This window comes from Carassius gibelio, chromosome A7, assembly GCF_023724105.1.
Source record: "Carassius gibelio isolate Cgi1373 ecotype wild population from Czech Republic chromosome A7, carGib1.2-hapl.c, whole genome shotgun sequence".
Classification (NCBI taxonomy): Eukaryota; Metazoa; Chordata; class Actinopteri; order Cypriniformes; family Cyprinidae; genus Carassius; species Carassius gibelio.
In genome coordinates, this window is record NC_068377.1 from 11233751 (window position 1) to 11305839 (window position 72089).

Below are 72089 nucleotides of genomic sequence, written 5' to 3' on the forward strand. Positions count from 1 at the left end.
CCAGAGCTGGGCGGAACCAGCGGAGAAAATGAAAACTCAGGGCTGGGCGGAACCAGCGGAAAAAAAGAAAATTCAGGGCTGGATGGAACCAGCGGAAATGGAGCATAGGAACTGACTGGAGGAGGTAGTAGTAGGAGACTGAGAGGGTATACAGGGGGATCAGGGCTGGATGGAACCAGCGGAAAAACAATTACCTCCATAGACCAGTCCATTAGATCCATAAGTTGCTCAGTCGCGGAAGTGTGGACAGGGCTTTCCTCCACGCCCTCGATCTCCACTAAGACGCCCACAACGCACGGTGTTGCCGGCTCACACACCTGGTCAGTCGCGCTTGCGAGGTCCTGCTCCCTTTCCGTGAATGGCTCAGGCTCTGCGGCGGGCTCTGGCTCTGTGCGGCTTGATGGTGGCTGGCTGGTCTCTGGGTCGGGAGTGGGGTTGGAGATATCCTCTTCGGCAGTGCCGATGGTCCATGAAGATCCATTTTTCTCCAGCACCCACTCCACGAAAGCGGCGAAATCCTCTCGGGGACCGTTCGCTGGTAGGCGTGCCTTACACCGCTCGCTCGGCCGGTGTAGAAGAAGTTGGAGAGCGAGCGGTCGGGGAAGTGGGTAAGGCACACCAGATTGAGAAAGTCCCTGGTATGGTCCTCCAGCGAACGATCCAGTTGCTCCAGGCATAGGAGACGGACTGCTGGAATGGCCATTCCGGGAGAGGGAGGAAAATAAAAAACCAAAAAGAAAGAAAAAAACGCCGCTAAATAAACTATACTGTTAGGTCCGTGATTCTGTTACAAGTTGGGTAGGGCTAAACAAAAGACTAAAGAGCTTGAGGAGGATGGTGATCAAAATGAGGAGTTTACTAGAAAACGAAGGAGGTTACAGACTATATACAGCACAAACATTAACTTCAGTATACATAGACAGATGCACATTCAGTTACAAATACATTCACATTCAGATGCACATTCAATCACGGACCAAGAAGAACTAAACAGACAGGGTATTTAAGCACACAGAAGGTAATGATGAAACTGGAGACAGGTGGGGGATAATCAATTAACCAAAACTAGGAAGTTGACCAAATAAGGGAACAGAAAGTTCATAAATGTAACACATGTTGCCACGGCAACAATATTATATATATTAATATCCGCTCAACAGTATTATATTGGCTGTGTTTGGTCATTATTCTGATGAAGTTTGAAGCAAATTGAGTAAAAATAAAATGCTGAATTCAAAGCATTTTGAAAATGACTCACTTCCTGCTGCCAGTTGTGGGCGCTATAACTTTGAGTCCTAATAGTCACATGTAAACAATCAGTATCATACAACGAACAAACCGATGAAGTTTGATCAAACTCAGGTAATGTATGTGGATGTTAGGCATTTCCTGTTTTTCATTTTTTGCCCTAAATTTAACGCCTCGCCACGGGACAACCATTCGAGATATCAAAAATCCCCTGGCAATTTTTCATCCTCAATGTTCATTGAGATGATGTTCACCGAGTTTTGTGGCGAATGAGTAGAAAACCTCAGAGGAGTATTTCAAATTCCAGAGCATGCTTTTTTTTAAACAGCCCTGAATAGCTGACTTCCTGTTGGGCGGAGCCTATTACATAGCTCGCAAAAGTTGTTCTGCCCATTGAGATCTATAAGTGTACTGAGTTTCATGTAAATACAAGCAATTATATGTGAGCTATGGTTCAAGATTTCTGACTGTGTTCTAGGGGGCGCTGTAGAGCCCCTGTGCCACGCCCGGGTCCCAGTCCAACGTGTGTACCAATTTTCATGAGTTTTTGAGCATGTTACGGCCCCAAAAAAAAAACAGTTTAGTCGAAAGAAAAATAAAAAAAAAATAAGAATAAGAATAAGTCTTAGAAAATCAATAAGGCTCTGCGCCCCTTCGGGCTTGAGCCCTAATAATAAACAGAGCAGATAGAATAGGGTCCTCGCACCTCTGTGGCCCTCGGGCCCTAAATATAAATTTGGCCCTGTTGTGGCCAATTCTATTAGGATCTGGAAAAGGGTTGGAACGTCTGATGGGAGGACCTTTCAAATTTTGTAGCAACAAATACTTATGGCACAACTTTAATTTTTAACGTGGAAATTGGCCATTTGTCCAGCCCTCTTGGTCTAGATTGGGCATAAAAACTTGCAGTGACTTGATTTGATAACCAAGGACCAGTGTTGGGCAGTAGCGTCGCTACAAGCAGCGAAGCTACTAGTTTAACTACATTTCTCAGTAGCTTGGTCGTAGCTTTGCTACTTTCTGAATCAAATAGCTTTTCAGTAGCGAAGCTCTTTTTTTTACCAAGTAGCGCGGTAGCTTCCACATAAGCTACATTTTCGCAAGCATTTCTGAAGCTCAAACTCAGATCGGGAAATACAACTGCTAAGATCGCTGATCCTGAATCAGTAGTGACGCGACGGCGCTACTTCATCTTGTTCGTGTTTATGGTGGATAGCAACCAACCATCTTTATGATGCATTACCGCCACCTTCTGCTCCGGATGAGGTCGGAGAACAGTTAATCCTGAGGAGTGAGTCGCCGTGGCCGTACCTCGACAAGTACATGACACTGACCGGGATAACAGAGAGAAAATATGTTTTCAGATGCTGCTTTTAAAAAATTATCAGGGTCCCCCTTACGAAAGGAAAATATGTTTACCAATATATTTCTTAAAATATATTGTGATATATTGTAATATATTATTTTCCTTTTTATTTCTAATATTTTATATATTTGAATACATTTAATAATATATTGATGACACATATATTATATAATATATTGCAAAATATACAAATGATTGCCGCTTTCAATATATTGCAATATATTGGAAAACATAAATATATATAAGAATATATGCCTAATATATTACATGATATTTTCCAATATACTGCAATATATTTTTGTTTCATAAGGGCCAGCCTGGCCATTTTTTTTGTACTGTTTGGAGGTCTTGCATTTTGTTCTGCAAAGGCCTACAGTATATTAACCATGCCCATGCAACAGGTGCATACACTTACTTGTGCGCACATTGTTAATTACATGTATTTTGATTGTTTTTGTTGCCAAATTGATAAGGAACACAAAAAACTATTAAACTAAACAATTACACCTGCCTATCTTGACTGTAATAAAACGTGTTCAACATAAAAATATAATTTTAAAAGTAGCTTAGATGTAGCAAGCTACTGTTGATGTAGCTTAGCTTGCTACATTTCCCAGGGGGGTAGCTTCAGTGTAGTGAAGTTTCATTTACTGTAGAGTAACTGGTACCTTAGCTCACTACATTTTCCAAGTAGCTTGCCCAACACTGCCAAGGACTTCTGCTCTCAAGGCCTATGGAGCTCCCTGTGAATCCCCTATTTCCTCTCCTCCTATGTGGGATTGGATTGCATCACCTTCTAGTCAGCCATATGTTTCTTTAATATATAGTAAACAATCATCACACTGCAAAGTCTCTTTCTATTAAACATATATGAAATTGTGAATTAACACATTTTGATTTATAGCTCAACTAGGAGATGGTGTGGTCTAATCTAATCTTAACTTCTAAAATCTTATCTCATCGTCTAATCCATTTCATAGTTATCCATAGAGCATAAAAAACTCCTGTTTTTAACTCATTTTAAAAGGTTTAAAATCAACCAGAAATAGACCTATAACTGTCATATCTATAACACGGTATCATCAGGTACTTTTCTCTACATGTTGTGGGAATGTCCAATTGTTGTCAACCTGTGGAGTTATGAATTCTGTTTTATCCTTTTTAATCAAGTGCAGCATTAGTTCAGTCAGGCCACGGAGGTCAAATAGCTCCAATCACTACCATTCTCCAATTAGACATGGGGCATATATACGTGGCACTACTGCTCGGTAAGTATGCTCAAATGGCTCGCAAGGCTCAAACTGCTGCTCGGTAAGTATGCTTAAATGGCTCGCAAGGCTCAAACTGCTTGCAAGATCTATTGCTTCGCTCAGGAACTAATCTGTCACAGTGTCTGGTTTGTCTTCCCTTGGTAACCACTAGATGTCCTCCTTCCCCACAGTGTCTGTCACTTCATGAACCACATTCCCCACGATCTCTGTCTCCTCATTGCACTCAGCTGTCACGGGTTATTAATCATTGCACTCAGCCAATTCTCCATTAGCATTGTCATTTCCCTGTGTATTTATACCCTGTCTGTTTTAGTATGTGTCACAGAGTCCTTGTAGTATTCACGACCATTCTAGTTGTGTTCCTGCCGCATGTTTTCTTGTCTGTTTATGATTGTTTGGATTGCTACTTTGGTTTTGACCCTGCCTGGACTGATTACGATTTGGATTACCCCAATGAAGGACATATCTGCACTTGGATCTCTCTCTGTGTTTTACTGACAGAAGGACTCCGTCACACACACCGATCCAGCAGTATGTCTTCTGATGTTTCTTCCCCAGCCACCGAGTGGGAGAGAAGGAGTCGGTCTCTGTTCCCCGCTTTACATGTTCCTCTTGTCTCTGGTTTCCCCTTCTTTTTTTTTTCTTTTTTTTTTTTACCTGGCCAATTCTCCTTTAATTCATCTTTGGATATCTTCATGAAGCTAAGCAAAGTTTCTTTTATTTTTATTGCCTTGTGTTTAAATCAATGATATGCTGTTGCTCAAACTGCTTGATAATAAATGTACAGATCGTAAATTTTGCTTATATCAATGCTAAACGTTATCTGGACAAGGGCTAATGCTGTTGCCTAAATTCGAGTACTGACCATATGTCGTACTGCTTTTAAAGGGTCATGCTGCTCATTTTAGCTGGTATAAAAGAGAACTCTTCCCTACTTCTATTCTTCTGTAAGGGGATGCTGCCCCACACTATGCACTTCAGAAGGTCTTTGCTAAAGCTATCAGAGTATTGGGACTGCTTGTTTGTTGACCCTTTTTTAGTGTACACTATCATATTGTGCTAGACCTGCCGTTGCCTCCACTGGCTGCGCACACACCTGACCAAACGGTCAAGGATTTATACTTGTGAAGTTTGATTTTGTACTGATGCGTATGGGTGCTTGAAATCCTTGAAAATGCTTTACATTTAATTCAGTGTTTAAGATTTCATTAACAAATGCTTGTAATTAGATAAATTGCTTGAAAATGCAGTACATTGGTTCATAATAATTAGCTTTCTTACTGAATGGTTAATCGGTTTTCATAAAATAAGCAGCTCTGCTCGAGCGTGTGGATGTAGTGTGCTCTTTATTAACATGCGCCCTCCGATATAGGAGAGGAAAAAAAAAAAACTTCTTACCTGAGGTTGCTGTTTTAGTCAGCTATTGCTCGAAATTACAAATTATGGTAAACGTAGAACGAAATACTTGAGTAGCCCCCTTTTAAGTCTACTTGGTTGTTTTACATGGGAGGGTGTTCACTTTGAGCATATAAAAGTAAAAAAGTTTCCCTGCTTAGTTAAACTGAATCTTAAGACTGTCATGATTAAAGAGAAAAGTGAAAATGAGGAATGTGTTTTTGTGGTATACATTTAAGATCGGCTTGAAATGCATACAATCTTTATGCAGGGTTTCCCTTGCTTGAAAAAGACAGCTTACTGATATACTATTTAATCTTATTATTATTATTATGAGCAAAAATCTAAACACTATCTCCTCTTAGAGCTTTCAAGCTAGAACCACCAACTCGGGTCACACCTTCAGACTACTACCATAGCAAACCTTAAAAACTCTCTACTGAGAATACAGCTAAAGCAAGCCTAAGCTAATTGGTGGCTTTGGTTGGTCTCCCAAGCTGGTTTTAGCTGGTTCTTAGCTGGCTTTACCTGAATCAAATGGTTTTAGTTGGTTTGAGCCAGATTAGCATTAGAAACAAGTTAACAACATGCTAGTAACTTGCTAATCAGACTAGAAACATGCTTTTAATATGGTTTTAAAGTGGTTTTGGCCACTGTCAAGCTGGTCTTAGCTGGTTTCTAACTGAATCAACTGGTTTTCGATGGATTATACCATAAACATGCTAGCAACATGCTAGTCACTTGCTAAACATACTAACAACATGCTAGTCAATTACTAATCATGCTAATGACATGTTAGTCACTTGGTAATCATGTTAACAACATGCTAGGTCACTTGCGAGTCAAGCTAATATTACATTACATTTACATTTATTCATTTAGCATTTTTATCCAAAGCGGCTTACAATACAATATGTAACAGGTTGCACGCCTCAGGAGCAACTAGGGTTTATGTGTCTTGCTCAGGGACACATTGGTGTCTCACAGTGGATTCAAACCCGGGTCTCTCACACCAAAGGCAAGTGTCTTATCGACTGCACCAACACCACCCCCATAATAACAGGCTAGACACTTGCTAATCATGCTAATGACATGCAAGTCACGTATTCGCAATTCTAGCGGCATGCTAGAGACATTCCAACAACATGCTAGTATCTTTGCTAATCATGTTAACAACAGTCACTTCACTAATCGTGCTAATAACATGCTAGTTACTTGGTAATCAAGCCATTGACATGCTAGTCATGCTAGCAACATGCTAGAGACATGTTAGTCATGCTAGCACCATGCTAGTAACTTTGCTAGTCAATTGCAACATGCTACAGACATGCTAGCAAACATGCTAGTCATTATTAACTACAAGATAGATACATGCTAGTCATGTTAACAACATGTCTATGTGGTAATACAGTAGCCTACATCGGGCAGTACATCCAAAAGCCCACCTATCATTCACAGACCTCAAATATAGCTTTTCATCTAAAAGATGTATGTAGTAATAACTTAACATGGCCACTCAATCTAATGTTAACCTACAGAAATGTGCGCTACTGAAGTGTGTGTGGAAGTTGAACAACAGCACAATCACATCAGGACAGATGGAGGCACGGTGCTCACACTTGCTCTTAAAACACTTCATTTTTGGTCATACAGATGAAAGTAATAAATCTTTCGAATCTGCATACATTTATTTGTGTGCACTCAGAATAACAATGAAACATTGTGCTTCTGTAAAATAATTAAAGAAAACAAGGTTCGGTTTCTGTCATCTTGGTCATGTGAACTTGAGCGAGAAACTCCATGTATGAAAAATAAATCTATAGAGTGTCACTCTCAGAGTGCAATGTATACGCTCAAATGAAAAAAAATAAAATAATAGAAAACGTGTGTTAGCATGGATGATTTACATTGTGTAAAATGCACAATGTGCATTGTTTAAGATGGCTTTCAGTTTTTAAAAAAAACTACATTTAAAATTTTTATTTAACTAAAGTGGGCATGCTGTGATCTGTGCTGAATATTTTTCACTGTAACTGACAGATTCCTGCTGAAAAAAATAAATACAAACATGGGAGTGGGAGAGAACGTGAGTCATTCAGGGAATTAAGACGGCATTTCCCCCCAGTTTTTTTCTTGGGATTGGAACGGGGCGGGATCTTTTTTTGCGGGAGTGGGACGGGAGAGATTTGAAAATCCATTCCTGTATCACCGTCACCCTCTACTTCACACACCTGCTACAGCAGCCACGAGTCGCATTGGAGTGACGTCAACTCCCCCTTGAACTGACTGGCTAGAGGAGCAGCTGTCAATCTAGAACTTGCGGGCCAATGGTGACGCTGAAGCCTGCCCTGATTTACATGAAACTCAAACTGCAACTTTTAGAAACGCAAGAGCAGAACATGGAAACAAGAGCAAAGGGGAAAAAAGCACAAGCACACGAAAAAAATTACATATGAGCAGGAAACCTGATTTTGTTTGAGATTTAAAAAATTTTGAATTCATGTTTCAGTTTTGTGCAATAGAATTTTAAATGCGTTTACATTTTTGATTTACGCTTATTATTTTTCGATCCATGACTGTGCTTTTTGTTATAAAAATTATTGTGCGTTATTATTTTACAAGTGTTTTTAAATATTTGATATTTGCTTGTTATTTTTCACTCTGTGACTGCAATACATTTGGCGGGGTTATAATCCCATAAAATTTCTAATGTGCCTTCAAAAATACAAACGATTTACAAAGTAAGGTGTGTCTGTGTGTATCTGTGCATGTGATTTAACTAAGGTGAGAACTAACAGAGCCTCTCCACGCCTCTGCTGAACAACCAGAGCCTCTCCACATCTCTGCCCAATTACCAGAGTCTCTCCTCGCCTCTGCGGAACTTCCAGAGCCTCGTCACGTTTCAGCCGAACTCTCTGAGCGCTCGACTGATCCTGTCGTGGCCACGGAGGCTACCCTTAACTTGTTCATGTTCTCTGTTTCAGACTTGCCTAACCAGACTTGCTCTCCTGTTAATTCGATCCCATTGTGGTGGTCTTCTGCGCCGCCCTTGTGGGCTTCTGTCTCAACCACATGGATGTGGTGGTCTTCTGCGCCACCCTGGTGGGCTTCGGTCTCGACCGCACGGATATGGTGGTCTTCTGCACCGCCCTGGTGGGCTTCTGTCCCAACCGCACGGATGTGCTGGTCTTCTGCGCTGCCCTGGTGGGCTTCTGTCCCAACCGCACGGATGTGGTGGTCTTCTGCGCTGCCCTTGTGGGCTTCTGTCTCGACCACACGGATGTGGTGGTCTTCTGCGCCACCCTGGTGGGCTTCACGTTATTCCCTTCCTGGACTTGTGTTTGTTGTCGTTTTGTTTTTGTTTCTTTTCTGTCTTTTCCCATCTATGGACTGTCCCTGTTTTTCACTGGGTCACGATCATCACAGCTACACCATCAAAACATCAGGAAAGCAGGGGGGATTGCAGCCTATTGCACTCACGTCTGTTGTTATGAAGGTATTCAGGTGCTTAGTTTGTAGGAACCTAACGCATATTACACTGGATCATCATCAGTTTGCTTACAGGGTGAATAGGGGAGTGCGTGATGCAGTGTCTTTAGGGGCACATTTTATTCTTCAACATCTTGAGTATAAGAACACATATGCCCGTATCTTATTCCTTGATTTTAGTTCAGCCTTTAACATTATTATCCCTGTCTGGCTATATAATTCCCTACTAGCCATAAGGGTTAATACTGTACTGTGTCAATGGATCTTGACTTTTTTTAGTCTTGCAGGAAACAGTATGTAAAAATTAATAATTATGTGTCATTAACCAGGGTTCTTAACAAGTGGTGCACCACAAGGTTGTGTCCTGTCTTCTCTTTTATTTTCTCTTTATACCAATAACTGCATGTCCAATTTAACATCAGTAAAACGGTTACAATTAGCAGATGATACCACTGTAATAGGTCAGATCTCTAATGGGGATGAATCTGGTTATCAGGGTGAAGTTGAACAGCTGGTGAAGTGGTGTGAGGTAATAACTTAATCCTCAATACATCTAAAACTAAAGAGATGATAGTGGACTTTAGGAAGAAGGCAGTTCGGCACTTTCCCCTCTCCATCAATGATCAGGTTGTTAAGAGGGTCTCTTCCTTTTGTTTCTTGGGCACCGCCATTCATCAATTCCTCTCATTGAACCTGAATATCAGTCTCACTGTAAGCAAAGCTCACCAGAGACTTTATTTTCTCAGAGCCACCATAGAAGGTGTGCTGATCTTCTCTATTCTGTCCTGATACAGTAATGCGACCAGTCAGGGTAATCAACAGCTAGAGAAAGTATTGAGAAGAGCCTCCAAGATCATTGGCTGTAGTCTGCCTACCATAGCCTTGCACTATTACTCCAAAATTAAGAAGGCGCGAAACACATTTCAGAGATTGTACTTTCCCCCAAGCCATTCGTTACTTACCCATGGTCTGAAGTTAGAACATTGAATGCTTATATTAAATTAAGTTCATGATCTAGTTGAATGTTTTCCAACCCACCGGTCACTTTTACTTACCCCATCTCAACTTCTATGCTTTATTAATATATTTGCATTGTGTCTTTTGCACCAAGCAATTATGGACTGGTTCATAACCCACTGACAAACTTAGTGTGTAATAGGTGTTGGTCATGTCTGTGTATTGGTTGTTCTGGGGGGTATATGTGAGGTATATGTTTTGGAATGTGTATTGTCAGTGTTTGTATTAAGTTGTATGTATGAGCATACCAATACAAATTACAATCAACTGTAAAATTGAAATTGCTAAATAAATTTTGAACTTGAAAAAGTAAAGTGCATGTTGTTTTTTTACCGCTGGAGAGAACACCCTTACTGCTGTAACTACAGGGGTCTGCTGTTCTATCCCTCAGCAAGGGACGAACACCCCTCAAAAAGAAAAGGGCCTGCTGTTTTTTCCCACTGGAGAGAACACCCTTGCTGTTATAACTACAGAGGTCTGCTGTTCTATCCCTCAGCGAGGGACGAACACCCCTCAAAAAGGAAAAAGTGCCTGTTTTCTCCCACTGGAGAGAACACCCTTGATGCTATAACTACACTGAAAATTGTTATAGCTTTCCTGACTCACATATACAGTACTTAGTTAACTTTACTCAGTAATATAAAATACATACTTCTTACTAGGCTTTGTTGAGTTACAGTTAATTGCAGGTTGAAAATAACAATTTACTTAATTGTTTGAATGACACTTACTTGAAACAAGTAAGTAGCAACAAAGAATGCAATGACATTATTACACCAGTGAGAGGCAGCAGTGCAATAAAGCGTGCCTAATGTGCAGAAAAATCTAAGAAAAAGAAGCGGCACTTGCAAGAGCATGCATAATCTGTAGGTATCTCGGTATGGCGTTATCTTGGAGGCCGCAATCCTGAGCGAGTAATTGTATGTTTTGAGCACAGAGAACTATATTTTGCAAGCACATTACATTATATTTGGAACAAAAATGAACAATCGCAAAAAAAAAAAATTCGCTTGAGCAAAGAAAAAATTATTCCGTGCTCGATAAATGTATTTGCTTGTTCGCTATTATACATATTAACATGCAATAATAACCCCTCTTATGCAGTATATCTCTGCGCCAATTCTGCAGATGTGGAAAGACGTTGACAGGCCGCCTACGTTTTTATCCGGAGCTTCGTTATTTTTTTGAAAGAAAAAGAATAATAATAAGGTATAAGTAATAAGTAATCCAGCATGCAACATTTGAGTGATTTTTTTTTTTTTTTTTTTTTTTTACTGTTTGTTGCTAATTGTTGCTGAGCTTCTTAATGTGTAACAGTTACCAAATAATAGTGATTTTATTCAGATCTTGAAGAATATGGTTTGGCCTGTGTTTTTATTTTTTTTATTTTTTTTTTTTTTTACATATAAAACTATCAGGGACCACAACGGTTCCTGAATTTACTAAAAAAATAGTTTTAATTGTTCCAAATACAATTATGGTTTTCTATTTGACCATTTTCCCTGATGCATTCCCATCTGTTGGCTTTGGTTTATAAATGATTAAAGTTACAAATCTGTTGAAATGGCGACATTGACTGTTACATGTAACTTGCAGCTTATGCAGAGATGACGTTTGAGATTATTTTTGACATGTTTTGTGATTTCACAGTAATCTTATACTATTATTTTTTAAATTCAGTAAATTAAGAATATAAAACAAGCACTGTAAAATGTTTCTTTACTCAAACTCAACTGTTTTAAATCACTGCTGATATAATGAGCCATCTTCTAACATAAGAAACTTAGTAATGTTAAGTGATGTTAAACTAAGAAATGTTAATATCACATGAAAGTTTTCTTTTCCAATATTTTTATTTTTGTACTGGCACAACATTACTGAACGTTATCAGAGGAAACGCTGTTTTAAAATTGTCTGTACTGAAGTCACAAATACATATTTATAGAACTACGTATTTAAATGTATATTTTCTGTAATGCTTGTAGAACATGCACATATTAAGGAATGTGTCTTTAATTTTGCAAAGCAGAACATCCTGTTAATTAAATTTTTTTATTTTTTTTTTAGAAGAAGATTGGTCTGATTGGTCTTCAACACACAGATCTTGATACACTGGTGAGGACTTTTCCTTTGAAGAAATAGTTTGTGACCGTTTACTATGCTGTACTTTATATTTTGTTAATATTTTGTTGACTAAACCAACTTAAAATATATGTCCAATTCAAATAATCTCTTCCAGATGCAGTGGAACTGTAAGCACTGTACTTTTTCTGCAAACAAAAGAGGACTTTTGTTAAAACATTATCGTCTAAAACATAGGCTTCACTCGGCAACAGCCAATACCATATCTTCATATGGATTGCTTGTGCTCTTTCAAGTCTTTTAATGCACTCAAAATGCACTTATTTGTTTGGCACTCTCAATCAGAAACACAAACAAGTGAACCCAAAGTTGCGTTTCACTGCCAGTTATGCGAGTATGTGCAGCCCTGCACTGAATCTGAGTTTTTCACTCATTTACAAAGTCATTTAAAACTTAAGAGTTTGAGAGTAATGTATATTCAACGTTTAATGCTCACAAAAGCCGAGTACACAGTGGGAGTGCTACAACCCAATTTAAAGGTCCAATACTTTCAAACATTGAACAATCAGATCAACTGACTGAAGTGGACGAAGAGGTGCCTTTACAGGATTACAATTGTGTAGATGAGTCTGCAGATGCCATGCAGGACTTAGAAATTCAGTTAGAACATAACCTGGCTTCATTATTTTTGAAAATGCAAGCAATCCTGTACATATCTGAAAGCGCTGCACAAGAAGTAATCCAGCAGATTAATCAGATCCAAATGCTTTCACAGCCATTACTACAAAAAGCTGTCCAGAAAATGATTAGTCACCACTGTAGTGATGTGGATAATTCCATAGTAAGTGACATTGTTAGTGTAGTGTCATAAAGTAATGTCCTGCTGAAATTTACCAGTGCAGAAGGATCCCTGTCAACAGCTAGCAGAAGAGCATCTTACATGCTGCGAGAATTTCCAGTCATCATTCCAGTTGAGTTTGCTCTTGGTAAAGATCACTCATTTGTGTATGTCCCCATACTGAAAATGTTGAAGACATTGCTTAACAATAAGGACATTTTGGATAAGGTGCTGCACGCAGAGGGGATTTCACCTGAAGGATACCACTCATTCAGAGACGGCTCTCATTTCAAAGAAAATATTATTTTGACTGTAGAAGAATGTAGGATTGCCCTTGGTCTATACATTGATGACTTTGAAGTTGCTAATCCAATTGGAACTTCCAAGAAAAAACACAAACTATGTGCCATATATTGGGTACTTGCTAATCTTGATTCCAAGTATCGGTCGGCTCTTCACTCAATCCAACTTGCACTTTTGTGCAAAGTTAACACTGTAAAAGAGCATGGCTATCATGAAGTTCTTCGTCCTCTCATTCAGGATATTGTAACTATTGAGGAAAGTGGTGTGTATGTTGAACAATTAGGAGAAAGTGTTAAAGGCACTGTACTCTATGTGGCAGCAGACAACTTGGGGGCTCACTCTTTGGCAGGATTCCAGGAGAGTTTTGCAGCAGATTACTTTTGTCGGTTTTGTACTGTATGTTTAAACAAGATGACATTCAGGATAAGGAGGTCAGATCAGGTCTACTTCAGCCAAGGACAATGGAAAACATGTGCACGAGGTTTCCCGTGACCATACTATGGCAAAACATCATGGCGTAAAAAGAGGATGTCCACTATCTGAAAAATCATGTGGTGAATGGTTTCCCACCTGACATTCTTCATTATTTTTTTGGAGGGTTTAGTACCAGCAGAATTGTCACTATGCCTTAAGGATTTGATTGCCAAAAATATATTTCTTTGGAGTCTTTGAACAGGGCTGTTAGGCAGTTCCCTTACACATTTTCTGATAAAGCTGAAATGTTCATGAAAATGGGAAGTGTTCATGAAAATTGGTCTCTGCTGAGGCTGCTTCCATTGATGATAGGCCACAACATCCCTGAAGGAGACCAATCATGGGAGATACTGATGCTTCTTAAAGATACACTGGAGTTGGTAAAGTCAGCACACTTTACGGAAAAGATAATACATGTCTTGTACTGCAAAATCTCAGAACATCGTGAGTTAGTGCAAAAAACTTTTCCAAACTACAGACTTCGTCCCAAACATAATTTCATTGAACATTATCCTCAAATGATACAAATCTTTGGCCCTCTAGTAGATCTGTGGACAATGAAGTTTGAAGGGAAGCACAAATTTTACAAGAAAGTTGTGCATGACACATGCAATTTCAAGAATGTAGCACATACCTTAGCTGTAAGACACCAGAAAATGATGGCCCTCCATTTGGATTCCTCAACATTCTTCAAACCTCTTTTGGAAATTGATAAAATGAGATCAGTTATGGTCACATCCTTCCCTGAGAATGTTCAGAGTTCACTGCATCAGCAAAATGGCAAGCAATCTTCAGTGCTGGTTGCATCATCTGCATGTGTTCATGGTGTGAAATACTGTGCAAATATGATAGTCTCTGTTGGCAGTTGCTCAGGTCTTCCAGAGTTTAGACAAATAACACACATTGTGGTTATCAACACAGAAATTATGTTGGTCTGCAGGATTTTGAGCTCCTGGTACATTGAACATTTGCATTCTTATGAATTGTGCTTTGGTGAGGCAGGGTGTCTTACAGTGACCCATCTGTCTGAGCTTAATGATGTTTTCCTCTTATCTGCCTACCAAGTAAAAGGCAATGTGTATGTGACACTGAAATGTTACATTCTGTGCTGAATGACAATACAACAAATGGCCACTAAAGAAAAAAAAATGTTTCCTTCTTTTTTTTAGGACCATGGAAAGCTATAAAGTAAGACTCATCCTAACTGAACGGGACATAAGGAAGTTGTCACTGGATGCAAAATCCAAAAATGTTGAAGAGCTGAAGATAAAAATAAAAACAAAAAAATGTGATCTGCAGTATGACTTTAATGTGATGTATGAAGATTCAGACTTTGACAATGCCTTCTGCAACCTTGAAGACATAGGTGACCTACCAACTTCAAGAGCTACAGTGAAGGTAATCCCATTGTTGGTTACCACCTCAACTCCCAGCATGTCTGATGACTCCTGTGTTTCCAATGATACAGTGATTCTGCCCACAGACAGCTCATCTACAAGACACAATCCATGGCCAGAGATTTTTGAGATTCCAAATTTTTCTGTCGATGAAGAATTCAGACTCAGACAGTCTAATCTTCAATATCTATGAGACCAGATGTACCTGAGTGTAACAAGAGACATGAAGCATAGCATTTTAGAAAAGCTTGCTGAAATTATTTACAAGTTTGATGTGTATCCGAATAATGAGCATATTAATTCTGTGGCACTAGCGCTCATTAACAAAAATCCCTGCCTTAAAGAGCAAGATTCGCCGGATGGGTGCTCTAGCTGGAAGCACAGCTTAAAATTCAAAATGGGAAACTATCAGACTAAACTAAGAAAAGCAGGATGTGTAGAGGTTGGTGTAAACGGGGGCAAAACAGGTGGCCCGGGAATGGCAGCAAAAGGACTGAAAAGGTCAAAAAGGTCTGAGGTAAATTACTTGCCAGAACACAGAGGGGCAGAATGAAGACAGCCTAGAGGCTGTGAGACAGCTTCTGGTTGAAGAAATTAGGAAAGTGAACTCTAGTGGAACTTTCATTGCATCAAAGATGGACCTGACCTTCTCAATGCGAAGACATGAGATTGTGGATGCAGAAACTCCAGTGAAAACATTGATGGAGTGGTGGCCAGCACTTTTTACAGAGAGACAAGTACTTATTCATATTATTTTTTTGACCATGAGAAATTGCATTCTGTTAAGTTTTGTCTTTAGAATTGGCCTGTAGACCTGACTAAACATTAACAAATGTCCACACTGTCCCAACCCTCAGTCTTTTCTTTTTTTATTTTTTTGTTGCATGTGTAGGTGTTTTCAGAGTTTAACAGGATAGTCACAACAGATCTGCAGAGTAAATTTTATGGTGCTGTGGATCGCTGAACACCACGCTTTGTCACAATCTTCAAGTCCAAGAAAGGGACTATTCGAGAGAAATTGGATGAGCTTATGCAGCAAATGAATGCAGGGGGTGAGTTTACTTCAGACTTCATTTTGTTTATTATTCTGTGACAGAATTAACATAATTAATGACAGAATTTAAATCTTTGGGTGAAGTAAACAAATTGATGTTTACTGTAGCTTTAAAGTTTCATGATCTTGAACTTGATCTCTTTTTTTTCATCTCCTTCTAGAAAGAAGCAGTTGTGACAGCAATGCGCACTCTTGTGCTCCGGGGCTTACCTATCCTGCTTGGTGATGATGTCAGTAACTTCTACAACACCTGCAATAATGTAAGTTCTCATTGTAAAAAAGATTAAAAGGGTTACTTATCCCAAAAAATAAGAATTGTCATCACCTGCACTTCTGTTGTTTTACCAAAACCTCTACAAGTTACCAAAAAACTTTTCATAATTTTTTTTATAGTATTAAAATAATACAGCATTTCTTAAAAAAAATTAATAAAACTAAATTTTTTCCGAACTTTTGACAGCTAGTGTATTTGCTGCACTTTTATTGAGACAACACTTAAGATTAATCTTGATTACATCCTATGAGTGCAGTAAAAAGACAAAGGCTCCAAAATGTGTCAATTCAGTGTATGCTAGAAGGTTGATCAGAGAAAATAAATCAGGAAAACTTTACCTTTATTTTCATAGCATTTATATTTATGTTGAAATAAACATTAACATACAAGATAAAGTGCAGCTTTATAAGTACGATAATTTTTTAGTTCATGTTAACTAATGCAGTTAATGAATGTTAACTAATAAACTTGTAAGTGTTACCAAATGTGTATTGTATTTGTAAGGATATTAAACAATCAACGTCAATTAAAGCTGCAGTAGGTAACTTTTGTAAAAATATATTTTTTACATATTTGTTAAACCTGACAGTAGAATATGAGACAGATAATCTGTGAAAAAAATCAAGCTCCTCTGGCTCCTCCCAGTGGTCCTATTGCCATTTGCAGTTACGGACCGCTCCCTGTAAGAAAACAACCAATCAGAGCTGCGGTCCGTAACTTTGTTTGTGTTCAAAATGTAGAAAAATTTATATAATAAGCGAGTACACCATGAATCCATTTTCCAAACCGTGTTTTTAGCTTGTCCTGAATCACTAGGGTGCGCCTATAATAACTGTTTATATTTGGACTATTTTAGATTGCTTCGAGGGTACCAGACCTGCCAACATGTACGCATTTTTCGTACTCTGCACGCATTTTGACCCATAAGTACGCTTGTACGATTCGCTGCTCTCTAGGTACGCATTTTGTTGCGTCTCGCAGTTCGCCGATTTCAGTTTCTATGCAATCTATGACGCGGATTCTGCCGATGATCCACAGCGTGTAAGTGGAGTGAATAGCTTTCGGCCAATCAGAGCGGTGCATGTTAACCCACCGCCCACCTGCCCCTCCTATCCACAAGCTTAGTTGGCAGTTAGAAAAGTGGTGGAATGGCTTGAAATCTAGAAGGTTTTAGACAGGCCAGGTGCTGATTAACGTAAGATAAAGGTAACAGTTAGGCTATATTTAGCCTAATTGAATTTATGGACATTAAAAATTACCAAGCATAACAAGCAGTCCAGCTGTGACGAGCTCAGTTCAGTTCACGCGTTCATGTAGGCTAACATGTAAGGGTGGCCCTGGCAATAACACACCTAAAAGCTGTCACAAATAACCGGCAAAAGTAATGATTATGAATATTTTATATTTTATGAATATAATTATTAATAAAAAAGTGTTTTCTGTATCAATGTCGTGTCGACTGCAAAGATAAAGTTGACGATGCTGTCTCGCGATCTCTGCAGTAGTGAACGCACCAGAGAAATGCACATTTCATATGGATTAACGTTACATAAGCAGAGAGCAGTCGGTTTTCTTTCGTTTTGAAGTGTTCTGTTCAACCCTCTTGAGTCGGTTAACGCGTATACGCGTTATGAGTCATTTTCTCCTGATAACCCCGAAAAGAACTTAAATTACGCTTTCAGTTTTGATCGTACAGATAAGAGCAAAATCGAATCTGTAAAGGGTCTACTTTTATTTGTATACAGACATAATAACAACAAAACTTTGTGCACATAAAATAAAGATAACAAACAAGGTGTGCTGTCTGCAGCCTTTGTCTGCTGTGATATTCATTTACAAACACGTCATTAAAATGAACTGTAACTCAGTGAATACTCAATGAAGAGACATGAGAGATATATCTATAGATAGATTGACATGTCTACTTTTAAACTAAACAAACTTTCGGGCCGGCGAAAACAAATATTCTGTGATAAAGTAATCCATATGAAAACAACGCGATTTCTTGTCCGTTTTTCACATCTCCCTTCATTATCTTCTAATTCGACCACGCCCCCGCGTTGAACGCTCTATTCAGATTCTAATGTTAAATAAAGTTTTTATTTTTATTTTACTGTTTGCTTCACGGTGAGAGGAATAAGATATAAGTCACCCCAAAATGTGATGTGGTTGAGTATTTGAGATTTGGATTTCCTCAGAAAAAAAGAATGAAGCACTTTATTCAGCAGAGATCATAAACATGAGTAAGTCTCTCATTATTTATTAATATACTTGTACTAGTTTTCATATAATGTATAAACATTTAACTAGTTAGAATTTTTCCTATAATTCCTGACTAAATGTATAATCAAATGAATCATTATGAAGTTTCAATAACAATATGCAATACTATACCATGCTGAAACAATGCTCTTCTTTCAATTAATTCCCCTGAAAAAACCTGAAAAAAAAAAAATATTCTCAGCTCTTTTCAACATTAATAATAATCTATTAATATGAGCACAGAGATGTTTAGTTCTCTGGTGACAAGAAAAGTCATGATTGCCTCCAAAGGCAGCATTTGTTACAAAGAGACTTTCACTGATGCACTACTTAAAAAAGCCATATCTGCAACCTTTAACAAGTTAAACAATGCAAAAGTTTAAACACTTTGCATGGAAAATTATATAAAAAAATGTTGTTTGTTTTTAGCAAACTGATTTTGATATTGATAACTGCTGGTTTTGCACATTTATTTAATGTTTTGATTTATTTATTTAGAAAGAATATCCTCAGTTTACTTGTATTTCTGACAAGATTTTCAGGTGGAAGAAGTTTCCATGGGCTATACCTCCAGTACAAAATGTTCGGAGTGATTGCAGAAATTGTATAACATTTATGGTCTACTTGTATATGTTATGGAGTAACTAATAAATCTTAATTGGTGAAAGGATATTATGTGTATAATATGTATTATAGTGTTAGGTATCTCATAGGTTTCTCACAGATGTGTGTGCAACGGTGGAGCATACATTGGCGGTGGGGGCGCGCGCGTGTGTGTGTGTGTGTATGTGGGGGGGGGGGGGGGGGTGTTGTAGTACTCATAAAATTTCTTCAAGGTTGGCAGGTATGGGGTACCGCGGCGGAGTAACCCAGTACCTTTGAGATTCTTCATAGACATAAACAGAGAGAAGTAGTTCCGGCTACGATGTTCTTCCGCAAGACGCAAGCAGTTCTGTTTATTAACCGCTAAAGCATCAAATGTTACCTACCGCAGCTTTAAGTAAAAAAAATAAATATTGAAAAGTCCATTAAAATTTTTTTTTATCTTATGTCTGGTAACAATTGTGACCAGTAGTAGAACACAGTGGGTCTTGGTCTATGGTGTTAAAGCATTTACAAAATGAAAAACCTCCAGCAATTAGTTTAAAGACTGTGTTAAATAGAAGGACAAAATAGTATTCATATGCAGCACTACAGCACTGTAACGGATGAGCAGTTTATTGATTCATTGGTTCTGAACTAATGAATCACGGTTCGTTGAATCTAAAACAATGCAAACCCAAAGCTTTAGCTTTTGAATTCAGGCTTAATAAACCAAACTCTCTCTAAGCTAGATGACTGGCCTGGCGCCACCCTGGCTGAATTTAAATTGTTTACGACACTCTGGAGTGATAAATTCCAGTCACATGAGCAGCCTCAAAGGAGAAACGGAACACATTCCACAACACACGCACACACGCACATACACCCATACACATACACATACACAAACACAAACCCACACACAACGTTCATTGGTTGTTCGCGCAAACAGAGGCATGAACCAGTCAATCCATAAGAGCAGACCCAGGAAGTTCTCTCTCGTCTTCTCTTCCTCGCTTCTCTGCACTTCCGTCGGGTAGTTGATCTCAGCGCTCCAGCTGAGAGAACAGCCTGTTCTCATGGCTCCTTAAGGGAGCTTTCATCTCAGTTTTTCTTTTTTTTTCTGTACTAAGTTTATTCACATATTTGCCTTTCCTCACAAGGGAGATGAACTCTGAATCATTACGTTCATTGGACCTTTCAAACTTTGTGCGAGTCCGCAGCAGCCCCGGAAGACACGAGAGAACACGCCCTGCTCCAAAAGAACGACACATGCACGCTCGTCTTGTGAGTCACAAAGAGACCACATGCAAGTATTATTTTCTAGAGAGATTTAAATGCTGCTTAAAGTGTGTCTATTACCTTTTCAATTTGATCTGATTCCTTGTTGTCTTTCAAAAGGTTACTGTCTGTGATTTTGCCATACTGAGCGATTATTCTGTGATCGCGCCTGTTCTCTCACCTTTCTCTCTCATTCTCTCTCGCTCATTCTCTCTCTCTCATTCTCTCTCTCTCTCATTCTCTCTCTCACTCTCTCTCTCTCTCTCTCTCTCTCTCATATGTATCCATTATATATGTCTTGTATTTGTTTCACTATTTGTAATGTTGTACACATATTTGCTCTGTGTGATTTGTAGTTTGATGTATTATTAGTTCAATTATTAAAATCCAATATATATTTATGATTGCTTCTGTCTAAAATGCTCACACCACGAGACAATGAAATGTTTGATCTTAGCTACAGAGCTTGTTACTTTTCAGTAATCTAAATTGTATAAAGACAGTAGAATGGTTTTGTCATGGAGCCACCAGTAACACCTGCCACACCATCAGAGTCCGATCACCCGACTCCGCCCATCCGCTCATTATCACCAGATTACTGAAGTCACCACACCTGCATCTGCTCATCACTGCCACTTCTTAAGCCCTCAGCTCCTTTCACTCTCTGTCTGGTCTCGTCTGAGAAACACCGACTCTACTTCCTGAACCATTCTAAGAATCATCTGAAAACCTACCGTCTGATCATCCAGCTTACCTGCCACCGTCTGTCCTCAGTGTCCTGATCACGTAATACCTGCTTCTATCTCCAATATCTCATTAAACATCTACTTACCTGTATTCCCTGTTGTCTCTCTCTTCTGTCAGTGACAGAAGACCAGACCAACAGTATGCAAAATGCCGCTGGATTGGAAGAGAGCCCTCCACGAGTCTCTCTCCCCGAACAAGCGCAAGCGGGCGATCCACCGCGTTTTCACTCTCCTTCAATGCCTGCCTCTCACAGTCCCATGGCCCGACCTGCAACATACACCGGCGAGGCAGAGGGTTGCAGCGGATTTCTACTACAGTGTTCACTCTACTTTGAGATGCAGGTACATGCCTTCCCTACGGATCGTACTAAGATCGCCTATTTGATCTCCCTCCTCTCAGGTTCCGCCCTCCAATGGGCTCAGTCAATCTGGGAAGCGAATGGCCCCCTCACTCGCTCATGGGAGGCTTTCGCCACCCATTTCAAAGAAGTTTTTGGCCTTAACACCGCCGCTCTCTCCATTCATGATCAGTTGTACCGCCTTCGTCAAGGAAAGCTGACCGTGAGTGAGTATGCTTTACGTTTCCGCACTCTAGCCGCCAACTGTGGATGGAATGAAACTGCGCTTATCACCTGCTTTCGTCATGGATTGAATCCTGCCATCCGCCATCAAGTGGCCGTCTATGATGATGTCGTCGGCTTAGAGAACCTCATTCAGCGTACCATTCGCATCTCTCAATGTCTCACCGCCTGTGCTCTGGATCAATCCGCTGTGCAACCTCTGCCTCCCACACCATCTACAGACCTTCCAGCACCTGAACCCATGCAAATAGACTCCTACCATCTCACTGCAGTAGAACGTCAACGACGCATTCACAATGGTCTCTGCCTCTACTGTGGTTCCGAAGGACATCTCATCCTGCAGTGCCCAGTGCGACCACCACGCCCTTCTGGTGCTGGAAGGGTCCACCGTGGATATCATCCTGGGACGTCCGTGGATGTCCGAACACTCCCCGCAAGTCAACTGGACCACTGGGGAAATTACGCAATGGGGTGAATCCTGCTCTTTATCCTGTCTACAACCCGTCATCAAAATCTGCAGTCGGAAACCTGCTCCTGATGAATCCCCCTCTTCCTCTCATCTTCGCCTTAACTCCACGTCGATCGAAAGTCCAGAGTCCAACCATCCAACAGAGGTTCCCCTTGAGTACCGGGTGTTCCGGGACGTGTTCAGCAAGCAACAAGCGACACAGCTACCACCTCATCGGCCATGGGACTGTGCCATTGACCTGCTGCCTGGAGCCACACTACCCAAGGGTCGGATCTACCCACTGTCCATCCGGGAGCAGAGGGCCATGGAGGAGTATATCAAGGAAGCCTTACAACAACGGTTCATTCGACCTTCCACTTCCCCTGCTGCATCCAGCTTCGTCTTTGTGGGAAAGAAGGACGGAGGCTTGAGGCCGTGCATAGACTACCGAGCACTCAACGAAAAAACGGTCAAATTCCGCTATCCCCTTCCTCTGGTACCGACTGCTCTGGAACAACTTTGTGGAGCCAAAATCTTCACTAAACTGGACCTCAGAAGTGCATATAATCTCATACGCATCCGAAGAGGCGATGAGTGGAAGACCGCTTTCATTACTCCATCTGGCCACTATGAATATCTTGTTATGCCGTATGGGCTGTCCAACTCCCCATCTGTATTCCAAGTGTTCCGTGAGTTCCTGACTAAATTCGTGATCGTTTATATTGATGACATCTTAATCTTCTCCAAGAACCTATCTGAACACCACCACCATGTCTGTCAAGTCCTGCAAAAACTCCGAGATCATCAGTTATTCCTGAAGTTGGAGAAATGTGAGTTCCACCGTACCACTGTTCACTTCCTCGGCTATGTCATCAGCCCACAGGGAATCCAAATGGACCAGAGAAAGGTGGACACCATCAAAAACTGGCCGCAACCCACCACCGTCAAGGACCTCCAGAGATTCCTAGGATTTGCAAACTTCTACCGTCGTTTGATCCATCCCAATCCAGACCTCCCCTTAGTGGTCGAAGTGGACGCCTCATCAACTGGCGTGGGAGCTATTCTATCACAACAGCAGGGGAAGCCTCCAGTACTCCATCCATGTGCCTTCTATTCCAAGAAACTGTCCCCGGCGGAGCGTAATTACGACATCGGTAATCGTGAACTGCTGGCTATAAAGATGGCTTTCAAAGAATGGAGACACTGGCTGGAGGGAGCACACCATCAAGTCGAAGTCATTACGGACCACCGTAACCTCAAATATCTTCAAGAAGCCAAACGTCTAAATCCTCGCCAAGCCCGATGGGCCCTCTTCTTCACTCGTTTCAACTTCCGAGTTACCTATCGACCAGGAAGCAAGAACCTCAAAGCAGACGCCCTCTCCTGTCTTCATGCACCTGAACCCGAAGTATCACCTCCTGAAACTATACTCCCTCCAGCCATCATTGTCAGTCCCATCGAATGGGCTATAGAAGACCGTATCCGGGAAGCCACCCGCTCCGAGTCAGCTCCGCCGGGAGGTCCTGAGGGAAGGACATATGTTCCATCATCACTACGCCTGTCCCTCATGGACTCAGTTCACACGTCTCCGGGCTCTGGACATCCAGGCAGCCGCCGAACCCTCTCACTCCTTCGTAACCGGTTCTGGTGGCCCTCCATCGTGCAGGATGTCTCCCAGTACGTTCGTGGGTGCTCAGTCTGTGCCATCTCCAATACCCCACGACGACTCCCCGAAGGGAAGTTGAAACCACAATCCATACCACGTCGTCCATGGTCCCATCTGGGCGTCGATTTCATGACTGATCTCCCACCTTCAGATTCTCAAACCAGTATCCTAGTCGTGGTCGACCGCTTCTCCAAGGCATGCAAACTCATCCCCTTAAAAGGTCTTCCCACTGCCTTTGAGACTGCCAACCTACTATTCCACCATGTATTCCGTCACTTTGGTCTACCAGAAGACATTGTATCCGACAGAGGTCCCCAATTCATCTCCCGAGTCTGGCATGCTTTCTTCAGGTTACTTGGAGTCTCAGTCAGCCTATCTTCGGGGTACCATCCTCAATCCAACGGTCAGACTGAGCGCAAGATTCAAGAGATCGGAAGGTACCTACGAACCTACTGCCACCAGAACCAAGGAAGCTTGAGCCGCTACCTCCCATGGGCCGAGTATGCACAGAATTCGCTACGCCAAGACACCACCGGTCTAACACCATTTCAATGCATACTCGGGTACCAGCCTCCTCTCTTCCCCTGGTCAGGAGAGCCGTCAGAAGTCCCAGCGGTCAACACCTGGTTCGAAGCAAGTGAGAGGGTATGGGACTCAGCACACATCCATCTCCAACGGGCAGTGCGAAGACACCAGAGCCAGGCCAACACCAAGAGGAGAGATACACCCCAGTACCAACCTGGTCAAAAGGTCTGGCTCTCCACCAGAATGGTTTTGTCATGGAGCTACCAGTAACACCTGCCACACCATCAGAGTCCGATCACCCGACTCCGCCCATCCGCTCATTATCACCAGATTACTGAAGTCACCACACCTGCATCTGCTCATCACTGCCACTTCATAAGCCCTCAGCTCCTTTCACTCTCTGTCTGGTCTCGTCTGAGAAACACCGACTCTACTTCCTGAACCATTCTAAGAATCATCTGAAAACCTACCGTCTGATCATCCAGCTTACCTGCCACCGTCTGTCCTCAGTGTCCTGATCACGTAATACCTGATTCTATCTCCAATATCTCATTAAACATCTACTTACCTGTATTCCCTGTTGTTTCTCTCTTCTGTCCATGACAGGTTTCATGGCCAGAAGCAATTTTTCCTGGAATTATAAAAAGTGATAACTTTATTGAAAGTTGATAAATTAATCTTACGGCCGTTTGCTGGACAAAACACTGTTCGATTTGCATCAATTCACAGTAAGAGATAACACTATAATTGATTTGAAGAATGGCATATTGACATATTAATAATTAAATTACAGTGCCTTGTAATGAGTTATTGATATATACAATTGACCTATTTTTCATCTTCAATAATTTTAATGTAACTGTCATATGAGATATATTAATCATATTCCTGATTAATTATTAAAATTCCCTATATATCATTTGAGTTCATTTTAATTTTAATTTATGACCCAGTGTTGCTACATATTATTTGGTGGAGATGCTGGGGACATTTCAAACTTTCTTTTATGAGCAATCCAGATTCAATCTGTTTATATGGTTATTAATAATAATTTCTGCATGCGCTATGCAATTATGAAATTGTGAGATAAGTCGCAAGACGCGAACTCACTCCTAACTGACTGAGGCAAAAAAGCTGATCAGTCAGCACGTTAACAGTTTCTAGAAATACCTAACAGTATAGTCACTGTTATTTTAATGAAATTAAACTGCATTATAATGTTAAAAGTCTCCCGTTAAGAGAAGACCAAGATCTCTCTGCAGTGAGAACATTTTAATATTAATAATCGCTTATTAAAAGACGAAGAAATCTCTTTTTTTAGTGCAATATGTAAATCTGAACATGAGCGATGTTCCTCTGATTCAGTAGTAAAAGGCCTTGTTATTACATACCGTTATTGAATTTGTGGTGTACCACAGTGATATTCAAAGATAAACGATAAAACTCCTGGTCAGAAATTGGCTTAGCTACCCAATTTTAAACCTAAAACATTTAAATCATGAGTGCTATTTTGATAAATGTGTATGGGAGTACAACAGATGGACAAATTCCTGTTGTTCACATTTGTGTGTTTGGCAGCGAAAGGAATCCTGCCTCACACTCTTGTGCAGTATAGAACCAGTATCAGCGCTGACAAAACACTCAGATTCTAAATTACATTGAAGTCGGCTGTAATTCCGCTGACTAAACACCAGAGGGCATTTGCATTTAGAGCTTTGCGTTTTTTTCTCTTATTTCTATTTTTACTCCTTTTTGATTAATTTCATAATTGGTAATGATACATTACAGTTATCATTGGTTATTATAGGATAGTATTCTGATTTCCTTTTAATTCTTCTTACATGCTTATTTTAAGTTTTGGATTTTAAATTTTAAATTAAGTTTTCTGCTCACCAGGTTAAGCACAGAGAGGGAGTATGCCCCCTTGAGGTAAAAACCAGCTACTTCTTCTCCTGTGTTTCATGCTGTCTTTCTATTTTGATTTTTATTATTTTCCTTTTCTCTTTAGGGTTAGGCTATTTTGAAAATTACCATCATTATCATAATTCCCTTTTGGTTTTATCATTATAAGGTAAAGCTGTTACCTCTCATTTCTACATATATATTTACTCAGTTGGTGTTAAACAAAACAAACCTTAATTCACTTTAAGCTTCCTTTGTTCATCCTTTGTGTATTTGATTGTAGAACTCCCTTGGTAATTGGAAATCAATTCTCCCAGGTGAACTAAATTTGATAAAACCCATCCACTTATTATAAGCCACAGAATTTTAGATATTCCCCCGGATATATATTGTAAGTGTTTGGCCCATTGCTTCTTCAAGCCACACCATCTTTCTAGGTTTCCTACCCCAATAGCCCCACTCACCTGTTGGCCCTATCTTAAAACCTAGCAGTAGGCTTAGGCCTCCTTATTCTCACTAACACATAGCGTGTGACTATTGATTTATCTCATTTCAAGTGTTTTTTTTTCAGGACTAGACAAAAGAGAACTGGAGCGCTGCTGGAATCCCTTGTATCCTCTGGTGCTCTTGGAAGGGTTAAATGTAGAAAAAGATTTTGGAAAAAAATCCAAGTCCAGGCACTCAATAGGATGCAAAAGTTAAAAAGCCTTTAATAGTTGGGCTAAAGCATTAAAACACCAACGCGTATCGGCCCATTGGCCTTCATCAGGGTGTTGGTAACAAACAGACAGAATCACGCAATACTTATAGTTGCATTGGTTTCAGGTGTGCCACTCTGGCACTTGCAACACAATTTTTGGCCACTAGAGGCAATAGTTCAGATAATGGCTAATACCAAAGGTCAAACCATACAAATACAAGATAAGAGATCTCCAAGTGGAAAAAAAGAGTAACACCAATACAAACATCTTGTGTACTCAACACAATTATATCCCTAAAGTCAATAAATGTGTAGAGGCTAGTTACCCATCTTACTTCTGAATTCATTGTCAAGATAGTTCTAAAACAACAGGAGAAAAATATTATTATGGGCATTACAGTACATTAAAAGAACAGTCAACATTCACGGACAACAATACACTGTCCCTATGTTTTTTTTTTCACTTTGATCTTTTTCTTCATCCAGTCCAACAATCCATGGGGGCCACCTCTCGACGTGGTTGAAAGCAGTGAAGACCCCTTTCCTCCCCAAGGATGCCAGTAACCTGCAACACCTAAACCAAGAGCAACTAGACACCGTGCTAGATGAACTGAAGGCACACGATCCAACCCAAAGCAACCACTACAAAGAACTCGCCAGGATCCTTGGGAGCCTAGTTCATATTCTCGTCGCCCAGGCACGGCTCAGCGAACGGAGCAACATTGAACTTGAACAGCACACATTAACGCTTAACCTTCAAGCGGAGGAGGCCTGGAAGGACCAGGCCCGAACCCAGAGTCACCTTGATCATCTCCTCCTCGAGACCCAAAACCAGTAAGAGAAAGAGGACGAGACAGATCCAGAGCTACAACAAGAAGTAGAAAGACTTCACAATGCCCTGCAAGATCTTCGCCTCGACACAGACCAAAGAGAACAGCTGGTGAGAGAAGCCCGAAAAGAACTCAACAAAAACTCCAGCAAGGTAATGCTCTCCTAAAAAGAGCAGAGACTGAACTGAAAGAAAGAAACTCTAAAGCCCGGGCCTGAGACAAAAACTTGCAAGCGGCCCAAGCTAAAATCAACGAGCTTACTCTGCAGAGAGACGAGCTCCAAGATGAACTTTACACTGTTCACGCAGAACTGAAACATTCTTACAGATTACATAATGGCTGGAACAGAGAAACACACACCACAGAGTTTCTCCCAGCCCGCCACTCCAACCCTTTCAGCCAAGAACCCAGAGCTGAAAAAGGGGGTTTAAGCCCACGGCTCAAGACATCACCAGCCAGTTTACAAGAACACCTATCAGCAATGAAGGGGGGAGAACCCTTCCAGAGAACGCATGCCACTAAACCCTGCACGGCTCCCCGAGAACTTGACAAGCTATCCAGAAACATCCCTAAGTTCAATCCAGATCCTGCGGGAGGTCATGACATTCACGCTTATTTACAAGACATTGACTTTCACTTGCAAACTGTCACCAACATGACAGCTTTGGACAAATTGTACCTGTTAAGAATCACTTCCAGCCGTGATGTGCATAATTTTCTGTATCGTCAACCAGACTCAGACATTCGGCTCCTTAACACTATGGAACTCAAACAGGGCAGACTTGAAAACCCACAGACTTTCTATAGTCAGCTACGAAAAGCCTACTTTGGAACATGCAACGAACCAGGTATGGAACAGGATGTCAACTTAAAAACTCTGTCCCTTCGAAACCTGCATGCCAGATGGAGTTTTCATCTCAGAGTCCCAGCGTGTCCGCATAACATGATTACACAAGAGTTACACAATCTCTGTTTCTGAGTACTGCTCGGAGTTGACCCTAGAGGGTGCCCCACAACACCAAAGTCACAGACCTTGTTACAGAGTCAAGACCGTTCCAAGTCAGCAGAGTGCAACACAATCGTGGTGGTGCTCGTCCAAAGAACCAGAGCAAGTGCTCTGAAAATTCTGGGACCGGCGACCAAAAAAGTGTCACCGTCCAGGACACCAAGCCCAAAAGCCAGCAGTGGGACTACTTTCGACACGACCTTGGTGAGCTCAATCCTGAGCCCACATCAGAAAAACACAGGGAAGCCACGTCTGAGACAGCAGAGATCCTGAGGGTGCTGAAAGAGCTTCTTCACATGAAAACTCGCAAGGAAGACAAGAAAGACGTACCAGACACCTTATGTCTAAGCATAAGAACTGAAACCAACACCCTGTCTAACTGCTATCTAACTGAGCCAAGCACCCACAGAGCCACAGCCACAGAGCTAACTGTCACATCACAAGGTGACAGCATAAACCAAGCTCCACAGCTGACAGCTGCACACCCTGAACAAGACGGCTCAGGTCCTCACATCAGGTACCAAAATCCCAAGGTACCAGAAAATGCTGTTTTGACTACCTGCCTTTGCACCGAGCTACACAAGACCGGTTCTAACCACCCATCGATCGTCACACCTGCCCCGATGCCAACATTCCTGGGCAACCTTGTTGAAAAGGGGGTGGGCCGAAAAGGAGTGAGCATGGAAGACCTGATCGACACAGGATCAGACCTTATGGTGATCTCATCTCACCTTTTCAAAAGACTCCAATGTGAAGCTTAAGAGACAAGATCGAACTCTTACACCTCAACTTTGTGAACTGAATGCACAGTCATACAGCCCGATTGACATCCGATTAGACTAGGCAGCTTCCATTCACCTGACGATTGGTCCTATGAGTCTAATCAATCCCATGTACATTTCACCAATGGACACTTAGCCCCTCCTCATCTGCAAAGACCTGTTAGACCACTTTGACCCTTTACTTAACTTCAAACAGCTAAAAGTCTGGGCTAAAGTGCGAAAACCTCTTCCCCTCCAGCCACACAGGTCGCCAGAGCCAGACTGTCAGGTCACAGAGGTCACGGGAACTCCCACTGAGCCAGACTGCCAGGTCACAGAGATCACGGGAACTCCCACAGAGCCAGACTGCCAGGTCACAGAGCTCACGAGAACCCCAGCGGCCAGCCATGGGTACACAGCCTCAACAGCAAACCAAGGCTCAAGTTCGCTCCTAAGCACCTTAGTCAACGAACAGGGAACTTTGGAACCAGCTTAAACCAAAGGGGTCACTGTTCGGCTCAACATGCAATGTGGTCAAACCTTAAATCACATGCTGGATTTCTTCCAACCCTCACCTAAATGTATTCGGACTCACACTTGAAGACACACCCCTCACTGTAGTGTCATCTCGTATAGTCTACATCCTTTTCAACAACTGCAGGGCAACTGACATCAACATTCCCAAGGCCTACTGGCTGGGATGGCTAGTGAGCATCTACTCAGCCCCCATCTGGCCCATCCTCAAACCTAACGGCGAGTGGTGACCCACCATTGACCACAGGAAACTGAATCAATAGGTGCCGCTGTCACGATGGCACAAGACCCAGCTGGAACAAGAAATGGCCCGAACCAGAGGAGCCACAATCTTCTCTACACTTGATGTGGCCTCTGGATTCTGGACCATTCCGGTGCACTCAGAAAACCAACACAAGCTGGCATTCACATTTGGCAACCGACAGTTCACCTTCAACAGGTGTCTGTTCGACTACGCCAACTCACCAGCTGAATTCAACATCTGTTTGAACAAAGCCTGTACAGACTCTAACTATGCTAGACTCAGTTTCGTACAACATCTTCCGTGCTGTAAACAGAATGGTTTCAAAACTACAAACAACAAGCAAGTCAAATTGCCAACACCTGTTCCAGCAATGTGATAACATCACAAAGACACACAATGTGACTGTGTACTGGACAAAGGTAAAAGGACACTCGAAGCTACCAGGTCTTGACAAGGACTTAAATGAACAAACTGACACCATCGCCAAAACTGGTGCACTAAACAATAGGCTGTGGTCACTCCCAACCCACCCACCCACATTCAAAGTTAAAGTGATTACACACAGCATAAGAACTTTACTAGCTAAACTGCCTACCCCAGAACCACTTACGCTGGCTCCGCTGTCTACAAAGACCAACATAGCGGACATGTGGACTTCTGACACCTCCATAAAGACTTGGCTTAACCACCTCTCAAACCCCTCCATCCACCTTGCATGCTGTCTACACTCACAGACAACCAATGCCTCAGACCACTGCATGATACAAAGCACATGCTGTGCGCACAGAACAACATTGTGGGTTGTGCACCATCTGACATCACAATGTCAGGGCTTGTAATGCCACGGAGCAAAAGGGGGAAAATGCCAATATAATTCCATGATGCATCATGTGCTGCACAATGCAGCACCAGAGCCACTGACGAGACACTGAAGCAAGCGTCATTCCAGCAGCAAGATGTGGCAAAACATGGGCCAGGGCGAGCTAAACCCAGTCGCTGCCCACGAAGCAAAGAGACTGCCCTGTCCAAAGACAACCCTTGCTTGTTTCTTCCTCCCCTTTCTCTCTCTCTCTCTCCCTGTCATCTGTACCAGGATGCTGCTGTGGTTCGCCATGCTGTGCTGTCAGCCAACCAGAGGACAACTGCCACCGAGAGAACCACTGAGACTCCTGATCACCGACGACAGAGCACACTACCCCAGCACCGTAACCCAATACAGCTGGACAGGTGTCCAATGGAGAGAGGACTCCCTCCCTCACACTGAGGCCGATGTCAAACACATGTTCAGCCAACATGAGAAAGTGACTGTTACACAAATGGAATTAGGTGGACACCACCACCGCTCCAAACAGTTCCTGGGAGCTTTGCTCAGAGCCGCCGCTGATGCCAGAACTCTGTTTAACATTGGTATGTCCACTGTCATTGCAGCGAACCAGACCGTGAACTCCATGAAACCACTGTTTACGGTCTTCCAGATTGACTTTGCCCAGACTCAACTGGTTACAGCATTAACGACAGACATGCTGTGGGAGGATAGCTTTTCCAATGACAGCCTAACCACGGGTAGAACCCCGCCGTACTTGATACCCTTAAGCCCTGTGCTAACTGTGCTGGCTTACGCCATCACCACACCAGCTGACCTGCCACAAATACACCTGGCCTACTCTCTGGATAGTGCATTTCTACTGCACTTCAATCCCAAACAGAGGGAAGTGGATGTGCTCCTAATCCAACCCATCAGCTAGTCAAGCCAAGTCTACAGACATAAAGACATTGTCAATGTCAGGTTGTGGAAATGCGACACCCACACCAAGACATACATTCCAGATGTGGTGGCCCACCACGACAGCGAGACACAGCTGTACCTGGCCCCAAACCTGCACATGTGTACTTTGACCAAAGACATTCATTATCTCTGCCTTAGCAAACCCTTCATCAGAGACAATGCGGAAGGAACCTGCGGGTTGCAACCCCTGGTCAGCGACACATGCTGCCCTGCCGAAGCCGAGCCTCTTACACAAGTCATAGAAACGCAAGCAGAGATTGTAGGTGACAGATGGCTCGTCAATACTCCTGTGCGTACAGCTACACTGACCTTCATCGGTCACTTAGCGTAGCCTTCATCCTATACAGGAGACTCAACGAGATGCAAACCTCTACAGCCAAACTCACGACAGCCGTGGCTGGAGGTCTCCGATTGAATCCCCGGAAAGGGGTTGCCAAGTCAAAGACCACACCGAACCTCATCATGCTGAATGCTCAGCTCCAGGAACCACCTGCCATCTTGGTCCACCTGCTACACAACCATCATGATTCACCTGTCATCTGCCCATCGTGATGATTGCCGTCTGATGATGTCCACACAAGGACTTCATCCGACGGAAATGGGGAATGTAACGGATGAGCAGTTAATTGATTCATTGGTTCTGAACTAATGAATCATGGTTCTTTGAATCTAAAACAATGCAAACACAAAGCTTTAGCTTTTGAATTCAGGCATATTAAACCAAACTCTCTCTGAGCTAGATGACTGGCCTGGCGCCAGCCTGGATGGATTTAAAGAGCCACACAGATGGGAAATCAAAAATTACCTGTATTACAGTGTATGATGTAGCTGTCCATCAGTGTAAACAATGTGCAAAGTAATTAAACCAAAAAGTACACGATTTATAAAGTTACTGGCTTCTAAAGTAAGGAGTCGACTCTGAATCGCTGAAACGAGTCGTTATAGATTTCAAATCTTTTGCCCATCTCTATGTACGTCACTAGGACCACTTTGCATAATAATCTCCGCTACCGTCTTGGGAGAAACGGAACTCTGACCTGCCCCACCCCCACACAGACGCTCTGGTTGGTGTGATAGCATCATGTCGAGGAGACAGTGTGTTTTTAATTGTAAAGGCAAGTTTGTTTTATTTTCACTGCCAAAGAATGAAGATCAGAAGAACCAATGGCTAAAATTCATTTTTACCACAATACCAGAGCAGTACAACAAATCCTTGTTGTCTTCACAACATTTCACTGATGACTGCTTTTCTAATCTCGGTGAGTACAAGGCGGGATTTTCAAAGCGTTTGGCCATAAAAGAGGGTTCATTACCAACTTTATTTAGACCAACGAGCATCTCCGAATCACAACGCGAAGTATGATTATGAAGTTATGTGTTTGTTTTCTCCCGAGCGTCTTATCAGTATGTGTGCTGTCTGCAGCCTGTCTGCACTGATCTTCGTTTTGCTGGGACGTATTGATTAGCTTCTTTGTCAACCTATTCAACACAGAGAAACTTAAATTGTACCTTTTTTGAGGTGGATGAGACGGGATTCCAGCCGATTGATAAACAGTGCAGGTAAGCAGAGCAAGGCAGGCAGCAGGCAGGGAAGTAGGTTGGTAGTAGCAGACAAAGCATGGACTCCAGTAGTCCAACAAACGATTGGTAAGTGGTTGAAAAAATGGTGATTAAAAAAGGCACAACTTAATATCAAAAATAATGTCCAAATAGTGTTCAGTAGTGATTCAATTAATTCAGTATAGATTCTTTAGCGATTCAATAGCGATGTAAAGAACTGCATGCTTAATACGTTCCAACAGCTTCCTATGTTCCTTTTGTTTTAGAAAGGTGGGAGGTGGCCATCTTTATCTTCAAACGTTCTCACTGACAATCAAACTAAAAGTCCCTACCAAATAAAAGGACCATAATCTAACAAAACATACCCATGCCCCAATAGCACAACAAATTAGGTTAACCTAAACTAAAAAATGGCTCCTAAAACAGATGTTTTTTTTTGTTTTGTTTTTATTGTCTTATGTATATATGCTTTGGCAATATTGTATTATTTACAGTCATGTCAATAAAACAATTTTGAATTTGACAGAGAGGTAGATAGATAGATAGATAGATAGATAGATAGATAGATAGATAGATAGATAGATAGATAGATAGATCAAGTGTCAAGAGTGATGATATGTCAAGTGTCAAGAGTGATGATATTTGACATTTGATAAAAAATGTTCTGACAGTGGAATTAGATTAGTTGATAGAAAGAAAGGGAAACTAAGGCACTTGTTTAAAATTGTCAGCCCATTGGTTATTGAGCAAGTTAAGAGGCTGCCGGTGTAATGGACATGTGTGTCAGAGACATTGCTTTTGGCACTTGTCAACTTGTTGGTTCTATCAAGTTTGGTTTCTGAAATGTTGTTGATTTAAAGTTGTGAAGATTCAAGGTATGGCCCATTTACTTATATAGATTTTATATACATTTATTTTGATTTTTGTACTGTAATTTTATTTTGTTTTAATCATTTTAAAAACCTGACTATTTGCATTTTTTTTTTATCCCAGTGCAAACTTGTGTGTACCATCCTTGTGTCAGTTGTTAAGAAAAATAAATCCATTTACCTTTGACTTGTATCATTGCCTTTAATTTATTTGTCCAGTTGCAAATTTTATCTTTGAAAAATTGTGAACCTTGTATGCAGAAAACATCACCTTGGCACAACTTGCATAAATAAGTTAGGAATACTCACAAAGTGAATTTTACTTGAAATTATTTAGTTGTTTAAAATAGTAATTCTGAGTAGTCGATACTAAGACAAGCACATCTAAAGTAAATGATTAAGTATACCATACAAATTTGTTTTGAGTTACTGGAACTCTCTTGTAAGAGTCTCTACTAGACAGGCACTTGTTAGTTCTACATACTATTCCTATTTCACCTTACTTGGTTTTTTCAAGGCAATCGGTTTGCTTGCTTTAAGTAAGGTTTACTTATTGGATTTCACAGTGTACAGGGGTCTGCTGTTCTATCCCTCAGCGAGGGACAAACACCCTTTAAAAAAGAAAAAAGGCCTGCTGTTTTCTCCCGTTGGAGGGAACACCCTTTGCTGCTTTGACTCGCTACTTAAATTAAAGAGTGGCCTACTAATCTCTCCCTCCTTTTTAGGGGAGAATATCCCTCTGCTAGCCAGTAGGCTCCATTAAGAATATCTCAATTACATTGTCTTTTCTCTTTGCAGGAATGGAACAAGGATGGTTTTAATGTTTAAGCTCATGTATGTTCAAATAATTTTGGAGCAAGAACCCCCACAAGGAACCATACCACCAAAGATAAATTGTGTTCAATAAACTCAAGTAACTTGCCAAAGTGGTCTTGTCTAAAATAGAGCACAGCGTTAGTTCAGTCAGGCCACAGGGCATAGGCTGTGACCAGCTGATGTGGTGAGCTGATGTGTCCAATCACTAACATTCTCCAATTAGACACGAGACATATATACGTGGCACTGCTGCTTGGTAAGTATGCTCAAAAGGCTCCCAACCCTCCCTCCCTAACCATTATAAACAAGAGCATATTACCGTGCACCTTCTGGTTGTTGTATGTTTGTTTCAGATAACTAATGCTGTGTTCACACCAAACGCGAATAGAGTGTCTGGCGCAAATGATTTCAATGTTAAGTCAATCCAAAGGTGCGTTTATGCGTGTCTGGAGGTCTCACGGCGCAAATGAGGCATTTAGCGTGGCGCGGAAGACGCAAATTTGCCTCATTCGCGAGTCTAGTTTACGCGAATGACGCTAAATTACACGCGAAATGCATGGAACAAGAATGGTTTTAATGTTTAAGTTCCTGTATGTTCAAATATTTTTGGCACAAGAACCCCCATAAGGCACCATACCGCCAAAGATAAATTGTGTTCAATAAACTCAAGTAACTTTCCAAAGTGGTCCTGTTTGAACTAAAATAGATCACACATCTAATTTATGTCTTCTCAACGATGATCCTAACTCTGGTATAAGTTAATTAAAGGAGAAAATTTTGTTTTTTTGTTTTATTTTACAGCTGCAAAGAAGACAACTAGATAGTTATAGCATGATTAACAACGTTACTAGCATGTTTACAAGCTTGTTTCAAAGATTATTAGAATGTTACTAGCATGCTGTTAACATGATTCTAACATAATTAACAAGTGCCCAATATGTATTTAGCATGATTAGCATGTTAATAGCATGTTGTTAACATGTTTACTGCATGATTAGCAAATTAATAGTATGTTACTAACATGTTGTTAACGTGGCTAGCAATGTACTAGCATGGTGTTAGCATAAGTAGCAAGTTACTATCAAGTTTCTAGCATGATTGGGATGTTATTAGCATATTTCTAACATGATTAGCAAGTAACTAGCATTTTGCTACCATGATTAACATGTTATTAGCATTTTGTTAGCATGATTCTAACATGATTAGCAAGTTACTAGTATGAATAGCATGTTAACAGCATGTTGCTAACATGATTCTTTCATTATTAGCAAGTCACTAGCATGTTGCTAGCATTTTTAGCATGTTGTTAGTATTTTACTTGAATTATTATTTGTTCCTAGCATGTTACTGTCATGTTGTTAATATGATTATCAAGTTACCAGCATGTTGTTTTCAGTAAAAATCCAGCTAAAAACCAGCTAAAACCAGCTTAGGCTGGTTGCCCAATCTTAGCTGGTTTAGGTTGAAAATATCTGGGTTAAGCTTGGTTGGTCTTTTAGCAGGTCTCACAGCTTGACCAGCTAAGACCAGCCTGACCAGCTAAAAAGTTACCAAAACCGCTTTAAAACCAGCCTGGGAGATCAGCCAAAGGGGTCAACCAGCTTAAGCTGGTTTTAGCTGTTTTATCAGTAGGGATCTGTTAAGCTTCGCTATGCCAGTAGACATCTTAAAAACACCACAAGTCTCATTGTACAAAAGTTTCCACACTCTCAATGAAAGAGTATGGGATTTTAGGTGGTTTTGAGAGTCTGGTTTATGAAAACCTTAAGCCAGATCAGTTAGAAAAGCTATAGCAACCCGAGACAGACAAGTCTGAAGGTCTGACCTGAGTTTGGTGGTTGTAGCTTGAAAGCTCCAGGAGGACAATTTAGAAAATAGTAGATCAGTAAGTTGGCTTTTTCAAGTCAACTTAATAATAAAAAACTGGTTTAATTTATAACATAGACAAGTGACGGTGTGTTAGAATGAGCCATTTTAAGTATGCATAGTTGAATCGTAATATTTTATAAAGAATATGTCTTTGGATTTGGGACTTTAGTATTTGCTAGATCTTCTTTATGCACAAAGAGCTTGGAACACTCTAAAGAGAAACGTAAAATTTAAATCACATCATATGACCCCTTTGATATCTAGTTTGACTAACTAGTGGTTAACCAGGTCTTACTTTTAAAAGTTCAAATTCGACAAATATATAATTTTATATTAACCCCTTACTAGTAACCCCCCTTTTTTGGCATGGAGACAGAAATGACATACCCAAAATAAAAAGGTTTCTGCTCATGATTCTTTCTGACTAGATACATAATCAACCTTTGTTCACAAAGCTGACACTTTAAAGTTTACTGTTCAGGAATCAGAATCACTCAGACTGTTATGATAATAGAGATATATAAGCTCAAGCATAAAAACAAAAATAAAAATATTAAAAACATATGTTTTAAATGTATTTAAAAAATTGTTGATGTAGGATATGAGTTTGAAAACACAGTGTAGCTAAGGCCACAAGTCTTCCAAAACTTCATAAAAAATGTCATAATCGAATCTGTAAAACTGTGAATTTTATGAAATATTTTCTAAGGCCATGTCATGTGTGTTTTTAGAGAAGGCTAATCAGATTGATTTATGGCCCTTGTCATCTCTGTAAGATCTCACATGTAAACACTGATGTGTGTTTTATATGTGTGTTTGGCTGTGAAAACTGCCCGTTTCATGATTGTATTGTTCTCACCAAACGAGTCTTTCACACCTCCGCCAGGTATGACACATTATCCGCATTATTCTTTTATCATTATTCTTTTGTTTTTATTCCACCTTTATTAGCCTTGATTGTGGTTTTTCAGGCTTTACAAAGCAACAAAGCAGCGATCTCACTTCAGTCTCTCTTTGCATTTAGCCCTTATTTATCAAAAGTCTTACTATAAAAATACAACAAAACATTTTCTTACGACCTTACGTGAATTATTGAGACAAAAATGCATTATGAAGAAGAAAAGCACCTGTTATTAGTAGCATTGGTGCTAACGTTAGCATCAAGCTACATCTGACAATTTATGAAATTATTAATACACTTTTACTAAAAACTCACTTTAAACCCCGATCGAGTGTTTATAATAACTTCCTTTAGCGATCAGGGATGGAATTTGGTCGTTTACTGTTGTAAAAATATATTATATGTAGCCTTTTTCATCGCTGCACAAGTTAGCATTTCCCATGTACATTTTCGATTTTTTTTTATAAAAACGCCCCAGATCTCAAGAAATTCTCATACCAAGCTTTACTATCGTAATCGCGGGTTTATTATTTGGATATTTCGTGTGTACAGAGGTGTTTCAGTGTTGTTTTGGCCAGATAACTACCAGGAAGTGTGCAGGAAGCATGTGACACGATGTGGCAGTGTCCATATATGACACTGTAAGATTGACACTTGCAAGGCCCAATCAGAGTCTGAGTCACACACCGCACGAGCTGTGACCACTGCGCACACACACAGATCGCTGGGAGAGGCTGTTTATCATCAGATCGCGTAAATCCGTGGAAAATGAATAGAAATGACGATTCTGTCTGAAGAAATATGAAGTAAACATCAGTAAATATATCCATATATCTCCGCAGATATGCATCTTTTGTCTATAAATCCTTATTGACGCTGTTCAGTGAGTCTATGTGAACACAAATAAACCGCTTTTGACGTGACTGAATATGAGTGAGTGATTAATTTCTATTCAAAATGTGGCATAATACGGATTTATTATTTTGCACTTCTGACATAAATCACTAAATATCTGTCACTGCAACAATGTTTTATCAAAATATTGGTCAAATATCGAAACTAGAGTCTTTAAACTTTCAATTGATGCACAGTTTGTCCAGATGAAGTAAGACAGTGATGTTTAATGTGCTGTGAAAGTGAAACAATAATAAACTGGGGCCGTCAGCGATGTTCGCACGTAAAGGGGTTAACTGATTTTATAAGTGTGTGTGTGTGTGTGTGTGAGACAAAAAGAGTGTGGGATTGAAGGAAATTAGACTACCTTAGACTAAAAACTGATTTTTAACCTACAGTCATGGCCAAAAGTTTTGGCAGTGACATTTTCTGCTTTACAAAGATTATTGCTTAAGCTGTTGTGGTCTTCGTTTACATTGTTTCTAGATTGTGTAGGGTGATCAGATGCATTTGAAATAACTGCAAAGAAAAAAAAAAACATTTACAGTTTTTTGACCTTGATGCAAAATGACCATCTAACATTAACTGACTAATCATATCAGCAAGTGCCAGCAAGTGCTAGGACGGTGTCCTCTTGAGAGATCAGCTATGGAATTGTGTCACTGGTGCAGAGTTTGCTCAGGAATGGCAGCAGGTTGATGTGAGAGCATCTGCACGCACACTGTGGCCAAGACTTTTGGACAATGGCCTGGTGTCAAGAAAAGCAGCAAAGAAGCCACTTCTCTCCAAGAAAAATGTCAGGGACATACTGAAATTCTGCAGGAAGTACAAGGACTGAGCAGCAGAAGACTGGTGCAGTTATTTTCTCTGAAGCTCCCTTCCAACTGTTTGGGACATCTGGAAAATCGATTGTTTGGCGAAGAAAAGGTGAACAACACCTTGGGTACTGTGTTGTGCTAATAGTGAAACATCCTGGGACCAATCATGTGTGGGGTTGCTTTTCAATCAAGGGAGTGGGCTCTATCGTAATTCTGCCCAAAAAACACTGCCAGGAATAAAGAATGGTGTATAGTGCATAAATGTTGGTGGGAATTTTCTGCATTATAAACACAAAACCTGCAGGAATCTGTAGAATGATGCTTTAATCCTGTGCTGAAATTCAGGCAAATGAAATTAACCTGCAGATGAAGTCATGAACAGATCAGTGATTTTGCCTCTCTGCTCTACCATTCTCGAGTCTCCCGCACCAGGAGTGGACTGAGTCTGGTTTACATAAATTCACCCCTGGCACGCTAACCCCACCAGCCCATATTACCACACCTACACAGCCCCTCCCATGGTCATGCACATTCACTACTTACATTTCTGTAATGCTGGTGAAATAGAACAAGCTGTAGCTACTGCCCCTTTCAGTGTCCTGTGGAAGCCTCCTGCACCCCTACTTTTTGGTGCAGGCCAGGGCTTACCACAAGACGACCAGCTACTGTTACTATGGCACAGCCCAAATTACCAAACCTACACAGCCCCTCCCATGGTCATACACATTCACTACTTACATTTCTATAATGCTGGTGAAATAGAACAAGCTGTAGCTACTGCCCCTTCCAGTGTCCTGTGGAAGCCTCCTGCACCCCTACTTTTTGGTGCATGCCAGGGCTTACCACAAGACGACCAGCTACTGTTACTATGGCATGGATTAAACGAGTGAAGGCCTGGAGTGGGACGCTACTCCACATATGGCTACTGAGGGGATGGAGGAGCTCAGCAGGGTCTATTATTAGTTATTTTATCAAACCAACCTCATAAAAGCCTTGTAAAAGCTTTGTAAAAACCTGGGCCTCTCAGTGCTTCTACCTGTTTGAGGTGAGAACACAAGAGGAGGATACCGGCTCCATATGAATGCTATAGAATCAATCGAACAGCCGTAGCTCTACAGATATCTGCTAGTGAGGTGCCACAAACCAGTGCCCAGGAGAATGCAGCACTTCTAGTAGACTGGGCTCTCAACCTGAGTGGGCAGGGAACAGCCTGTGCCTGATAAGCCAGGGTGATGGCATCTACTATCCAGTGGGTCATTCTCTGCTTGGAGATGGCATTCCCCTTCTGCCGGTCTCTGTGACAGACAAAGAACCGGTTTAAATGTCCTGAAGCATCAGTGTCCATTCTACGTAGCATCTTAAGGCTTAGAGGGGAAAGGACAAAACTAGGGCTGGTTCTGCTTCCTCTGGGGTCAGCGCTTGTGGCTCACCACCTGATCCCTGAAGGGAGTAGTGGGAACATTGGGCACATAGACGGGCTGTGGCCTCAGAATTACCTGGAAGAAAGCCTGGCCAAACTCTTGGCACAAATCATCAACCAAAAATGCATGCAGGTCCCCTACCCTCTTGATGGTGGCCAATGCAAGCAGGAACAAAGTTTTAATTGAGAGAAACTGTAGCTCGACTGCCTGCAAAGTCTCAAATGGCCTTTGCAGACAAAAGCACTACAGTCAGGTCCCAAGAGGATATAGATGGGAGTCATGGCGGATATAGCCTTCTCACCCTCCTAAGGAACCTGATGATCAGGTCATGCTTCCCCAGTGGATAGCAGTAATTGCAGCAACATAGAATTTAAGCGTGGTGGGAGACAGCCTTTGCTTCAAACTTTGCTGCAAAAGGACAGCATGACTCTAATCATGCATCCCCAGGGGTCTCCTCGATGAGAAGAACTCCACTTGATGAACAGGTTCCACTTCAAAGCGTAAGCGTGTCTCATAGACTATGCTCTCGCTGAAGTGATGGTGTCAAGTACCTCTTGGGGTAGGTCACCTAGGTCACCTTGAACCTCTATGTCCCATCCAGGGACCATACATGAAGTTTCAAGAGGTCCGGACATTGGTGCCAAATGGTGCCCTGTCTCAGAGGAATTGGCCAAGGTGGGGCGGCCACGAGGAGTATTAGCTCAGGGAACCAAGTCCGGGTGAGCCAATAGGGTGCCACTAACAGGATCTGCTCCTCATCCTCCCTAAACTAGCACAGTGTCTGTGCAAGAAGGCTCACTAAGAGAAATACATATTTGTGAAGGCTGATGCAGAACAGCTGGCAGTTAGAGTTTTATGGAGAGGCAAATAGAGCTACCTGAACAGATCATAAACAATTCCATATCAGTTGAACTGTCTTGGGTTGGAGTCTTCACTCTCGAGGGAGTGCAGCTCTTGACAGCTCGTTGGCTGCCTGGTTGTGTAGGCCAGGAATGTGAATGGCACAAAATGACCTCAAATGTTTCTGAATCCAAAGGAGAAGGTAAGTTGTGACATGCGATGGGGGTGCATAACACCTCGTCGGTTGATGTATGCAACAATCACAGTTTTGTCCGTATAGACTAGTATGTGCTTGCCTCATGAACCAATAGAGTTGGGGGCCCGTTCAAACTCCTGACACTGCAAGCCTGTCGAACATGACCCGCCAGCCGTTGATTAAGGCCAGAGGTGGGTAGAGTACCCAAAAACTGTACTCAAGTAAAAGTAAAAATACTTATAGAAATGTTTACTCAAGTAAAAGTAAAAGTCTGAATAGTTACTTGAGTAAGAGTAAAAAAGTATCGGATAAAAAATATACTCAAGTAGTTAGTTACTAGTTACTTTGGGTCATATATACTGAGTCTATTTTTATTTAGATATATAGATGTATGTAATGAATGTGTGTGTGTGTGTGTGTGTGTATATGTATATGTATATGTATATTTCTTCAGCCTTTCCTCCAGTCTTCAATGTCACATAATCCTTCAGAAATCATTCCAATATGGTGATTTACTATGAATGATGTTCTTTTTATCTTTCTATTCATCAAATAATCCTAAACAAAATCTCACAGGTTCCAAAAAAATATTAAGCAGCAAAACGGTTTCCAGCACTGGTTATAAATCAATATATTAGATTTATAATTTGAAGGATCACAACTCTGAAAACTGGAGTAACAGCTGATGAAAATTCTGATTTGCATCACAAAATAAATTACATAAGTATGTATTATATATGTATGAATAACCTCTGACACAAAGAAGAGTGAAAACTCCTAACATAACAGCTAAGTTACTGAACATCTGAACATAACGAACCCAATGCACATTGACGGATCTTCTTTCATCTGTTCTGCAAAATGTAAACAAATGTATATTTCTGCAAGCGTAAATATTGTGGAAATATCATTGTTAATTGTGTCTAGGCATGGGGGGGATCGTCATGTGACACAGCAGCAGCGACAGCATATTGGCAAGTTATTATTAAGCATTATTATTATTATCATTTTCTTTCATTTTTATTAGAAACATTCCCAGAAGCATGAACTATATAATGAAATATCTCGATTCTCACTTTTCATAAATTGTTAATAATGATAATAGGCGATGGTCAAAGTAGCCTAATTATGTAATTTATTATAAAAACCTGTTTGTTTACTTAAGTAATATAGGTGTCATGCCATAACATTTTTAATACGACTTACTTTATATTAAATGTAAATTTAACATTGAAAGTCAATGTGATATAAACACAAATAACAATTTACATTATCAAAGATCATTTTCACTGACAGTCTATCAATCACTCTCAGAAACTCTGAAACACTGAACCTGTTAACACTTTGAAATCAATATCTTATTTACAGATTCGTACACACACATCTGCACTTTGTTGTTTCTGAAGAGAGAATTCGCCAGAAAGAGGTATTCCGTCAGTGAGCGAGTGCTTTCAATTCAGTGCAGATCCAGCCACTTCTTCAATGCTCTTTCAGTTCTTAAAAATTACAACTCTGAGTGAAGTGAACCGTTTCAAATGCTAATAATTGACTTAAAAGAATGAATCATTTGTCAATGGGAATCGCTCATTGCCCAGAGAGAAGTAGACGTCGCGTTTGGATCAAACTAAAGCATTTATACCATTTATTGCATTAAGATAAAGTAACGAGAGGAGCGTGGCCCATAGTAATGAAGTAAAAGTATAGATTTTTTTCCCAAAAAAATTACTCAAGTAAGAGTAAAAGTACCCATCTTTAAATATACTCCAAAAAGTATTAGTTACCCCCAAAATTTACTCAAGTATATGTAACGAAGTAAATGTAACTCGTTACTACCCACATGTAATTAAGGCATCCGGGTGAACCACAGCATGCCTGGAGACCTGTTCTAAGTGCACTTCTGCCAAAAGAAACATGAGGTCTGACCACAGGATGAAGATTTGGTGGCAGGTCGGTGTAACTTGGACCCAGTGAGTGCCATGTTGCCATGCCCACCTTGGTACTTGGCCGTGGTCCAGCTCCATAATGAGAAAAGAGATCCTTCGCATCGGGGAGAGTTTGCTATTTTTCCAGTTGACATAAAAGCCCAACTGGATGAGGTGCAAGAGCACTAAGTCCATATGTTCACACAACTGATCCTGAGACTGAGCTATTATGAGCCAGTCATCAAGGTAGTTGAGAATGAGAAAGCCTTGTTCTCTCAGGGGAACAAGGGGTGCCTCCACAACTTACGTGTAGACACGGGGTGACAGAGACAGCCCGGAGGGCAGTACCTCCTACTGATATGGTCGTTATTCCAGGCATTTGAGGAAACAAAGCTTGGCTCGTGACTCTGAGATGATCATCTTCCCACAATGAGAAGCTGACTCATCCACAAATGCCACCCCAGCATGCTAAATGCCCAGGCACGTGAGGCAGCTATCATGACCGTCACCCAATACCAGGTAATGACAGCATCCACATCTGCTCATCACTCTGTCTCCTCTCCACCAATAAGCTGGTGTGTTGTTGACGTTCTTGCACACTATGGCTGCAATCGCATCATCCAGGTGGATGCTGCACATTGGTGATTGATGAGGAGATTCCTTCTCACAATGTAAAGTACTTTGAGTGCATAGAAAAGTGCCATAGTAATCCATATGAAAACAACACAATATCCGTCTTTCTTGTGGTCGCATTAGATATAATGAAGGGAGACAAGAAAGACGGATATTTTGTTGTTTTCATATGGACTTTACTTTAAAACAGAATATTTTTTGGTAGCACTTGTTTAGTTTAAAAGTAGACATGCCAAACTTTCTATAGCTATAGTATTCACTGAGTTACAGTTCATTTTAATGGCGCTCAGCAGATCACAGCAGACCAAGGCTGCAGACAACGCACCTTGTATGTTATTTTTATTTTATAAATATACAAAGTTTTGTTGTTATTAATTCTGTATACATATAAAAGTAGAACATTTTCAGATTTGATTGATGTATTGCTCTTATCTGTATTTTTTAATGCATGGCAGGAAAGTACTTCTACTTAAAACTCTTAAAACTGTTAGTTCTTTCATGACAACTCTCAGTGGGATTGGCATGGTAATGTACTTGACAATGTTAATGTATTTGTTCTTGGCATAATAGATCTGCTATGCTGCTGCTGAGGCAGAAAAAGTACTGAGACTTGCTACTGCTAATACATCCACAACATACTGCTTTGAGCATTTAAAGAATATATGCTGCTACAAATATAACATACATGAATTATACCCCATAGGATACATGGATCACTTCATAGCATATTTATACAGGTGGATCTGAGGGAGGTGGAGGGTTTCTGAAGCAGGCTGCACTGCTACGGCATTCTCTAGTCATATATGAATGCTGAGCAGCGAGCTCATTGGCTACTGATACAGGAGAGAATCAACTGATTTTTTATCTCTCTTATAAGAGAACAAACACAACCCCAGGCGTTTATTCAATACAGTGGCTAAATTAATGAAAAATAAAGCATCCACAGGGACAGACATTTCCTAACAGCATGCAGGCAAATGACCGACTTAACACCTCCCACTCGATAGGTAAAGTAAAGTAACCTCTGCAGCTCCATTTCTATGTGGAGAATCAGCTGTTGAATTTTCAAGGTCTATGCCACTTGTTGCCATTTTCTCCAGAACTTGTTAATTCCTTATAGGAAATTGTACAGCTCCTGCAAAACCATTATACAATGATATTGATGTCTGGATCCAGACAAATCTGCTAGGGATAGCCTCTAATTGCAGAAAATCTTTGAAAGGCCATTAAGAAACCTTCAGTTGTTTGGCATGCCGCTAAAGACAAGACCCCAGACTTTCAGCAAAGCTATTTTCTTAAATGGCATCTTTCACATGGAAGGTTTCAAATACTGTAGAATCTACAGTATACATCTACCGTAGTGAACTTGAAAGGTGCAGGCCTTTACTTTCTTTCTGGTGTTAAATCACCAATCACTTCCTGAGAATCTTTTGCTTGGGTCTCTACACTGAATGCAAATGTCAATAACTTTTTGGGCTATTCTTCTACCACTTATTACCCAGGCTGCCCTTTAGCATCCTAAGCAGAGTCTCTGCCAAACATCTGTGGCTTTCTTAGTGGTGGGATTCTCAGGCTAATAGCATGGGCATCCAGGCATTGTAAGGAAGAATTGGAATGCAGACACACACTGTCAGTTTAAATCTAGATTTAAAAATCCATCTCTTTATTCTGGTATACACATAATACGATATCACATTTATATCATTAAAATCTGTTAAAGGATTGTTATGCTGCATTAATTAGGTCAACTGGAACCGGGAAAACTTCCCATAACACCCAATGCAATCACTATATTGTAACTACATTACAAATATTTGTCTCTTTCTTATTCTAAGGTCATCATATCCATACAGATCCCATCTGTATCCAGATCAGATGCTCACTGTAGCCTCCCAGATCTACCAAATCTAAACCAGGTGGTGGATCAGCACTTAGGGACAACCTCTTCTTTGGCTTGCTTAGTTGGGTATGCTTGATTTTTTTTAAAAAAGGCCTGAAAAACCTAAGACCTAGACATGAAAAAAGTGCACAAACATCCAAAACATCATAATATCCCGAAGTGGCACCTGGTGAGAACTTTATTTTCGATTTGGTAAATTAAATGATATGCCTGGTATAGCAGGGTCTCTTATGCATAGTTTGTTCTTGCTGTTTGGAACTAATGGAATGCATAGTCGATATAAAAAATTGGATGACGAGTAATTTCTTACTGCTAAATTCAGAAAAAACAGAGGTGTTAATCATAGGGCCTAAAAACTCTGCTTATAATAAACTAGAACACTGTCTAAGACTTGATGGTTGCTCTGTCAATTCTTCGTCATCAGTTAGGAACCTAGGTGTGCTACTTGATCGCAATCTTTCCTTAGAAAGCCACGTTTCTAGCATTTGTAAAACTGCATTTTTCCATCTCAAAAATATATCTAAATTACGGCCTATGCTCTCAATGCCAAATGCAGAAATGTTAATCCATGCATTTATGACTTCAAGGTTAGACTATTGTAATGCTTTATTGGGTGGTTGTTCTGCACGCTTGGTAAACAAACTACAGCTAGTCCAAAATGCAGCAGCAAGAGTTCTTACTAGAACCAGGAAGTATGACCATATTAGCCCGGTCCTGTCCACACTGCACTGGCTCCCTATCAAACATCGTATAGATTTTAAAATATTGCTTATTACTTATAAAGCCCTGAATGGTTTAGCACCTCAGTATTTGAATGAGCTCCTTTTACATTATACTCCTCTACGTCCGCTACGTTCTCAAAACTCAGGCAATTTGATAATACCTAGAATATCAAAATCAACTGCGGGCGGCAGATCCTTTTCCTATTTGGCGCCTAAACTCTGGAATAACCTACCTAACATTGTTCGGGAGGCAGACACACTCTTGCAGTTTAAATCTAGATTAAAGACCCATCTCTTTAACCTGGCATACACATAACATACTAATATGCTTTTAATATCCAAATCCGTTAAAGGATTTTTAGGCTGCATTAATTAGGTAAACTGGAACCGGAAACACTTCACATAACACCATACTTTCTACATCATTAGAAGAATGGCATCTACGCTAATATTTGTCTGTTTCTCTCTTGTTCCGAGGTCACCGTGGCCACGAGATCCAGTCTGTGTCCAGATCAGAGGGTCACTGCAGTCACCCGGATCCAGTACGTATCCAGACCAGATGGTGGATCAGCACCTAGAAAGGACCTCTACTGCCCTGAAAGACAGCGGATACCAGGACAACTAGAGCCCCAGATACAGATCCCCTGTAAAGACCTTGTCTCAGAGGAGCACCAGGACAAGACTACAGGAAACGGATGATTCTTCTGCACAATCTGACTTTGCTGCAGCCTGGAATTGAACTACTGGTTTTCGTCTGGTCAGAGGAGAACTGACCCCCCAACTGAGCCTGGTTTCTCCCAAGGTTTTTTTCTCCATTCTGTCACCGATGGAGTTTCGGTTCCTTGCCGCTGTCGCCTCTGGCTTGCTTAGTTGGGGTCACTTCATCTACAGCGATATCATTGACTTGATTGCAAATAAAAACAGACACTATTTCAACTGAACAGAGATGACATAACTGAATTCAATGATGAACTGCCTTTAACTATCATTTTGCATTATTGAGACACTGTTTTCCAAATGAATGTTGTTCAGTGCTTTGACGCAATGTATTTTGTTTAAAGCACTATATAAATAAAGGTGATTGATTGATTGATTGTTTAACAATCTTTGGAAACTGCCAAATTGGTAGCTCCAGTAGTAAGAATAAAGGATTTATTATGAGCTTTGTAAAATGAATTTATGAATGATTCAGCTGTGGGAACCATCTTCTGATGAGATGCGGCAATTCAATCTTCTCACAACTCTCAAGAACAGAACAAGTACTGAGACTTGCTACTGCCAATACATCCACAACATACTGCTTTGAGCATGTAAGGAATATTTGCTGCTATAAATATAACATACATGAAATATTCCCCTTAGCATACACAAATCACCTCATAGCAGATCTATACAGGTGGATCTGGGGGAGGTGGAGGGTTTCTGAAGCAGGCTGCACTGCTACGGTATGCTCTAGTCATATAGGAATGCTGAGTAGCGAGCTCATTGAGGACAGATACAGGAGAGAATCAACTGACTTGTTATCTCTCTTATAAGAGAACAAACATAACACCAGGCATTTATTCTATATAGTGGCTAAATTAATGAAAAATAAAGCATCTACAGACACAGACATTTCCCAACAGTATGCTGGTAAATGACTGACTTATCACCTCCCACTCGATGGGTAGCATGTACTGAATGCAGTCTTAAATGTTTAATAATAATTTGAAACTGCCAAACTGGCAGCTCCAGTAGTAAAAATAAAGGATTTATCTTGAACTCTGTCATGGACCCCAGTGGATGGCTATCCACTCAAATAGTTCCCTATTTTAAGGTATAGGGCTCGAATACAGCCATGGAATTATTGATTTATTCTATGGAATATAAGCTACACTTGCTACACAGAGTGGCAGCCGGTGAGAACTTTAATTTAGATTCAGTAAATCAAAGGATTTGGCTGGTGTAGTGGCAGATGCATAGTCGATTTGTAGAACAGCAAATATGTTTGTGTTCGGCATCGTTTGTACTGGCTGTATTGTTTTGTAAACCAGGACAATGCAAAAACAATGCAGTTCTTTCTGGTTTTCTGAGAACACATGCACAGAAAAAGTGCCTCTCACAAACACAGCACACAAGTACTGAATTCAGTTCTCTTTTGCATAGGATGAATGGAAAAGTACACACACAAAAAAAGTTGAATTGTCTGTTTGGAGAGTATTCTCTTAAACAGAGCTCAGTTACATCTTAAGTGAATGTAAACAGATTGCAGAATATGTCTGCTTGAAAGGATGAAGAATGTGTAAAGTTGTTATAAAGAATAAATATTATAAAAGCCCTTGTATTTCATTGAAATGAGGATCATGTTCTTGTTTCTTTATGAGAAGTGGTTTTATTTCATTTTAATATTAAAGGCATGTTGTGTGTCACAGATGTTAAATCTGTGTTTATGTTGCATGATAAAACCTAATATCAAATCACCTTACACAATTATTGACATAATAAAAAAAGAGTTGTATCCAGTTAAGGCCTCCATTGATAATGTGTCCCTCCCTTTCAAGTGGGGAAATTGTGCATGAAAAATAATTGACAAGTATTATCCTAAACTTCTGTTGAGTTCCTGTCGTTTCACTGACAGCTTCCTAAATCTCCAGATTCGTAAAATGGTTGTCCTTGAAAGTTGTGCCCAGTTTGTTTGGACCAGCTTGGTCCTCTGAATCACAACTTGTAAGTATGATCAATAACTGTTGCTTAAATGTTCTGTCGATCATGCAAAATATGTAGTTTTGTGTGTTGTTTATGCAGTCAGTGCAGCTGTACATCTACAGCTAACTCATGTTGTTCTATTAATGAGCTATGGGCCCTCTATTGTCTAGAAATGTGTTGATTAAGATAGAATGTCATTTATATTACATTTACGACATGTGCTGTACGCACTAGACCAATCACAACAAACTGGGTAATCAGACCAATCAAAGCAGAGTAGCCTCACACAGTGGAGGGGTTTGCAAAAATAAATCTTTGAATCTTTGAATACATAGTGGACTACTATGAGTTTAAAATGACACTTTAAAAATGACACTTTACCTCTGCTCTGAGCTAACCTGATCCTGATCCAACTGATCCTATTAGCCCAGGCTAAACAGAGCTAGGCAAACGGGCTTGAGCCTGCTATATCCTCTTGGAGCTTGGGCTAACCAGCCTGAGCCTGCTACATCTTCCTGGAGCTTGGGCTAACCAGCCTGATCCTGGTATATCCTCTTGGAGCTTGGGCTAACCAGCCTGATCCTGGTATATCCTCTTGGAGCTTTGGCTAACCAGCCTGAGCTTGCTACAACCTCATTGGAGCTTTGGCAAACCAGCCTGAGCCTGCTACATACCCCTGGAGCAAAGCTAGCGGGCCTGGCGTGCTTCATTCTCCTGGAGCTTTGGCAAACCAGCCTGAGTCTCACCCATCATCCTGGAGGCTAGGCTAACGGGCCTGGCCTGCTACATACTCCTGGAGTTAGGCTAACAGGCCTGGCCTGCTACATTCTCCTGGAGCTTGGGTTAACAAGCCTAAGCCTGCAACATCATTGTGGAAGCTGAGCCATACTCTACAAGATAAACTGGTACTGTTATTAGTCAACTTTACTATTAGTAAATTAATGACGATGGCATTTTTCTTAATTTTCTTATCCCTGTTGGTCACTTGGAACTTGAAACCGGACACTGATTCTAGGGTGAGTTGTTTTAATAATATGGTGGGCATACAGGATACCTACTATAGTGGCACAAAAACCAGTATTGACATGCACCAGGAACCATTACACTTTTGTTGGAACCTGGATTTCTGGATGGATCTGTACTGGGATTTGCCTAAACTGCAAAATTGTTTTGCTTTGTATAATTTGTCTTTCTCAATTAATGACAGGCATTGCCTGGTTTCAGCATATGATAGGCCGGCTTCAAAATATACTGTGAAATGCAGATTGATTATTACACTACTCCTACTTTTATCTGGAAATGTGCAGCCCAATCCTGGCCCCGGTTTGCAATGTGTCTTGACCCCTGCTGAATTTAAATCAATGCCTGGACTTAAATTTGTTCATCTTAATGTTCGCAGTTTACTACCCAAAATGGACATGGTTAGAATTTGGATTGAATCTACAGATGCAGACATAGTGATAATTTCGGAGACATGGTTGACGAAATCAATTACTAATGAAGATATAAATGTGCATGGGTATAATGTTTTTCGCAGTGACAGGCCCAAGAAAGGTGGTGGTGTTGCTATCTATGTTAAGTCAAGATTTGGTGCATCAGTTGTTCTGTCTGAGTCTCTCTGTAAGCAAATGGAGTTTTTGGCCTTAAATGTTGAAATATTTAAGTCCCTTTCAATTACTGTTGTGGGGTGTTATAGACCTCCATCGGCCTCCAGGGAGGCTTTATCATCTTTAAAGCTTCTTTTGTCCAGATTAAACTATAGGGAACTTTTACTGGCCGGAGACTTGAATTGGGACTGGCTAAATGTTGTTTCTGATGAATTTAAATCTTTCTGTGATTCTGTCAATCTTAGCCAGTTGGTAAATGTACCTACAAGGCCTAATCTCAAATATCCAGATAAATCTACTTTAATTGACTTGATTCTAACAAATGTCCCTCATAAATTTTTATCCATGGGTGTCTTTTGTAATGATCTGAGTGATCATTGTGTTATTGCTACTTCGAGAGGCAGTAAAATACCCAAATGTAAATCACAAATTATTAGAAAGAGGAATTTGAAAAATTTTAATGAACAAGCCTATCATCATGATCTATCTTTGATTAACTGGGGACAGCTAGGCCTGTTGCCTGACGTTGAGCTTGCCTGGACACTTTTTAAGGAGAATTTTGAGAAAATTGTAAATAAACATGCTCCTTGGACAAAGCACAGAGTGAAGGGACGGGAAAACCCTTGGTTTTCTCCAGAGTTGTCAGACATTATCCATCAGCGAAATGTGGCATGGGCTAAAGCTAGAAATGGTGATTCTGCCACTGACTGGTCCATTTTCAGACAACTAAGAAATAAATGTACCTCTCTTATCAAAAAGGCTAAATCAGAATATTATTTATCAGTCACAAGTGAAAACCTCAATAATACACAGAAATTTTGGAAAGTCATCAAGTCTCTTTCTGTGAATAAAAGTAATGAAGCCCTCCCAAAATTTGTCTTAAAAAACTCTCTCCCAGTCTACGACAGAGTTGATGTCTTAAATTGCTTTAATGAGCATTTTGTATCAGTTGGTTCTCTGTCCGAGTCGACAGGAGTAGTCGCTGTCACTCCATGCACATACTCATCAGTGTTTTCTGGAGAGCCTTTTAATTTTGTTTCTTTTACTGTGCAGCAGGTGCATGGAGCTCTTAAAGCATTAGATCACAGAAAACCTCCTGGACCAGATTTAATAGAGCCTTACTTTTTGAAAAAGGCGGCTGATTTTGTTGCAGAGCCCCTTACAATTATTTTTAATCTGTCAATTCAAAACAATGAAATACCATCAGTTTGGAAGTCAGCTTTTGTTACTCCCTTGTTTAAAGGAGGTGATCCAGCAGTTTTAACTAACTATCGACCTATATCTAATTTGTGTGTTTTGTCAAAAATTTTAGAATCCCTTGTTTCAGACCAAATAAAAGAGTTTTTATACTCAAATGAACTCCTTTCTAAACTGCAGTCAGGCTTCAGGAAAAAGCACAGTACCATCACTGCTGTTACAAAAGTAATTAATGACATACTTGTCGCTCTTGATAGAAAGCAATTCTGTGCATCACTTTTTCTTGATCTGTCGAAAGCTTTTGACACAGTGGACCATGCTGTTTTAAAGCAAAGGCTTCTTTGTCTGGGATTGTCTGATTGTGTAGTTTCCTGGTTCATGAATTATCTGAGTGACAGGACTCAGTGCATTAAATGTGATGGTCTATGTTCTGCATTAGTGAAGGTCCAAAAGGGGGTGCCACAAGGCTCAATATTAGGTCCTCTATTGTTTATTATGTATATAAATGAACTAGGCCACAATATGTCAGATGCTAATATGCATTTCTATGCTGATGACACGATTATTTATTGTTTTGGATCATCCCCAGCTAAAGCGGTTGAGTCTTTGCAGAAAGCTTTTGATGTGGTTCAACGTACGCTTATGCAGCTTAAGCTGGTTCTCAATGCTGATAAGACCAAACTGATGCTGTTTAGAAATACTAAGAAGGTTTCTCAAGCTCCTCCTCCTGTGTTCACTTTGACTGGAAGTGTCATAGAGGTGGTTCATTCTTATAAGTACCTTGGTATCTGGCTTGATGATGCTCTCACTTTTAAGCCTCATATAGACAACCTTGTGAAGAAACTCAAACTTAAACTGTCCTTTTTCTTTCGAAATAAATTTTGTTTTTCTTTTAAAGCAAAAAAGCAGCTAGTCACTGCAACATTTTTATCTGTCTTAGATTATGGAGACCTGGTGTATAGGACCGCTTCAGCACAATGTCTGTATAAGATTGACACTGTTTATCATGCGTCTCTGAGATTTATTACGAATTGTAAAAACTTGACCCATCATTGTGAATTATATTCCAGAGTGGGATGGCCATCATTGTCCAACAGGAGATCAGGGCACTGGCATACTTTTATCTATAAGGCCATGCTTGGTCTTTTGCCATCCTACATCTGTAGTTTAATCACATGGAGAAGTGTTGATTCTTATTCATTGCGATCAAATGATCACTTGCTGCTCTTTGTTCCATTTGCCCGTACAGAACTGGGAAAAAGGGCTTTTGTCTACTCAGCTCCTTCTGCATGGAACTTTTTGCAAAAAGACTTGAAATTATCTGAACTCATTTCCTTAAATGCTTTTAAGTCCAGATTGAGAGAACCTGAAATGACCTGTTTAAATTGCAAATGTTTTTAATTATTTGTATTGTATAACTTTTATAAATGTAATTGACTGTGTTTTTGCTGCCTCTTGGCCAGGACTCCCTTGAAAAAGAGGTTTTTAACCTCAATGGGACTTTCCTGGTTAAATAAAGGTTAAATAAAAATAAAAAAATAAAAACATAGTTTGAGAGTTGTTGAGAAAGAAGGTACATTTTAATGCATATAATAAGAAAATCAAAGTGTTTCTGACCTTGCCCGCTTTAAATGACAGCTCTATAAAAAATGTACATACCAACTTTAAATATGCCAAACTCTTTCTTAAGAAAAAAAGCCTTTGATGGGATTTTTTAATAATGCCTCTTAGGTTGTCGGACAACTTTAACATTGCAGAGATGTTTCCTTTGTTTTCAGGACATTCAACTTCTGATTATGAGTGCAACTCCATTCAAACAGTGAAGAAACATCTCTTCTATATTCTAAATCATTACCAATCAATGTAGTATCATCTGCAAATTTGCACTGATTAACAATGTGAAACACAATCATTAGTGTACAATAATGGTGACAGTACACATCCTTGTGGGGCCCCCACACTAATTGGCTTATGACTTGAGAATGTATTATTAAAGGGGGGGTGAAATGCTATTCCATGCATACTGAGTTTTTTACACTGTTAAAGAGTTGGATTCCCATGCTAAACATGGACAAAGTTTCAAAAATTAAGTTGTACGTTTGAAGGAGTATTTCTGTTCCAAAAATACTACTACCGGTTTGACACAAGTTTCGGAAAGTTTTTTTTCGAGTATGGCTCTGTGTGACGTTAGATGGAGCGGAATTTCCTTATATGGGTCCTGAGGGCACGTCTGCCGGAAGAGCGTGTGCTCCCATATAGCACAGCACTGAGAGCACAACAGACCTCACTGATCAAAGCGAGAGCGTCGCGAAATGTCACAAAAGGAGTGTGTTTTTGGTTGCCAGGGCAAGACAACCCTGCACAGATTACCAAAAGAGAAACAGCATTAAGGGACCAGTGGAAGGAGTTTATTTTTACAGAGCATCAACGGAGTTGTGCAAGTGTTTGTGTTTGTTCCCCTGCATTTCGAAGATGCTTGTTTTACAAACAAGGTCCAGTTTGACGCCGGATTTGCACATCGTTTATTTCTTAAGGATAATGCAGTCTCAATGAAAAAGGGTCACGATCGTGTGTTGGAACCGCATGCGGTGAGTAAAACTGCTTCAAATATCTCTGTGTTATTAACTTAGCTATCGGCGTGTAAGCACATCAAGTAAACAACATGCGATGTTGTCATCAAACTGCACTTTCCACATGTACAGCTTAAAAAAAAAAAAAAGACGACAAAGTGGAACTTAGTCATTTTCCAAAACCGCTAATCAAATATATACAGTTTCAGTACATACCACATAGAGATGCTGATGCTGATGCACATAGAGATGCACATAGAGATTGCTGATGCTGCTCTTGTTCAATTTCAGCCTTTGGATCTGATACTGGATCATAAATATATGCTGAATCTGACTGTTAGCCATGGTTTGTTTTGGTTGGTTTTGTCCTCACGGTGTCACAGCTTCCAGACGCGCTCAACGCAAAAGCCTACTGGCGCTCGTGATTCTTTAGCTCCGCCCACACGTCACGCCTCCAGCCACTCGTGTTTTTCCGGGAAAAATCGGTACAGACTATCTTTCTCTTATGAATATAATAAAACTAAAGACTTTTTGGAGTTATGAAGGATGCAGTACTACTCTATAGGTACTCAAGATTAACAGGATATTGAGTGAAAACGAGCATTTCACCCCCCCATTAACTACTTTTGTTCTGTTCTGCAAAAAAATCGAAAGACCAAGGGAGTGTACTTTGGATATTAATACCCATTGCAGAGTTGATGCTATACGGCTCGCTCAATGAATCACTGGCCGACTCAGTGATCAAATGTAAAACAGTGATTCTGTCCTAAATTCCCTTTCAAATCTTAAATGAATCCCTTTGAGCTAAATTGACTTGTTTTCTTTACAACTGTGTGATGCTATCATGTCAATATGGACCAAAATCTCTGAGGAATGTTTCCAACACCTTGTTTAATCTATGCTACAAAGAATTAAGGCAGTTCTAAAGGCAAAATGGGGTCCAACATGGTACTAGCAAGGTGTACCTAATAAAGTGGGCAGTGAGTCTACATGCTTACACTTGCTTACACTTATATATTGTAGACCAGTTTGTGCTAATAACAGTGTTATTAGATTTTAGCCATTAATATGTTTATAAGCAAATGAAAAAAGCACAAATGTCAGGGCATGTCAAAATTCTCCAGGGCCCCAAAACACTCTCGGACCCCAGACGGTTAAAAGAGTATAGCAATGATCCAGAATATGTCTATCTCTGGTGGGACATGTGATATGCTGTCTATATTTACACAGTTCATAGGTGATATTAGCTTTTTCAAAATTTCAGAGAATGATAATGAAAGAGTCCGGATAAAACTGCTCTTTGTGTGTGATTTGATCCGCCAACAGTTCCAGCGCATCAGGAGGAATGTACACACTCACCAGAATAAACCCCCCAGTGAATAAAAAGGCTTACAGATAATAAAGAATGGTACATATTCCTTAAAACTGTCACGTCTCTACACCAGCCATCATTGATATAAAAACATAATCTATCACCTCTCATTTTCCCAGACGATTTAGTGACTTGGTCCACTCAGAACAGTTGGAAGCCCATTAGATGTAATGCGCTGTCACTAATGACTCTGCTCAACCAGGTTTCCGTGAAGCAAAGTGCAGCAGAGTTTAAAAAGTGCTTGTTTGTGCGGGTGAGGAGTTGTAGTTCTTCTGAATTTTTTTTTTTTTTTTTTTTTTTTTTTTTTTAGAGAGTGGATATTCACCAGATGAATGCTCAGCAGTGGAGTTCTAAAAATTGTGCTTCCTTCACTTGTGCCACCTGGAATGCTTGTATACTATTGCTTGTACAGTATCGCAGTTCTAAAATGGCCAGTGCTACATCTGAATGCTCACATGTCAGCAGAAAGTTATTTGGTGTGATATTTCAACATTTTGAGTGTTTCTTTTATACTGTATACTGTATATGATGTGCATGAGGTTAAATACTAAAAACATGGAAGTTTTAATGTCTAGTTGAATTTATGATTTTATTTACTGAATCATGCTATGCATATGTAATGCACCCCTCCCCATCCCCCATAATCCCATGTGTTCTTGGACTAAATCGAGATGCATGTAAAATTTGCATTTTTTTTACAATCAATAACACTTTTCTATTTCAATATAATTTAAAATAGAATGTATTCCTGTGGTGGCAAATCTGAATTGTTTAATGTAAGTCTTTTGTATCACTTTTTATAATTTCATATAAACATATTAGCATATTTAAATTATGAATAAGAGTATGAAACTTTTATGAAACCAAACTTATGAACAGCAGTCTATACTGTTACATAACATTTCAATCTCTTTCAGTCTGTTTTCTGTGAATAGTCAAATATGTATTTACCTCAGAGCTGGCTATGAGGAAAGCAAAACAGGGCAGTGTTGAGAGAAGTACAAAAGCCAAAGCAACCGGTCTCCTGAAAAGTGAAAAAGTTCTGTAATTGTCATAGTGAGATTTGTTCAAATAACAATCAACCTCAGTGCATTTATAAGTAAAATAAAGATTATTTTATTTATTTATTTTACCTGCTTCTGTTCAAAAAGACCAAAACATCTGCTAATTATTAAAATTAAGTAATATATTCTTAAACATTTTTAGTAATTGAATATGATGTTAAATCAATACCATGGTACTGTAATTGTTTTATTATAATACATAGTATCATAATAAACAAAATACTCTTAAATTCTTAAGATTCTTAAAATAATACAACAACATTATGTGTCTCTAAATGTCTCTAAATGTGATTTTACCATAGCAACATATCTAAAAGAGACACAGTTAAGCTAAAACTTTTTTTTTTTTCACGGCTTTCTATGAAGCTATTTGTATAATTAATGAAATCCAGAAGAAGAAAAAAAATCACTCCTTTTTTTCTCTTACCATTTCTTACGAGCAACCAGTGCCGCCTTCTTCATGAACACCATATACTTCAAAGGTAGCCAAATCAGCATTGCCACTGATGTTACATAGGCCACAGATGAAGCCACAATTAGCCAATATGCTGTCGTAGAATTTCCACCAGTTGGTTCCGATTGACTTTTTACTCGAGCCACAATAAGGGCAAAACGTTGCATTATGATAAAAAGTGGAACACAAAAACTAGCAAACTGCAGCACCTCACAAACAGCAAACTTTATCCTGCTCCCTGAGCCCATGATGTGGAAGGGATGCAGGGGGGGAAGAAAGAAACAAAAGAAATGTAGAGAAAGGGAGTTGTTGTTGACCTCCAGTCCCTAAAAAGGAGGGGCGGGGGTGAATTGTGCCAAAACACTGGTATGTTCCATCCACAAAACTGGTGCAGAGAGCAGCTGGTGAGGCTACTGCTTACTCTGCATTCAGCATTGTGTAGCAAGGACTTGAAAACATTGCACGCAGAAATCAGTCAACAAACCATCTACCAGAACACATTTATGCACAAACTACACTGAAACCATACAGAAGCAATATTTTAAGCACATCTTTTAAATGGCAAACAATACAATAATTACAATAATTACAATAATTAATTTGCATCACCCACACAATGTATTATGAGTGGACACTGATTGGTGTTTTGGGTGGTTGTTAGGGCACTGCAACACATTTGCTAAAGGGAAGGGTTTTAGTGCATAACTAGATAGTTTTACCCAGGGTCTTGTCTAAGTGGTTTAAAGGATATTGTGGGTGGCTGCTAGGTTGCCACCAACTAACCCAAATCCCACCCAAGTCTCTGTGATAGTCAGATCACTAGGTACAGTGGCTATAGAATAGAATCCCCCCTTTAAATTGATCTAATTTTGTTGCTTTGTAAGCCTGATATGAAGACAAACACTGTTTTTGTTTAATCCAACTGCAACTCAGTACACCATCAGTATAACACCAAGATGTCAGAAAAAAAAATAATTAACTTAATTGGAAAAATGATCATCTCCCCTCCTAAAAATGATTTGTAAACTCATTCAGGTGTAACTAATCACCTTCTCAAACAGGGGTGGACTGGGACAACATTTAAGGCTGGGAAATCTCAGACTCTTTCAGGCCATTCCAAAATAAAATCTTAAACAAGGACATTCTTTTTTTTTTTTTTTTTTTTTTTTTGTATGACCATTACATTACATTATATTCATAATAATAATAATAATAATAATAATAACTTTAAATAATTAGGCTGGGGACATGCAAATAATTAAATGTTCTCTCCTGAACTATACTTTCACTTCCATTTTCCTTTTCAGTATATTCATGTCTCCAGATATTTTCTAAATTGCCTGAATATATAAAAAAAATTACAATAACAAAGACATCATTAAAATAACAAGGAAATCATCTTGGAGTGCTACTTACTAAAACGACCTCTGTTTAATAGTCCTAGAAGGTGCTCTTTGTTTGGGATCAAACTTGTATCTATAGAAAATAAGAAACCAAGGCACGTCTTCCTGTTCCACAATATAAAAAAGCTTTTATTCAAACATGGCTTACTCTAGAAACATAAAACATGTTCTTTTCATTGATGACGCAGGACACACAGCCAAAGTAGGACGTCCAACTCAAAACGAACCAATTGAGCTAGTTCAAACAATTGCAGAACTTTGCGGAGGATTAGCAAGAACTCCAAAAACCTTTCTGTTGAGTGATACATTTAACAGTAGTTTATTGTGCATGCATATTATATTTAAAGTTACTTAAGAGAAATCAAGGAATTTATGGTTTATTTATTCTTTATGTTGTAGACATGTAAAACATATCTGCGTTTGTGCATCAATGTCTGTAATGTGTGCTGTAAGTGTGAAACTTTTAGAAATCTAATCCAAGTTGTATCAGTATTGGTCAGTCAGTCGTATCTGCGAATGAAACTGTGGCCACAAACACCATTAACTTAAGTGAATTATATGGCAATAATCAGCAATATGCTTTCACACTAATAAATTCAAATAATTTTATGTGTCAGTGTGTTGACAGAAATTATTTTGAATTTTTCATTGATACAACATGGCATTGAGACTTTAGGCTTGTTTGAGATACACCTCATCTCGCCAATGTAGGCGAAAGTAGGCGGCTTCAGTGAGGAGAGGAGTGAAATAAGCCCAGTCAAGATGGACAGTTCTGCCCTCTTGAAGTGGAACAGATACCAACACAATATAGCTGCAATTATTAGTCAATTTGACACCGTTCTTAAAGTTTATAGCTGCGCTGTACAAAAACAGTTTCATCTATCAACACGAAATCCATAAATTTTTGTCAGCACAGTCACAGCACAGCACAGATGATTTTACTTAATTTTGGTGAAAATCGGACCAGCAGATGATGAGGAGTACAATAAAGTAGGTTAACAACAAAAATCAAAATAGACGACAGGAAGTTCTGCTTATTATGACATAAATGATATGTTGTCAGCATGACCCAAGGAATATTTTTAGAACAGTTTTATTACAACGCCAATGCAATCAAAATGTATGAAATAAAAAAAAATGCTAATAATTAAGAATAAATGAATGTTTATTACTCCAGACCAATAGATGGCGGTGATACCAAATTGATGTGGCATGATCTCTGCATGAGCAAAGGATTGAGAAAAAAATATAATATTCCTTCTGTACTTTATGGTTCAGAAGTTATTAGCATAAAAGTTTTGAAAGTTTGGACAAGTGGTGGTGCTAGAGAGTTGGTGTTTGAGACTTCAATATTGCTATGATTAATGTTGAGACTGTCCTCTATCAGTGTGCCAAATTTCACAACTTTCCCGCAAGCCGTTCTATGGGCTGCCATAGACTTTCAGTGAAAGAGGAATAATAATTAATATAGCTGTAAGCAGCACCTATTCCAATAGGACCTACTTTTTCAAACTCGTCCTAGAAGGTTAGTCTGATTTTCACGAAAATTGGCTCAGATCATCCTCAGACAATGTTGCCAAAAAGTTATGGAATTCAAGTTGATTCGTCGAAATTTGATGAAAAGCACGCAAAAATGCATGTGCCCAGCTAGCAAAAAATATCCGCACGGCTTCTTTTTGCCGCCGGCCCTAAGCTGTCGGCTATAGGTGCGTCCCGCTGGCGGGGATGAAACGTTTGCCGCCGAATACGTCACTCCCATTTCTTGCGAGATGCCGCCGGCGAAAAGCCGGCGGGCCGACTGCTTCATTTTCTTTGGCGGTTGCCTCCGTCTAATGGACCGCGGCCGGCTGGCGGCAAGCCGCTTTGAAATACAAGGATTTCTACTAAAATCGACCAGCAGCCAAGGCTATGTTTAGCATGTTGGGAGTTAGAATGGAAGTGGAACTGACAGCATTTTAACTACTTTTCACATCTGAAGCGATTATAAAATCATAATAGCCTATATGTGAATTAAATCCCATATTATTATTATTATTATTATTATTTTTTTTTTTTTTAAGCCATTAGGGTTTATTCTTGACTCTTGATTCCATGATAAGGTACGGTTTAGGAAATTACATTTAAATTACTTTGAAACTCTGAAGCGATAGAGTAGCCTAATAGGCTATATGTAAAATTATTTTATGCACTTAGGTGAAAATTGTTTACATTTCTTTGATTTATGCACAATTGAGACATGCATAAACCAAAAATAATTCCTTTTGTAAAACTTACTTGGCAATAAATATCTTTCTGATTCTGATTAGGTTTTAAAATAGATATTTAATTCATGGTATGAACAATTTAGCTGAATAAATTGATGAAGTTAGACTTTTCACTAATGCCTGGCTACATCAGTGAACAGTGAAAGACATCTGCAACATGGCCAAAATCTTGGGTAGGTCTATACTTTATAATTTTTTATTAATTTGCAACCATGGTAATAGCCTATCATAAACAGGAAAATCTCTGTTTTGACCTGATCAGAAGGATAAACTAAAATCTAAAAGCTCCTCTGGTTTCACAGCTGCACTGGCAGATTTATGAAATATTTAGAAATATTTCGTCTTTCTGCCATTCCAGGAAATGTCATTTTATGTCTTTCATTTTTTTCCAACCTCGATTTTTTTTTTTTTTTTTGACTTTTTACATGTATAAGGGATTAATTTGCAATTGCGACCTGTACAAATGTTTAAGACAGTAAAACACTTAAAAAAATGTAAACACATTATAAATGTTAGAAAGTATAGGTTTTCACCATTGCTGTGTTCAGGATTTTTTTTTGGGCGGAGCTAAAACGGTGGCTCGATGACGCACTGGAGCCACTGAGCTCCTGGCCCCTCCCCAAACAACATAACTAGAGCACACATTCGCGTCAGTTCGCCGTTCAATCGCGAGTTTCTGTGGACTACCATCGTTTAAGTAAGTACATGTTTCCTTAACGCAATATTATGTTTACATTGTTTTTAGTTTATCTTTGTAAAATCTGTAGTCATCTTTGTTCATGCCTTACTAGTCAAGCTAAAGTAAGGCTAAAGTAAGTTAGCCTTGTTTACAAAGTTGCCGCCATGTTACAATTAACTTTCTGTAATAGCTACTTTGTTTCTTCCAGGCGTTGAGTTTTTCTTTTCTTCTAAGATACGTATGTTTATACGAGTGTGAGTACGTATGTGTTTTAAGTTAGTTTTGGTCAGTCGAATTAACTACAGTTACTTGTATGGACAATTATGCCGCCGCCCATGTGGTAATGTGGTTCCAGCAGTAGGTAGCAAAATCTACGACAAGACTGATCAGTATAACTTGTGTTGTTTTCTAACTAAACCGAATGATGATACCAGTAACGTTAGGTTGTTTTCATTTGTTTGTTCCGACACGCACGCTGCTAGTCTAGTTCAGAGTGTTAGCTAACACATGCTGTTTCGCCTTTTTTACACTGTTCAAGCATGTTGAAATGTGTATAGCTTCAGTACGTAGCAAAAGCTTTACATCTAGTGTTTTCTTACAAAACTAACGTTGTATATAGGTTGTTTAAATGATTTTGTTTGTCTGAACAAGTAGCTGCTAGTCCAGTAGCTAGAGTGACTGCGGTCAAGCCAGCCGCACTTTAGAAAAACACCGTCAAGCCAGCCGCGAGTGAAATTTAGATGCGCGTATATTACTATAATTACGGCAGTAGCAGGAACAACAGAGAGGGAACGCGCTTTCAGAGCGCTTTTCATCTATACGTTCAGATTTGATATATGACGACCTTTTTTGCCCATCTGCTCTAATATTTGTGTAACTTATTGTTTTCCTTGACTGCTCTGTATTACTATAATTTTCAGCCTTTCAAAGCATTACAATTATTAGTAGAAAACGAGATATGGGACATTCATTGATTTAGAAGACACTTTTTTATGATGAGAAAGAAGCAATTAAAGGTCAGTTCTTAAAGAAGACATCCCATACTATATCCATACCTCACATACAACCATTTTACTGGAGCCTTTTCGAGATACAGGATAATATTAAACTTTACAAGTCTTTTAAGATCCCATTTCTAACAAGTAGAAAAAAACAATGGTCAGTTCTTATAAGGGAAATCGCATACTATATGCAAACTTCATATCAAACCATTCTAATACAGCATTTTGGAGATATTGGACATTATTACACTTTAAAGGGCCATAAAAGATCCAATGTCCAATAAGTAGAAAAAACAATGGTCAGTTCTTATAAGGGAAATCGCATACTATATGCACACCTCATATCAAGCCATTGTACAACAGCATTTTTGAGATATGGGACATTATTACACTTTAAAGGGTTATAAAGATCATATTTCTAATAAATAGAAAAAAACAATGGTCAGTTCTTATCAGGGACGTCCCATACTATATACACACTTCATATGAAATCATTTTGCTGCAGCATTTTTGAGATATGGGTCCATATGGCGATTTAGAGGGCTATAAAGAACCCTATAGCGGAGAACAAATCTTTTTATCCACAGGAAGAAGGAGGCGGAAACCGGCCATCAATCAAATGAAGCTTTTAATAATAAAATAAACACAAAACACTGCGACAGCCCTTCACGGACGACTGTCGCTTACAAACAAAAACCAAACACAAACTAAAATCCTGGCCTGGCCTGGCCCTCTCTCGTTGTTCACTGTCGTCGCCCCTCTTTTGTATCCTTCCATCTCCACCGCGGGACGCGAGACCGGTGAGTGGAGCAGGCGTCGCTCATTTCCAATCACTGCACTGGCCTCGTTCCCTTCTCACTGCTCGCGGCCCGGCCACAAACATCACAACCCTATTTCTAATAAGTAGAAAAAAAACAAAAGTCAGTTCATATAAGGGACATCCCAAACTATATGCAAACCTCATATCAAACCATTTTACTGCAGCATTTTTGAGATATGGGACAATACAATGATTTAGAGGGCGATAAAGACACCATTTCTAATAAGTAGAAAAAAAACAACAGTCAGTTCTTATCAGGGACGTCCCATACTATATGCACACTTCATATGAAACCATTTTACTGCAGCATTTTTGAGATATGGGACAATACAATGATTTAGAGGGCGATAAAAACACCATTTTTAATAAGTAGAAAAAAACAATGGTCTGTTCCTATAAGGGATGTCCCATACTATATGCACACCTCATATCAAAACCTTTTACTGCAGCATTTTTGAGATATGGGTCCATATGGAAATTTAGAGGGCTATAAAGACACCATTTCTAATAAGTAGAAAAGAATGACGGTCAGTTATCATCAGTGACGTCCCATACTATGAGCACATCTCATATCAAACAATTTTACTGCAGCATTTTCAAGAAATGGGAAATTATTACACTTTAACGGGCTGTAAAGATCCCATTTCTAATAAGTAGAAAAAAACAATGGTCAGATCTTATAAAGGACATACCATACTATATGCACAAATCATATCAAACAATTTTACTGCAGCATTTTTGAGATATGGGTCCATATGGCAATTTAGAGGGCTATAAAGACCCCATTTCTAATAAGTAGAAAAAACAATGGTCAGTTCTTATAAAGGACATACCATACTATACGCACAAATCATATCAAACCATTTTACTGCAGCATTTTTGAGATATGGGTCCAAATGGTGATTTAGAGGGCTATATAGACCCCATTTCTAATAAGTAGAAAAAAACAATGGTCAGTTCTTATAAAGGACATGCCATACTATATACACACCTCATATCAAACCATTTTACTGCAGTATTTTCGAGATATGGGACATTATTACACTTTAAAGGACTATAAAGATCCCATTTCTAATAAGTAGAAAAAAACAATAGTCAATTCTTATCAGGGACGTCCGATACTATATGCACCCTTCATAAGAAAACCATTTTACTGCAGCATTTTTGAGATATGGGTCCAAATGGTGATTTGGAGGGCTATAAAGACATCATTTCTAATAAGTAGAAAAAAACAATGGTCAGTTCTTATAAAGGACATGCCATACTATATGCACACCCCATATCAAAAAATTTTACTGCAGCATTTTTGAGATATGGGTCCATATGGCAATTTAGAGGGCTATAAAGACCCCATTTCTAATAAGTAGAAAAAACAATGGTCAGTTCTTATAAAGGACATACCATACTATACGCACAAATCATATCAAACCATTTTACTGCAGCATTTTTGAGATATGGGTCCAAATGGTGATTTAGAGGGCTATATAGACCCCATTTCTAATAAGTAGATAAAAACAATGGTCAGTTCTTATAAAGGACATGCCATACTATATACACACCTCATATCAAACCATTTTACTGCAGCATTTTCAAGATATGGGACATTATTACACTTTAAAGGGATATAAAGATCCCATTTCTAATAAGTAGAAAAAAACAATAGTCAGTTCTTATCAGGGACGTCCCATACTATATGCACACATCATATCAAACCATTTTACTGCAGCATTTTTGAGATATGGGTCCAAATGGTGATTTGGAGGGCTATAAAGACATCATTTCTAATAAGTAGAAAAAAACAATGGTCAGTTCTTATAAAGGACATGTCATACTATATACATGCCTCATATCAAACCATTTTACTGCAGCATTTTCGAGATATGGGACATTATTACAATTTAAAGGGCTATAAAGATCCCATTTCTAATAAGTAGAAAAAAACAATAGTCAGTTCTTATCAGGGACGTCCCATACGATATGCACACCTCATTTCAAACCATTTTACTGCAGCATTTTCGAGATATGGGTCCATATGGCAATTTAGAGGGCTATAAAGACCCCATTTCTAATAAGTAGAAAAAAACAATGGTCAGTTCTTATAAAGGACATACCATACTATATGCACAAATAATATCAAACCATTTTACTGCAGCATTTTTGAGATATGGGTCCAAATGGTGATTTGGAGGGCTATAAAGACATCATTTCTAATAAGTAGAAAAAAAAATGGTCAGTTCTTATAAAGGACATGTCATACTATATACATACCTCATATCAAACCATTTTACTGCAGCATTTTCGAGATATGGGACATTGTCACAATTTAAAGGGCTATAAAGATCCCATTTCTAATAAGTAGAAAAAAACAATAGTCAGTTCTTATCAGGGACGTCCCATACGATATGCACACCTCATATCAAACCATTTTACTGCAGCATTTTCGAGATATGGGTCCATATGGCAATTTAGAGGGCTATAAAGACCCCATTTCTAATAAGTAGAAAAAAACAATGGTCAGTTCTTATAAAGGACACACCATACTATATGCACAAATCATATCAAACCATTTTACTGCAGCATTTTTGAGATATGGGTCCAAATGGTGATTTAGAGGGGTATATAGACCCCATTTCTAATAAGTAGAAAAAAACAATGGTCAGTTCTTATAAAGGACATGTCATACTATATGTACACCTCATATCAAACCATTTTACTGCAGCATTTTCGAGATATGGGACATTATTACACTTTAAAGGGCTATATAGACCCCATTTCTAATAAGTAGAAAAAAACAATGGTCAGTTCTTATAAAGGACATGCCATACTATATGTACACCTCATATCAAACCATTTTACTGCAGCATTTTCGAGATATGGACATTATTACATTTTAAAGGGCTATTAAGATCCCATTTCTAATAAGTAGAAAAAAACAATAGTCAGTTCTTATCAGGGACGTCCCATACTATATGCACCCTTCATATGAAACCATTTTACTGCAGCATTTTTGAGATATGGGTCCAAATGGTGATTTGGAGGGCTATAAAGACATAATTTCTAATAAGTAGAAAAAAACAATGGTCAGTTCTTATAGAGGACATACCATACTATATGCACAAATCATATCAAACCATTTTACTGCAGCATTTTTGAGATATGGGTCCAAATGGTGATTTAGAGGGGTATATAGACCCCATTTCTAATAAGTAGAAAAAAACAATGGTCAGTTCTTATAAAGGACATGTCATACTATATGTACACCTCATATCAAACCATTTTACTGCAGCATTTTCGAGATATGGGACATTATTACACTTTAAAGGGCTATATAGACCCCATTTCTAATAAGTAGAAAAAAACAATAGTCAGTTCTCATCAGGGACGTCCCATACTATATGCACCCTTCATATGAAACCATTTTACTGCAGCATTTTTGAGATATGGGTCCAAATGGTGATTTGGAGGGCTATAAAGACATCATTTCTAATAAGTAGAAAAAAACAATGGTCAGTTCTTATAGAGGACATGGCATACTATATGCACACTCCATATCAAACCATTTTACTGCAGCATTTTTTAGATATGGGAAAATACAATGATTTAGAGGGCTATAAAGACAACATTTCTAATAAGTAGAAAAAAACAATAGTCAGTTCTTATCAGGGACGTCCCATACTATATGCACCCTTCATATCAAACCATTTTACTGCAGCATTTTCAAGATATGGGACATTATTACACTTTAAAGAGATATAAAGATCCCATTTCTAATAAGTAGAAAAAAAGAATAGTCAGTTCTTATCAGGGACATGCCATACTATATGCACCCTTCATATGAAACCATTTTACTGCAGCATTTTCAAGATATGGGACATTATTACACTTTAAAGGGATATAAAGATCCCATTTCTAATAAGTAGAAAAAAAGAATAGTCAGTTCTTATCAGGGACGTCCCATACTATATGCACACATCATATCAAACCATTTTACTGCAGCATTTTCGAGATATGGGACATTATTACACTTAAAAGGGCTATAAAGATCCCATTTCTAATAAGTAGAAAAAAACAACAGTCAGTTCTTATCAGGGACATGCCATACTATATGCACACCTCATATCAAACCATTTTACTGCAGCATTTTCGAGATATGGGACATTATTACACTTTAAAGGACTATAAAGATCCCATTTCTAATAAGTAGAAAAAAACAACTGTCAGTTCTTATTAGGGATGTCCCATACTATATGCACACCTCATATCAAACCATTTTACTGCAGCATTTTTGAAATATGGGTCCAAATGGTGATTTAGAGGGCTATAAAGACACCACTTCTAATAAGTAGAAAAAAACAATGGTCAGTTCTTATAAAGGACATGCCATACTATATGCACACCTCATATCAAACCATTTTACTGCAGCATTTTCGAGACATGGGACATTATTACACTTTAAAGGGCTATAAAGATCCCATTTCTAATAAGTAGAAAAAAACAACTGTCAGTTCTTATTAGGGATGTCCCATACTATATGCACAACTCATATCAAACCCTTTTACTGCAGCATTTTTGAAATATGGGTCCATATGGCAATTTAGAGGGCTATAAAGACACCATTTCTAATAAGTAGAAAAAAATAATGGTCAGTTCTCATCAGTGACGTCCCATACTATGAGCACATCTCATATCAAACCATTTTACTGCAGCATTTTCGAGAAATGGGAAATTATTACACTTTAACGGGCTGTAAAGATCCCATTTCTAATAAGTAGGAAAATACAATGGTCTGATCTTATAAAGGACATACCATACTATATGCACAAATCATATCAAACCATTTTACTGCAGCATTTTTGAGATATGGGTCCATATGGCAATTTAGAGGGCTATAAAGACCCCATTTCTAATAAGTAGAAAAAAACAATGGTCAGTTCTTATAAAGGACATGCCATACTATATGCACACCTCATATCAAACCATTTTACTGCAGCATTTTCGAGATATGGGACATTGTTACACTTTAAAGGGCTATAAAGATCCCATTTCTAATAAGCAGAAAAAAACAATAGTCAGTTCTTATCAGGGACGTCCCATACTATATGCACCCTTCATATGAAACCATTTTACTGCAGCATTTTTGAGATAAGGGAAAACACAACGATTTAGAGGACTATGAAGACCCCATTTCTAATAAGTAGAAAAAAACAATGGTCCGTTCTTATCAGGGACGTCCCAAACTATATGCAAACCTCATATCAAACCATTTTACTGCAGCATTTTTGAGATATGGGTCCATATCACGATTTAGAGGGCTATAAAGACAACATTTCTAATAAGTAGAAAAAAACAAAGGTCAGTTCTTATCAGGGACGTCACATACTATATGCACACTTCATATGAAACCATTTTACTGCAGCATTTTTGAGATATGGGACAATACAATGATTTAGAGGGCGATAAAGACACCATTTCTAATAAGTAGAAAAAAACAATAGTCAGTTCTTATCAGGGGTGCCCCATACTATATGCACACTTCATATGAAACCATTTTACTGCAGCATTTTCGAGAAATGGGAAATTATTACACTTTAACGGGCTGTAATGATCCCATTTCTAATAAGTAGAATAAAACAATGGTCTGTTCTTATCAGGGACATCACATACTATATGTACACTTCATATTAAACCATTTTACTGCAGCATTTTCGAGAAATGGGAAATTATTACACTTTAACGGGCTGTAATGATCCCATTTCTAATAAGTAGAAAAAAACAATGGTCTGTTCTTATCAGGGACATAACATACTATATGCACACTTCATATGAAACCATTTTACTGCAGCATTTTTGAGATATGGGACCATACAATGATTTAGAGGACTATAAAGAGCCCATTTCTAATAAGTAGAAAAAACAATGGTCTGTTCTTATCAGGGACGTCCCATACTATATGCACACTTCATAAGAAACCATTTTATTGCAGCATTTTTGAGATATGGGACAATACAATGATTTAGAGGGCTATAAAGACACCATTTCTAATAAGTAGAAAAAAACAATGGTCTGTTCCTATAAGGGATGTCCCATACTATATGCACACCTCATATCAAACCATTTTACTGCAGCATTTTGAGATATGGGTCCATATGGTAATTTATAGGACTATAAAGACCACATTTCTAATAAGTAGAAAAACAAATGTCAGCTCCTTTAAGGGATGTCCCATACTATATGCTCACCTCATATCAAACCATTTTACGGCAGCATTTTCAGATATGGGACTATATGGTGATTTATTGGGCTATAAATATCCCATGTCGCTCCCACATTATCTTAAGTGTTCTTAATACCTGTGTATATACAATGTAACTACATGTGTACGTAGTATATAACACAGTGTAAGTACACATTGGTATATAGTATCCATGGCTGTAAGATTTTTGTAACAACCCTCAGAATGGTTTGTGCAAGTACAAATGTATTACAGGACATGTAAATTTACATTTTGTAACAACAATATGTATAAGAGTAATTTGAACCATTTGATCCAGGGGGTGGAGATGGGTGGGTTTAGGGCTCGGTAAAGTGGGAGGAGTTGGTGCACCACTGTAATACCAGTGTACTTACATGGTAACTCCTCAGGAACTGTCGACTTCATTTAAAGTGCAACATTGTGGACACCAACCACATTTTATATGTTAAGCCTAATTTACTTGCCACTGCAGTGTAAAATAGGGGTAATTACATAATAAATTGAATATTGCTATTAGTCCTGTTACACATTTGTACTTTCTTAAATTTTATCACCAATGTCCTGTTGCACATTTGTACTTATACCATTCAGTGGGTTATTACAAATATGTAGTTACACAAACATTAGAGCTATAGATACTATGTACCAATGTGTACTTACACTATGGTTACATACTACATACACATCTAATTACTAAGTACACAGGTATTAGGGACACAATATAAAGTGGAACCCCCATTTCTAATAAGTTGGAACAAAAAACAATATTCAGTTTGTATATTGGAGGTGCCATACTATATTCACACCTTATATAAAAAAGTTTTACTGCATTTCTAGCATTTTGCAGATATGTTTTTGTAAAGATGAGACAGAGAGGTTCGGATCCATGTGCAGAACTTTTAATGAGAATGATCAGACAGGCAATGATCAGCAACAACGTCAGGTATATAGGGATAACCAGAATCGAAAACAGGAACAAGCAGATGTCGGGGGCAGGCAGCAGAGAATCAGAGTCGGTATAAACAATCCGAAGGTCAGGTACAGAGAGATCAAACACAAGGAAAACGCTCAGAAATGACAGACACAGCAAATCAAGACTTCGCAGTGAGTGAGAGTGAGTGTGCTGCTTATATGTGTGTGTAAATGAGGTGCAGGTGTGGCAAGGAGATTGACTGAGGAATGATGTGCAGGTGTGGCAGGGTGATTGATGCAGAGACTAATGGGAAATGTAGTTAGGGTGTGGTGCAACAGATAAGAGGTGCTAGAGTCCGAGTGACATCTGGTGTGGTGAGTGTGG